Below are 72089 nucleotides of genomic sequence, written 5' to 3'. Positions count from 1 at the left end.
AAGTAGTAAAAGAGTTTTGCTATTTGGGGAGCAAAATAACTGATGATGCTCGAAGTAGAGAGGATATAAAATGTAGACTGGCAATGGCAAGGAAAGCGTTTCTGAAGAAGAGAAATTTGTTAACATCGAGTATAGATTGAAGTGTCAGGAAGTCATTTCTGGAAGTATTTGTATGGAGTGTAGCCATGTATGGAAGTGAAACATGGACGGTAAATAGTTTGGAAAAGAAGAGAATAGAAGCTTTCGAAATGTGGTGCTACAGAAGAATGCTGAAGATTAGATGGGTAGATCACATAACTAATGAGGTATTGAATAGAATTGGGAAGAAGAGGAGTTTGTGGCATAACTTGACAAGAATAAGGGACCGGTTGGTAGGATATGTTCTGAGGCATGAAGGGATCACAAATTTAGCATTGGAGGGCAGCGTGGAGGGTAAAAATCGTAGAGGGTGACCAAGAGATGAACACACTAAGCAGATTCAGAAGGATGTAGGTGGCAGTAAGTACCGGGAGATGAAGCAGCTTGCACAGGATAGAGTTGCATGGAGAGCTGCATGAAACCAGTCTCAGGACTGAAGACCACAACAAGAACATGGATTATTAAACAGTTCACGTCGCGATTTTTTTTCTTTTTTTGTAAGAAAGTAATTACTTAACGATTTACTGATCTGCGTTTCCTCACATCTGGTCTGGAGGTCGCACTATCACTTTTATTACTGCCATATAAGGACAAGTTTGCGTTCTGACCTTCTTCCCACTGTTCACCATGTTTCTCTCTTTTTTGTGGTGTTAGTCACTTTATCTTGTACAAAAAGGTGTGCATTATTCAAGAACACACATTTTCAATAACTTGCCAGCTGCAATAAAAAGTTTAACAACCAATTAAATTCAGTTTAAGAGAAGCCTAAAGAATTTATTGGTGTCCAACTCCTTCTACTCCACTGATGAATTTCTCAGTAGAACCAACTGATTTGTGTGCAATATAACTTCTGCACAATTTCAGTGCAGTAATGTGTTCATTGTAAATAAGTATTATAGTACTTCTATTACATGTTTATTATCTTATAAATAAACTTTTTATTTTAAATTCAGTGCATTAGTGTTTGTAAAATGATTCTTTCATATAGTGTTCATTAAAAAAAGACCATCATTCCAGTTGGGACCTTTGGAAGGTACATTAGGTTATATGTTTCAGTTGTAAATACTTGTCATATATTACTGTTTTTCTGACATGTTCTACATCTTGGAGGACCTCCTCACTACGGATCAATTGGAATGAAAGTAAATCTAATCTATTATTTTTTTGCCACTCGATGAAACTTTTTCCCCGGACACTGCTTTTCACAACGTAAATATTGCGCTCCATTACTTGTTTCCTCCTCTTTGGCGTGTTCACCCTGTTGTTGCCAACCTAACGAAGTATGAAGTATATATTCAAGACTAACTTCTGTTCACGATGTTCTCAACGTGAGTCTGTATGAGAGACTGAGACAGTGACACAGTGTCGAGCTTTTTTTATTATTTGTTCGTAGTTTGAATTGTATGGTGTTGTACTGGCTGTTAGATCAGCTGTCACGAAAGTTTTCCACTCACTCACTCACTCACTCACTCACTCACTCACTCACTCACTCACTCACTCACTCACTCACTCACTCACTCACTCACTCACTCACTCACTCACTCACTCACTCACTCACTCACTCACTCACTCACTCACTCACTCACTCACTCACTCACTCACTCACTCACTCACTCACTCACTCACTCACTCACTCACTCACTCACTCACTCACTCACTCACTCACTCACTCACTCACTCACTCACTCACTCACTCACTCACTCACTCACTCACTCACTCACTCACTCACTCACTCACTCACTCACTCACTCATACAGACACACGGTAAAAACCTCCTGAATAGAATTTAGTCTTGAACATACACTTCATACTTCTTTAGGTTGGCACCAAATAGGTAAACACGCCTAAGAGGAGGAAACACGTAACGGAATCGCAATATTTACGTTGTGAAAAGCAGTGTCCGGCGAAATAGTTACATCGAGTGGCAAACATACAATAGAACACCACAAAAAAGAGTGAGAAACATGGTTAACAGTGGGAAGGAGGTCAGAATGCAAAGTTATCTTTATATGGCAGTAATGAAAATGGTAGTGCGACCTCCAGACCACATGTGAGGAAACGCAGATCAGCAAATCGTAAGTAATTACTTTTTTACAAAAAGTCGCGACGTTAACTGTTCAATGATCTAAAACTAACAGAACTGTATCTTTATATATCCCACTGATTGTGCCGTAGAAGATCAGGCGAAGCGCCTAGGGTATAAATAAATTAAGTAGCAGCAAGAAAAGGCAGTTCTATTTGCAAAACAAGTATTCATATGCTTCCTGCGGAGGATGGCCACACAAACAAACTTGTTAAGCGTTATTAACATTGTACATCATATTCTTCATGTCTACAAATTTAGAGCCCTCTGCCGCTAGAGGACTCCGGAGCATATCGTGTAACATGGCAGTGTGTAACGCAACTATGTCGGTGAATGAGAAATAGCTTGCTATAATCGAGATTCGTCCGCACGTAGAGCACCGTCTCTTTCAGCGTTACAATGCCAGACCACAAACAAGCTGCGACATCTGCAACAATACGACGCATTGGGCTCACTCTCATCGTCCTCCATACAGTTCCGAATTGGTCCCAACTGACTTTCATCTGCTTTTCAAAACTTAAAGAACTCCTTCGAGGTCTTCAGTTCGACAGTGACGAAGCGGTGCAAGAGGAGGTGAAGTTACAGTTACGTCAACAAAGTCGGACGTTCGATAGTCATTGTATCAAAAAAACTGAGCACTCGTTGGGAGGAATGTGTTCGTCACTAGAGTGACTACGTTGTAAAATAAATATATAGGCATTAAGAATAAAGATATAGAATGTTAAAAAACGTTTGCTTTATTTAAAAAGCTTCAAAAGTTTTCACATAAAAATTGGAAGTCATTACTTTCCAGCACGCCCTCTCTTTTTCTCGTGTTTGGGAGTAGAACGTAAATTTAGTATTTTACGTGGCACTAAAAGGTGTCACTAATGGTAAATCACTACATCACTTCCGACCCCCGCACATATCTGCAAGCACACAGTTTAAAAGACGCCAAAGACACTACCCTGAAACTTACTGACGTACCAAACCGAGTTCGATTTCAAGCCAACTGTAGTAAAAGAAAAATTACGCCAAGTTAGTGCCAAATAAGCTTATGAAAATAACTGGATTAAAAATAAAATTGACTTAACAGTAAGTTAAAATTAAGTAATGTGTTCAAAATCAACATACTTACAAATTTAAATGTCAGCTGTCAATTCTATTTCAGTAGGTAGAGAGGTTGATATTACTCCAAAGAGAAACAGATATGATTTGTTATTTATTATCTTTGGGAGCGAGTCTAAGAGTTCATGACATAAATGTATTACAATAGGGGATAGAAATTTTGTAGCAGTGTGTGTGCGTATGTGTGTGTTTGTGTGTTTTATGGTTCTAATTCTAGGTACAGTAGGACAAGGATTACTGCAGTAATTTCGATGTCAAAGTTGGCAATGGTCGTTGTGATAGCATTGGTGCTGGAGATCGTGGAGGTGGTAATGATATGTTTGTAAACATTCATTAGTTTACTTATGAGTATTGCCTTAATTTATGCTGCAAGTTCAGTATTCAAAGCTTTTGCTGAGGAATAATCGAATATTTTATAATGTGCTGTGTACTCCTTTACGCGGAACAGGTGATTACCGCGAGGCATAAAAAGTAACAATATTCCTATGGTCTATCAGATAATGACGTGAAGATTACCGTGCAACACGTACACAACACTTTAAAATTATTCTTCACAGTTTTAGGAAATTACTAATGTGTCTAAAGACTTAATCGTGGAAAAAAATTGTACACTCCTTCGTCAAAGTTGTACGTGATATTGCACTGGAGTTACTTTTCAACGAATCGTTCTCTGTGCGACCTACGGAAACGTACTGTATTGAGTCGATTGGATTAAGTATTTGTAAATAAGGAGTATGAGATTTATTTCAATCAGATAGATAGTACAAGACCACAGGGGGCTCCACTTCGAGCTTTTTCTTTAATGATGTATTGAAACACTTTGATCTGTTTCGCGTATGACACTAGGCAGATAGCGCCAAATACGGGTCTCACTAGGGCTATACTTTGCCAGTTTCTCAGCGACCATGTGTCAATACGTTTAACCAGTATTTCTAGACAAATGACGTTTATGCTAGACCGCGACTCTAAAACCGGTTCTACGCTTTTCATTAGGATTACCTCAATCGTTAGGCTATCTCGGTACGTTCCCAGACCGACCCATATGAAGATTGTCACTTATATTTCCTCCGATTATTTCCTAACTGTGCAGGTACACTCCTGGAAATTGAAATAAGAACACCGTGAATTCATTGTCCCAGGAAGGGGAAACTTTATTGACACATTCCTGGGGTCAGATACGTCACATGATCACACTGACAGAACCACAGGCACATAGACACAGGCAACAGAGCATGCACAATGTCGGCACTAGTACAGTGTATATCCACCTTTCGCAGCAATGCAGGCTGCTATTCTCCCATGGAGACGATCGTAGAGATGCTGGATGTAGTCCTGTGGAACGGCTTGCCATGCCATTTCCACCTGGCGCCTCAGTTGGACCAGCGTTCGTGCTGGACGTGCAGACCGCGTGAGACGACGCTTCATCCAGTCCCAAACATGCTCAATGGGGGACAGATCCGGAGATCTTGCTGGCCAGGGTAGTTGACTTACAACTTCTAGAGCACGTTGGGTGGCACGGGATACATGCGGACGTGCATTGTCCTGTTGGAACAGCAAGTTCCCTTGCCGGTCTAGGAATGGTAGAACGATGGGTTCGATGACGGTTTGGATGTACCGTGCACTATTCAGTGTCCCCTCGACGATCACCAGTGGTGTACGGCCAGTGTAGGAGATCGCTCCCCACACCATGATGCCGGGTGTTGGCCCTGTGTGCCTCGGTCGTATGCAGTCCTGATTGTGGCGCTCACCTGCACGGCGCCAAACACGCATACGACCATCATTGGCACCAAGGCAGAAGCGACTCTCATCGCTGAAGACGACACGTCTCCATTCGTCCCTCCATTCACGCCTGTCGCGACACCACTGGAGGCGGGCTGCACGATGTTGGGGCGTGAGCGGAAGACGGCCTAACGGTGTGCGGGACCGTAGCCCAGCTTCATGGAGACGGTTGAGAATGGTCCTCGCCGATACCCCAGGAGCAACAGTGTCCCTAATTTGCTGGGAAGTGGCGGTGCGGTCCCCTACGGCACTGCGTAGGATCCTACGGTCTTGGCGTGCATCCGTGCGGCGCTGCGGTCTGGTCCCAGGTCGACGGGCACGTGCACCTTCCGCCGACCACTGGCGACAACATCGATGTACTGTGGAGACCTCACGCCCCACTTGTTGAGCAATTCGGCGGTACGTCCACCCGGCCTCCCGCATGCCCACTATACGTCCTCGCTCAAAGTCCGTCAACTGCACATACGGTTCACGTCCACGCTGTCGCGGCATCCTATCAGTGTTAAAGACTGCGATGGAGCTCCGTATGCCACGGCAAACTGGCTGACACTGGCGGCGGCGGTGCACAAATGCTGCGCAGCTAGCGCCATTCGACGGCCAACACCTGGTGTGTCCGCTGTGCCGTGCGTGTGATCATTGCTTGTACAGCCCTCTCGCAGTGTCCGGAGCAAGTATGGTGGGTCTGACACACCGGTGTCAATGTGTTCTTTTTTCCATTTCCAGGAGTGTAGTTTCTCCCCAGGGGCTAAGTGACAGCACCAGCACTCCGGAAACAGATCTAGAGAAGAACCGTTGGTTGTCCTGCCCTATGGGCAACTGAATCAATTTCACTGAAATGAGACTAATGACATCTGTGCCACTTCGGCACAGGTTTCCATTTGTCACGACATAGGCACCTGCAGTGGATGACACCCTCTCAGAATTATTTAGATCTTTGGGAAGAAGATTCATGACGAAATTATTCTATTTAGTACGTAAATACGTTGGGACTGAAAGACACTCACACTTCTAAATGAATGTAATAACTCCAGTTCCGAAGTGCTCTGGTGCTAAAACGTATGAATATTACAGAACCAACAGTTTAGTAAGCAATCGTTGCAAAGTAACGACACAAATGATTTGCAGAAGCGTTGAGAGCTCAGTTTGGGTACCGGAGAAATGTATGAGCACACGACACAGTACAGACCCTACTTCTTATGCTACTAGATAAATTGAAGAATGTCAAACCTCCATTTATAACGTTTGTAAATTTTGCGAAAGCCTTTGACGATGTTAGCTGCAATATTATACGAAATTTTCAAGGTAGAATGGATAAAATACGGGGAACAGAAGATTATTCACAACTGCAGTTAAAAGATTCTGAGTACATGAAAGGGACGCAGTAGTTGAGAAGGCAGTGAGACTGGATCGTAGCCTATAACTAATGCTATTCAATTTGTGTATTGAACTTGATGTGAAGGAAACCAGTAAGAAATTTGGAATTGTAATTACAGTTAACGGGAAAAGTATATAAAATATTAGAGGTCTGCTGATGAGACACGGCTAAGGACGTGAAAAAGCAATTGAACGGAATGAACAGTGTCTTAAAAAATGGTTAAAAGATGGAGATTGGCTAAAGAGTAATGCAGTGTGTCCAGTTAAATCAGGCGCTGCTGAGGGTATTATGTTAGGAACTGAGACACTAAAAGTGGTGGTCGAAATTTGCGATTTCGGCAGCAAAATAACAAACGATGCCCGAAGTAGAGGGTACATAAAATGTGGACTGGCAAGAGCAAGAAAGGCGCTTTGGAAAAGAGAAATCTATTTATATAGAATATAAATTTAAATGTTACGATTTTTTAATATTATTTGTCTGCAATTCAGCCTGTACGGAAATGAAACATGGTTGATAAACATTTGAACAAGAGAAGAACAGAAGCTTTGAGCATGTGGTGCTACAGGAGGTCGCTGAAGATTAAATAAGTAGATCACATTCTAACATTCTGCGTGGTTTCTGTTTGTTCTAAGTCGTGTCTCCCTACCACTTTCGCGCAACGACGCTCTGAGCGTGTTTTTTAGGGAATTGACTAGTTTGAACCTGGGACGTGTTGCTGGTAAGGAGACGCCAAACCACACATGACATGTAGAGTTCAGAAGAGTTCAGTGAGACTAGCGATGATATAACCAAATACTTAATGATTTCAGCGTCAGCTCCACTGCACTCCCTGTAAAAGAATTTTTATTCTACTCACAAAACATTGTTTATAAATTGCACTATTGATAAAAGGAAATATTTTAATACAGGATGATAAAACCCAACTGCGTTCAACAAAAATGTGAACGAATATTCCCTCAGTGGCTTTCTAAGTTCTACAATGGATCGAAGGATGACCTATGCCACATCACATCTATAATCTAGGTTTAAATTAAGTTTCACAAAATAGAAAACTATCAAAATGGTCTACAGTGACGCTCAATTATCTTTAATTACTTATCTAACTTGTCATAAATTACAGTGGCTGATGTGGCTTCTCAATAATTATATAACAGAGAAATCATCGCGTTTCAGATTTTAACTTACGTAGCAAATGTGAATACCATGAGATTTAATTGCCGATCGACACTAGTATTACGTAAAAAGGGGATGTAACAGATGAGACTTCTGCAGTTCTGAGTGAAGCCTTATGCGCTCAAAAATGCGGCATCGCGTGCGTTCATTACCTTGTCGGTGTTGGTCAGGGGGCGGCGGCCGGCGCAGCTCCATACAGCTCGCCGTCTCTGGAGCAACTCCTTTCTAACTTCTTACTACAATTTACCGAAGTTGGTTTAAAAAAAACTATCTGGCTGTGTTTTCATCTGACCAATCAGGGTCTCAATGTTAACCTGAAGCTCCGCCTACAAAAATTCTGTCTATCCAATGAGAAACGTTATACTTTTCGTGGTGGGGTAATGTTTCTAAAGTTTGCAAAGTAACAGAGATGCGAAAAAGTCTCACGCTAAAACTTGCAGCTGGTGTGGCCCTTTTAGTGTTATCGTAAGATCTATACTGTTCTTCTGGAGGGCTCTAGCTTTTAACATGGGCTGCGGGGTGGTCCTGGTGGTTAGCTGGCATCGTGGGTGTCCGTCCCTTATCGTAGGGCCTTCCAGCTTAACACAGTTCTGCTCTCGGCTTCTGTTCTCGTTTCTCCCCTCGGAACTGCGTCTGTCTCACGGTGGGAAGGTATGACATGCATTTAGGCATTCTTATGTTAGTCTGTGGTATTCCATTTGCTCATTCGTTACTCGTATTACTTTGGTTAATTTAATGTCACGATTTATTCGGAGCTATGTGACATACTACTGGATTTGCTTATCATGTCAGGGTTTTCATGGAAGGTGTTGGATTTTCCTGACACCTTGCAACATAACAAATCAAGTATTGAGTTGCATCGAGGAGTAGAGAAATTCAAGGCACAGCTTGAGCAAAAGAAGGTGCAGGTTAATAGAGACATCAAGGAATCGTACGTTTGGTAATAAAGTGTGAGGCATAAAAGATGCAGGAGGAGAACAGGGTTTGCTATAGTAAGCAGGATCAAATTGATGTAAATTTTAGTGTTTACGCAGAGATGACGAGGCTTTGGACTGGAGACGACGACAACAACATAACAAACAACAATCTTTTCACTGCAATTTCAGCATTTCTTAATGACTTTTACTTGCAACGTTTCCTGTGGCTGAAGCTTCATTGATTTCATCCTCATTTGCTTCATTTCTTTTCAGTGAATTGTATTCGTTTGGTAACAGCTGTAGCGACTATTGCTGCGCCACTGTCATTCTGCACGACTTAAAAAAAAAAAAAAAAAAAACGCAATAATACTCAAACTGAACCTGTTAACTACCACACACATTTTCTATGCATCATCCTGTTCTCTAGCTTACTGAAGGACAGAAAATAATCCACGTTGTTAATCTCATGATCGTATTATCCATTCTCGAAATGGCAGGTAGCATAGAGCTTGGAATGTTAAAGTACTGGGTGATCAAAAAGTCAGCATAAATTTGAAAACTTAATAAACCACGGAATAATTTCGATAGAGAGGTAAAAATTGACACACATGCTTGGAATGACGTGGGGTTTTATTAGAACAAAGTTCAAAAAATTTCCGACAGATGGCTCTGGACACCAAAACTGCTACCGTGACGGGTGAGAGGTACGCCGATATATTACAGAATCGCATCATCCCCAGCCTGGCTGATAAACACCTGCTGGAATGTACGATGTTTATGCAGGATGGCGCTCCACCCCATATTGCTAGACGCGTGAAAGATCTCTTCCGCGCGTCGTTTGGTGGTGATCGTGTGCTCAGCCGTCACTTTCGTCATGCTTGGCCTCCCATGTCCCCAGACCTCAGTCCGTGGGATTATTGGCTTCGGGGTTACCTGAAGTCGCAAGTGTATCGTGATCGACCGACATCTCTAGGGATGCTGAAAGACAACATCCGACGCCAATGCCTCACCATAACTACGGACATGCTTTACAGTGCTGTTCACAACATTATTCCTCGACTACAAGTATTGTTGAGGAATGATGGTGGACATATTATTTCCTGTAAAGATCATCTTTGCTTTGTCTTACTTTGTTACGCTAATTGCTGCTATTCTGATCAGATGAAGCGCCATCTGTCGGACATTTTGTGAACTTTTGTATTTTTTTGGTTCTAATAAAACCCGATGTCATTCCAAGCATGTGTGTCAATTTGTACCCCTCTATCTACATTATTCTGTGATTTGTTCCGTTTTCAAATTTATACTGACTTTTTGATCACCCGGTACTTGAATCAACATTCCCACAATGGAGAAAGGTCTTTGTCACAACAATTATTCGAATCAGTGGCTTTTAAACAATACAGACCGCAAGGAACAACCCAAAACCGACGTTGTAAGCGCCACTATAAAGCTTGTAATGAATGACAATATAAAAGGGACTTTGTTTCAAATACTTAAAGAACATTTTTTTTTTTTTAATTTTGCCCTTAAGTCTTTCAAATCCCCCACACAATAACGCGGTTTTATCAACAGTAGTGTTTTGTAAGCCACTTCTGTCATGGATGAATCACATGTCCTTAAAATCCGTTTCAGCCAGCCATCTGCTGTTTGAAACTTCCTAGCAGATTAAAACTGTGTGCCCGACCGAGACTCGAACTCGGGACCTTTTGCCTTTCGCGGGCAAGTGCTCTACCATCTGAGCTACCGAAGCACGACTCACGCCCGGCCCTCACAGCTTTACTTCTGCCAGTATCTCGTCCCCTACCTTCCAAACTTTACAGAAGCTCTCCTGCGAACCTTGCAGAACTAGCACTCCTGAAAGAAAGGATATAGCGGAGACATGGCTTAGCCACAGCCTGGGAGATGTTTCCAGAATGAAATTTTCACTCTGCAGCGGAGTGTGCACTGATATGAAACTGGCAGAAGTAAGGCTGTGAGTACCGGGCGTGAGTCGTGCTTCGGTAGCTCAGATGGTAGAGCACTTGCCCGCGAAAGGCAAAAGGTCCCGAGTTCGAGTCTCGGTCGGGCACACTGTTTTAATCTGCCGGGAAGTTTCATATCAGCGCACACTCCGCTGCAGAGTGAAAATTTCATTCTGGAAACATCTGCTGTTTCTTTATGTATCCATTCCATTTGAGGTCGCTCTGGATGCTCTCTCCTAGGTATTTTGCGGTAGTTACAGTTTCCAGTAGATGTGTAATAGAATAATACTGAACTTCGTGTCTCCTCTGTGTGTACAATATGTTACATTTATTTACAACCAGACCAATTTTCGACCCTCTGCAAGTCTACCAGCACTGGTTATCTTGTTTCTATTGACAACAGGATTATCTTCAGCCAGCCCCTGCGTATTACGACAAGCGACATCCACTGAGGTGATAAGCCACGGGATGCCTCCTAATACATTGTCGGACCTCCTTTTGTTCGGCGTAGCGTAGGAACTCGACGTGCCATGGACTCTAAAAGTCATTTGTAGTCCCCTGCAGAAATACTGAGCCATGTTGCCCCTACCACCGTCCATAATCGCGGAAGTGTTGCAGGTGCAGTATTATGTGCACGACCTGCATCTCGATTTATCTTCCATAAATGGAGGATGGGATTCATGTCAGGCGGTCTGGGTGGCCGAGTCATTCGCTAGAACTGTCCAGAAAGTTTTCAAACCAATCACGAACAATCCTGGCCCAGTGACATGCCGCATTGTCATCCATAAAATGTACCTTACACGCCGTCTGAGGTGGATCTTCAATGATTAGAACATGTCCAGATAACGCAAACAGATGTGATACTCTGCATTTTATTATGTACTGCGATTTGTATGACGTAACATTCATCTTTGAGCGTTACATACTGTACTTGGTCACGGGCAAGTTTTTTCCACTAACACGATAACTTGGCGTGAGGTTCCAACTCAAAATGGACATGTTTTATAATAAAAATTCTGAAGACCTAAAGATGACACAGTGTAGCGAAAACGATTGTTGTAAATAAAGAAATATTCATGCGATGTTGACTTGAGAAAGCTTTTAACAGTTTATAGTTTCCTTCAAGGCGCATTATCTTAAGGGGTAATTTAATAGGAATCGACCATATTCTATTCGATACCCTGCTTCTTTTTCTTAAGAGCTGTGAAATAAAAGTATGTGCATTATCCAGTCCACCATATGATGGTACAACACAACCACAATTTTTTTAAGCAGATCCAAAGGATGCTGAAAGCCTACAGATTTTTCGCATATTCCCTAATGCAGTAAACACCTAAAATACATAATTTTTCTGCAAGTACACCGTGTGACCACTTTCCATTGCCATATACAGTAAATGCAAAGGGCCTATATCCTGTGTTCCCCTTTAATATCCAGATTTTTTTTACATGTTCTGTGTGTAAATCTATATACAAATAAATGAAGACTATGCACGAGAATGTCTGTTTCGCTGCGTTCCTTACCCCATCCAGTCGTAATATATAATCCTCACCCAGCCAGAGTATCTACAAAGCGTTTGCAGTAGTACTACTTCTTCCTCCAAACGTCTTTCCATAAAAATTGCACACACACACACACACACACATACACACACACACACACACACACACACACACACACACACCGCTAACTGCCAAAGCCACCCCTTACAGAGGGTGAGTCGAAAAGGACTTTACAACTTTGGAACGACATAAAAATTTATTGCGATGACTTACTGAATCAGTAGAGGTGTTAATTTGTAGCAAACAGCCTCGACTTTGATTCATGTACTGCATCAGTACCCCATTCTGCCACCAGGAGCGCTAGCATAGTACGCAGTTGAAATGGTTACTTTTACTGGTGTGGAGTGTGTTCACTGTGATTAGTTTTTCGTTTCATAGATGCGTGCTGAGGAGATACTCGTGGATGTGGAACATGTCAATTTTTTTAACCTCAAATAACAATACTAATAGTATGAATATATACAATACATCATTTGTTTCTATTAAAAAATTCGTCAATGGAGTAGGAGTTGGCCACTAGTAAGTCTTTCAGGCTCCTTTTAAACTGATCTTTATTTGTAACTAAATTTATGTTTGCTGGCAAATTGTTGAAGATGAGTGTTGCTGAGTAGTGGACGCCTTTTTGAACTAAAGTAAGGGCTTTTAAGTGCTTGTGCAGATCATTTTTGTTGCTGGTATTGTATGTATGAACTGAACTGTTTGTTGGAAAAAGAGATATATTATTTAGGACAAATTTCATTAAGGAGTAAATATACTGAGAGGCAGTAGTTAGTATACCCAGTTCTTTGAAGAGGTTTCTACAGGACGTCCGTGAATTTACTCCACAAATGATACCTATTACACGCTCTTGGACTCTGAAAACTTTTGAGTTGAAAAGTTTCCCCAAAATATTACACCATATGACATTATGGAATGAAAGTAGGCAAAGTATGCAAGCTTTTTCATTTTTATGTCGCCTATGTCTGCTAACATTCGAATTGCAAACACAGATTTGTTAAGGCGTTTCTGCAGTTCTGTGGTGTGCTCGTCCCAGCTGAATTTATTATCAAGTTGTAATCCCAGGAATTTAAGACTGTGAACCTCTTCTATCTGCTCTTCTTCATACTTTATGCATATGCTGGGTGGAAACCTCTTACAGGTTCTGAATTGCATATAGTGAGTTTTTTCGAAGTTTAATGTCAGTGAGTTGGCTTTAAACCATTTATTAACATCCATGAAAATATCATTAGCAGATCTTTCTAGAACTACACTCGACATACTATTAATTCCAATACTTCTGTCATCTGCAAACAAAACGAACTCTGCTTCTGGCAGTGTAACTGATGAGAGATCATTAATGTACACAAAAAAAAGTAATGGCCCTAAGATGGATCCTTGTGGGACACCACATGTAATTTCTTGCCATACTGATGATGACTGATGACTTAATTCACTAGTCCCTTGCACTGACACCCTTTGTTTCCTGTTAGTGAGGTATGACTTGAACCATTTTGCAGCACTGCCCGTGACACCATAGAATTCTAATTTATTTAAAAGGATGTTGTGGTTCACACAATCGTATACCTTTGACAAATCACAGAAAATACCTGCTGCTTGTAACTTGTTATTTAATGAATTAAGTACATTTTCACTGTAGGTGTAAATAGCCTTCTCGATATCAGAACCCTTCAGAAATTCAAACTGTGTTCTTGACAATATGTTATTTGTGGTAAGGTGGTTGAGCAGCTGCCTGTACATAACTTTTTCTAAAATTTTTGAGAATGCTGGCAAAAGTGAAATCGGTCTGTAGTTAGATGGTATCTCTTTATCCCCTTTGTTGAATAGAGGTTTAATATCTGCATATTTTAGCCAGTCAGGAAATGTCCCAGTTATAATTGACTGGTTACACAAGTAACTTAGAATTGTACTAAACTCACATGAACATGCATTAATTAACTTTGTTGAGGTTTCATCGTAACCACTAGAATGCTTTGTTTTTAAAGATTTTATTATGGAAGTTATTACTTTTGGTGATTTGGTTTCATGAAACGAACCTTGCAACAATTGTTCGACGTAAATTACGCACCGAATACGCTAAAGAACCTCCAAGCAGGCATAAAATTAACTCTTGGTTCCACAACTTCGTTGATACGGGTTGTGCACTGCGATCATCTGGTAGTCCGGGTGCTGATGATTATGTCGAAAAGGTTACGGAGAGCTTTGCCCGCAGTCTACAAAAACCAACGTCACGTGCTTCTGGCGAGATTAGTATTCCAAAAAAGACAGTTCGGCCAGTACTGCATAGACGCTTAGGTTTCAAATCATACAGATTCACAGTGAGACAGCACATTAATGATGCAGACAATGTTGCTGGTGGGTAAGTCTGTGCGGAAATGTTGCATCGGAAAGAGGACTTAAGACACATTCCTGAATACAATGATCTTCAGCCATGAGTCAACATTTCATTTCAGTGGCATTGTCAACACCCACAACTGCAGAATATGAGGCAAAAAAAATCCACATAGGACCCTGGAACACGTTCGTGACAGCTCCACAATTAGTGTGTTCTGTGCCCTTAGCAAACGGAAATTGTGTGGCCCTTTCCTTCTTCGTGGAGAAAACTATCACTGATATTGTTTTTCTGGATCTGCTTGAAAACTTTTTAATTCCACAGATCGATGAAAATAACAGAGATGGGATGGTTAACTACCAGCAAGACGGTACTCGACCAATGTCCTCACTGAAGTTTGAGGATTACTCGACATTCGGTTCTCAAGTCGGTGGATTGGCTGTGAAGCGCTAATCCCATAGCCACCTCGCTCTCCGAACTTGATATTACACAACTTATTTCTCTCAAGTTTCGTTAAAGATTGTTTATGTCAATCCGCTAGCAAACAATTTAGCCGGCCAGAAAAATCGAATCTGCACTGCCGTTCCACAAGTTACGCACTACTTTCTGCAACGACTGTGGGAAGAATATGATTACCGGTGGGATGTTTGCCGCATCGCAAATAGTAGTCACACTGAAACAAAATGACAACACTTTTACGTGAAACTCGAGGTTGTTGGCTACAAAATGACACATCTACCGATTCTGTAAGTTATCTCAATAAATTTCTGTATCATTCCAAAGTGTTAACGTCCTTTCTGACGCACCCTGCGTCCATTAAAACGTGTGGACTACGGTGGAGTACATTAGTGTTGGTTACCTTACATGCAGCCTTACGCTTACTGCTTCTTACAAACTGTCGCCCCATGAACCCTTAACAAAGGCGACAGGCAGTCGCACTCGCTCCTCAGTTAATAACACAGAATACTAAGAGCCACGATGTATGCAACAGATGGAAATAATGTCAGAGGACTTACTTTATCCAGTTGTTAACACCTAGCACAGTTGTGCGAATATGCTTGTTTGAGCGCAAGCGTACCTTAGCCCTCAAATGCCCACTTTTCGGTATGGACGTCAAGAGTCCCACTGTTCCGTTCCCATGAAAAATGATATATTCAGTAGTGTATTAACAGTATTTATGTTCGGCCGATCCTGTGTGTTGCTTTCCCTTCTAGACACTGTGCATACTACATCAACCAATAGTAAAAAGACTGTCCAAACTCAGTATCAGTCGAGCAAACTGTTTGTGCTTGCTCGTACGCCAGATTCCCCTCTATTTTCACGCTTCGAGGAACACCTACATTCTTCATATTGGCTACAAGATTGTTGCCACGCCTCGAACGAGTGTTTCTGACATTCTGATCATTTGCTTCCTGACTGTGCGGTTTAAAGACGTAAGTGTCGCTTTTTACTGTAACATCATATAGTATTGCATGATACTTGCTTTCCGCACCCTCGGCAGGCATCCTCAATTTTATAAATGGGACCTGTACTATAGAAGACGCCGGCGGCCATTTGCAGAAACAAGCATCAATACTCAAACTAAGATTTTATTCGGTGGTTTTGATAAAGTTAGAATTAGAATATTATTATAATGAAGTTTTAATACCACCTTACAGAGTCTGTTAAATGAAATATGCCCATGAGTGGGACATAGGTGATTAGCTGAAATACGCGTACCAAATATTCTGTGAAATGATAAGGGAATATGGTGTGGCTGGGAGAAGTCACTGTAACATATTTATATAATAACACAATCACATTTATTCAATAAACATTACCATCTGAAATATTCCCTCTCACTTATTACGGAATGCTGGCGTGATACAAATAGTATAATATCTAAGTAAACTTAGTTAAACATCCGGCTAACATGTGACGAGAATCGACAATGACTGCCGCCTGCACATTTCTATCATCATTTAGCCACACACACACACACACACACACACACACACACACACACACACACACACACACACACACACACACACACTAATATTCACTCTATTCATTTTATCTAACAGATAAAAGAGGAAGGTTCCCATACTCCAAGTGGGACAACATTGGGAGAGAGCACATGGTTCCAACTGTAACTTTAATTCGGACAAGTCCCGTCTTCACGTTTAACTAACTACGCGAGTTTTACTGGATATTATGAAGGAACAATTAAATCACACGCGTGAATTTATGTAGAAGACCCAGCTCGATCACGAAATGTGATTACGTCGAGCTGAAGCTTCTCACCAAGAAATGCACGGGGTCTGCGGACCACGTGTTACCAATCTCTCCACAATCAGTAGTCAATAAACACATTTAAATAAAATACACTTTGCATATATACTTCACACTCACACTGAAATGCAAACTGAGCAGTTCTGAGTATTACTCGGCAGTGAGCGCCTGTTCACTCCCAAGTGCAGTGAACACAAATTCCCATGAAATTACTTGGCAAAAGAAATCATCTCCCTATCTCACCTAACCGAGATGATTCTAGGAAATACCATAGTGGCTTTCCTCAGCAGGGAAGCTGCTTCCAAGTTCAAAGTGAACATGGAATTCTAAACCTTCGCTAACTATCGGAGCGATAGAGCAGAGCGTGCTTACTCACCCAGGTCTTCCCAGCAACAACCCCGATACGGTCTCCCTCGTCCGGGTCCACACATCGTGGCCGCAAGGACTCAGAGATACCGCACACGGTTATTTGCCAACCTAACGAGCGCTAATGACGCGCGTGGAGCTTATGCCTCCCTGGTCCAGTGCAGTCGCGCTCTACTAGATTCGAGGTTGGCTACACTTCCACTATGCCTATAGCACCCCACAGCCGACATCTCACGCATACCTCATCATACATTCACATTCACACTTTGCAGACAATTACCATATCTAATATTAAAATGATCGTCTATATTTAAATAACCCTATTTTACTAATTATCATCAGACTCTTCCCTGAGTGTCGGAATGGCACTCCGGTGTCTTTAGTTGTGGGGTCGAGCCATGTAGCGGCTTACATGGAGCCGTTACAGTATTATATCTCAGTGTCCACATTGTGCATCTTGGATGCAGAGTTCATTGAATTATTTCTTTTTTTGAAAAAGTGAGTTGGCATATGAGTAACTCTAATTTTCTTCTTTTCTCTGTCTCCCTAACGATGTCTGTCAGTCTCACGTAATTTACTTCAGTATATCATATTAGTTTTCTGTATTTTTTCTTTTTCTTTATCAAGAATCACGTAACAGCAAGTTTTGTATTTGAATAAATCTTTAGTATTTGTGATACTGAATTCCCTTTTTGAACCCTATCCTTATTTAACAGATATAAGTAGGGATACACTACAGTGTTTCTTAAATGTGATGGTGTTTCCGTTGTGTACAGAGGCAAAATTATTATTGGAATGTTGCGTAACATGCGAAGCTCTTCGTTGTAATGACGAGTAGTTAGCGCTTAAAGATTCTTACTTCGGAGCTCAAACCGTTAGTAATGCAGGTAAATTTCACATTTTGATTTACCTTTTCTTCTCTAGTGCCCTAGTGTTACTTTGAGCCTACACTGTAACTGCGTCTGCTCCCTTAGCTTTCTAATGACGTTGTGAATAACAACCTACTTTTACCAGCGTTCATCGTAGCCGTCACACACTCATCCACTCTCGCAGCTTCCATTCCATTTAAGGATTGTTACCCGTACAATTGGTTATGGTAGCATCACATTTAAACTGATATGTAAAGTGGGTGTAAAGTGTTTTGGCACACTACTTTTGATTTGCTTCATTAAGATGAAGTATGCGTACCAAGTGTTTCCACTTGACATACTAATTTGAGTATATTGGTGGATCAACAAAATACTCTTCTGGATGTGCATGATCAAGATGATTCATTTATATATATAATATATATATCTGTTGAGAGGCCAGACAAACATGTGCATCCTGAAGAGGGGCAGCAGCCTTTTCAGTAGTTGCAAGGGCAACAGTCTGGATGATTGACTAATCTGGCCTTGTAACAATAACCAAAACGGCCTTGCTGTGCTGGTACTGCGAACGGCTGAAAGCAAGGGGAAACTACGGCCGTAATTTTTCCCGAGGGCATGCAGCTTTACTGTATGATTAAATGATGATGGCGTCCTCTTGGGTAAAATATTCCGGAGGTAAAATAGTCCCCCATTCGGATCTCCGGGCAGGGACTACTCAAGAGGATGTCGTTATCAGGAGAAAGAAAACTGGCGTTCTACGGATCGGAGCGTGGAATGTCAGATCCCTTAATCGGGCAGGTAGGTTAGAAAATTTAAAAAGGGAAATGGATAGGTTAAAGTTAGATATAGTGGGAATTAGTGAAGTTCGGTGGCAGGAGGAACAAGACTTCTGGTCAGGTGACTACAGGGTTATCAACACAAAGTCAAATAGGGGTAATGCAGGAGTAGGTTTAATAATGAATAGGAAAATAGGAATGCGGGTAAGCTACTACAAACAGCATAGTGAACGCATTATTGTGGCCAAGACAGATACGAAGCCCACACCTACTACAGTAGTACAAGTTTATATGCCAACTAGCTCTGCAGATGACGAAGAAATTGAAGAAACGTATGATGAAATAAAAGAAATTATTCAGATAGTGAAGGGAGACGAAAATTTAATAGTCATGGGTGACTGGAATTCGAGTGTAGGAAAAGGGAGAGAAGGAAACGTAGTAGGTGAATATGGATGGGGGCTAAGAAATGAAAGAGGAAGCCGCCTGGTAGAATTTTGCACAGAGCACAACTTAATCATAGCTAACACTTAGTTTAAGAATCATGATAGAAGGTTGTATACATGGAAGAATCCTGGAGATACTAAAAGGTATCAGATAGATTATATAATGGTAAGACAGAGATTTAGGAACCAGGTTTTAAATTGTAAGACATTTCCAGGGACAGATGTGGACTCTGACCATAATCTATTGGTTATGACCTGTAGATTAAAACTGAAGAAACTGCAAAAAGGTGGGAATTTAAGGAGATGGGACCTGGATAAACTGAAAGAACCAGAGGTTGTACAGAGTTTCAGGGAGAGCATAAGGGAACAATTGACAGGAATGGGAGAAAGAAATACAGTAGAAGAGGAATGGGTAGCTTTGAGGGATGAAGTAGTGAAGGCAGCAGAGGGTCAAATAGGTAAAAAGACGAGGGCTAGTATAAATCCTTGGGTAACAGAAGAAATATTGAATTTAATTGATGAAAGGAGAAAATATAAGAATGCAGTAAATGAAGCACGCAAAAAGGAATACAAACGTCTCAAAAATGAGATCGACAGGAAGTGCAAAATGGCTAAGCAGGGATGGCTAGAGGACAAATGTAAGGATGTAGAGGCTTTTCTCACTAGGGGTAAGATAGATACTGCCTACAGGAAAATTAAACAGACCTTTGGAGATAAGAGAACCACTTGTATGAACATCAAGAGCTCAGATGGCAACCCAGTTCTAAGCAAAGAAGGAAAAGCAGAAAGGTGGAAGGAGTATATAGAGGGTCTATACAAGGGTGATGTACTCGAGGACAATATTATGGAAATGGAAGAGGATGTAGATGAAGATGAAATGGGAGATACGATACTGCGTGAAGAGTTTGACAGAGCACTGAAAGACCTGAGTCGAAACAAGGCCCCCAGAGTAGACAACATTCCATTGGAACTACTGACGGCCTTGGGAGAGCCAGTCCTGACAAAACTCTACCATCTGGTGAGCAAGATGTATGAAACAGGTGAAATACCCTCAGACTTCAAGAAGAATATAATAATTCCAATCCCAAAGAAAGCAGGTGTTGACAGATGTGAAAATTACCGGACAATCAGTTTAATAAGCCACAGCTGCAAAATACTGACACGAATTCTTTACAGACGAATGGAAAAACTAGTAGAAGCCGGCCTCGGGGAAGATCAGTTTGGATTCCGTAGAAATATTGGAACACGTGAGGCAATACTGACCTTACGACTTACCTTAGAAGAAAGATTAAGGAAAGGCAAACCTACGTTTCTAGCATTTGTAGACTTACAGAAAGCTGTTGACAATGTTGACTGGAATACTCTCTTTTCAAATTCAGAAGGTGGCAGGGGTAAAATACAGGGAGCGAAAGGCTATTTACAATTTGTACAGAAACCAGATGGCAGTTACAAGAGTCGAGGGGCATGAAAGGGAAGCAGTGGTTGGGAAGGGAGTAAGACAGGGTTGTAGCCTCTCCCCGATGTTATTCAATCTGTATATTGAGCAAGCAGTAAAGGAAACAAAAGAAAAATTCGGAGTAGGTATTAAAATCCATGGAGAAGAAATAAAAACTTTCAGGTTCGCCGATGACAGTGTAATTCTGTCAGAGACAGCAAAGGACTTGGAAGAGCAGTTGAACGGAATGGACAGTGTCTTGAAAGGAGGATATAAGATGAACTTCAACAAAAGCAAAACGAGGATAATGGAATGTAGTCAAAGTAAATCGGGTGATGCTGAGGGGATTAGATTAGGAAATGAGACACTTAAAGTAGTAAAGGAGTTTTGCTATTTAGGGAGTAAAATAACTGATGATGGTCGAAGCAGAGAGGATATAAAATGTAGACTGGCAATGGCAAGGAAATCGTTTCTGAAGAAGAGAGATTTGTTAACATCGAGTATAGATTTAAGTGTCAGGAAGTCATTTCTGAAAGTATTTGTATGGAGTGTAGCCATGTATGGAAGTGAAACATGGACGGTAAATAGTTTGGACAAGAAGAGAATAGAAGCTTTCGAAATGTGGTGCTACAGAAGAATGCTGAAGATTAGATGGGTAGATCACAGAACTAATGAGGAGGTATTGAATGGAATTGGGGAGAAGAGGAGTTTGTGGCACAACTTGACTAGAAGAAGGGATCGGTTGGTAGGACATGTTCTGAGGCATCAAGGGATCACCAATTTAGCATTGGAGGGCATCGTGGAGGGTAAAAATCGTAGAGGGAGACCAAGAGATGAATACACTAAGCAGATTCAGAAGGATGTAGGTTGCAGTAGGTACTGGGAGATGAAGAAGCTTGCACAGGATAGAGTAGCATGGAGAGTTGCATCAAACCTGTCTCAGGACTGAAGACCACAACAACAACAATATATATATATATATATATATATATATATATATATAAAGCAGAACAACCGTTTACTAAACTTGTATGAATGGATGATTGTGTGACGGCTGGGATAGTGAGGATACTGTATGCCTGCTAGGGAAAAATTGAAAATCGACGAAAAAGCGCACATACTTAGCGTGGCGCGCTCACCTGACCCCATCAAAGACCGCCGCGTATATCCGGGCGAGATAGCCAATTTAGCTACCTCTTACGCTATTCCGAAGGGTATCGGAAATTTTCCGCGTCGCGACGGAGGCAGCATCCGAGAACACCGTGGAGAAAATGAGATTGCTGTCTTCTATATCGTCTTGAGACGCCTTAGCTGTTCTCGACAACAGACAGCTTCGTAGTGATTCTTGAATGTAAAACATTGTTTTTCCGTACAATATATACTGAAGGGCCACAGAAGCTATGTGTGTTCAAGCGCAGAGATATGCAGACAGGCAACGCCTATGTAAGACAAGTGTCTGGCGCAGTTGTTAGATCCATTGCTGCTGCTACAATGACAGCTTATCAAAATTTAAGTGAGTTTGAATGTGAAGTTATATTCGGTGCACGAGCGATGGGACGCAGCATATCCGAGGTAGCGAGGAAGTGGATATTTTCCAGTACGATCATTTCACAAGTGTACCGTGAATATCAGGAATCCGGCAAAACATCAGATCTCCGACATCGCTGCGCCAGAAAAAGATCCTGCAAGAACGGCACCAGCGACGACTGAAGAGAGTCGTTCAACGTGACAGAAGTGCAATCCTTCCGCAAATTGCTGCAGATTTCAATGCTACGACATCAACAAGTGTCGGTGTGCGCACCATTCAACGAAACATCGTCGATATTGGCTTTCGGAGCCGAAGGCCCACTCGTGTACACTTGATGACTGCAAGACACAAACCTTTACACCTCGCAAGGGTCCGTCAACACCGACGTTGGACTGTTGATGACTGGAAACATCAGGTCTTGTCTGAAGAGCCTCGTTTCAAATTGTATTGAGCGCATGGACGTTTCCAAGTATGGAAAAATCTTCATGAATCCATGGACCCTGCATGTCAGCAAGGGGCTGTTCAAGTTGGTGGAGGCTTTGTAATGTTGTGGGGCGTGTGCAGTTCGAGTGATATGGGACCCCTGATACGTCTATATACGACTCTGACAGGTGATACATATGTAAACCTCATGTCTGATCACCTGCATCCACTCATGTCCATTGTGCATTTTGACAGACTCGGGCAATTCCAGGAGGACAATGAGACATCTCACGCGTCCAGAATTGCTACAGAGTACCTCCAGAAACTCTTCTGTGTTTAAACTCATCGATGGCTATCAAGCTCGCCAGACATGAACATTATTGAGTATACTGGGATGCCTTGCAACGTGCTGTTCAGAAAATACGAGGTGTGGCTAGAAAAAAACCGGACTAGTACTGGTGAAACAATAAAACGAATGCAATAAGGCTGAAAGTCGCGTGGCCTGTCACGTGACTCTCGCTCCGCCTACTGCTCGAGTTTCATCTGCCTCCTGCACTCAGTCTGCCCGTGGCGTCTGTTTTAAGTAGTTGACGTTTTGTCTGTGCGTCGGAAAATGTTGAGTGTACAGAAAGAACAGCGTGTTAACATCAAATTTTGTTTCAAACTAGGAAAATCTGCAAGTGAAACGTTTGTAATGTTACAACAAGTGTACGGCGATGATTGTTTATCGCGAGCACAAGTGTTTGAGTGGTTTAAACGATTTAAAGATGGCCGCGAAGACACCAGTGATGACACTCGCAATGGCAAACCATTGTCAGCAAAAACTGATGCAAACATTGAAAAAATCGGTAAACTTGTTCGACAAGATCGCCGTTTAACAATCAGAGCAGTGTCTGAGTTAACAGGAGTTGACAAGGAAAGTGTCGAACAAGTTCACCGATTTTTTCAATGTTTGCATCAGTTTTTGCTGACAATGGTCTGCCAGTGCGAGTGTCATCACTGGTGTCTTCGCGGCCATCTTTAAATCGTTTAAACCACTCAAACACTTGTGTTCGCGATAAACAATCATCGCCGTACACTTGTTGTAACATTACAAACGTTTCACTTGCAGATTTTCCTAGTTTGAAACAAAATTTGATGTTAACACGCTGTTCTTTCTGTACACTCAACATTTTCCGACGCACAGACAAAACGTCAACTACTTAAAACAGACGCCACGGGCAGACTGAGTGCAGGAGGCAGATGAAACTCGAGCAGTAGGCGGAGCGAGAGTCACGTGACAGGCCACGCGACTTTCAGCCTTATTGATTTCGTTTTATTGTTTCACCAGTACTAGTCCGGTTTTTTTCTAGCCACACCTCGTATCTCCACCCCCTCGTACTCAAACGCATTTATGGACAGCCCTGCATGATTCATGTCAGTTCCCTCCGGCACTGCTTCAGACATTAGTCGAGTCCATGCCATGTCGTGTTGGGGCACTTCCGCGTGCTCGCGGGTGCCCTACACGACTTTAGGCAGGTGTGCCAGTTTCTTTGGCTCTTCAGTGTACATACCGCCACATCATTTTAGAGAGTTCAGTATCTATCACTCTGGGGAGCCTAGTTGCTGCAACGCTTTTTCTCACTTCTATCGAAGGGACTGCAGAATAGTATTGTAACGTGTCGTAGAAGAATAGCATTAAAAACCACACATTTTGTTAATAAGACAGTGTTCCTCGAAACAAAGAACTACGACCGTGATTCATACTTGATCACTCATGAGTTGGGTTTTCGGAAACATCACAGTAATGAAGTGGAACTATCAAGGTACAGTCATGAAACAACATGAAACTGGCTGTAGACGAACAATAGTCTGTTACACTGATCTCTCGATTTCAACAAACTCCTTGATACAATCGATTTTGACATAGAAATAGCAAAAATGATGAACTTAGTCTAAACCGCTTATAGGATGAGACAGCCACGAGTGGCCTACCGGGAGCGTCCGACCGTCGTGTCATCCTCATGGAGGATGCGGATAGGAGGGGAGTGGGGTCAGCACACCGCTCTCCCGGTCGTTATGATGGTATTCTTGACCGAAGCCGCTAGTATTCGGTCGAGTAGCTCCTCAATTGGCTCCTCATGGCAACAGCGCATGGTGGCCTGGATGGTCACCCATCCAAGTGCCGACCACGCCCGACAGCGCTTAAGTTCGGTGATCTCACGGGAACCGGTGTATCCACTGCGGCAAGGCCGTTGCTAAGATAAGACAGAGAATCTCTTTTTCAGTGTCAGTACTAAAGTAAAAGCAGAAATCTAGCATCAGTTGTCTGTCAAGAATCATTTTTAGAAACAATGCATACATGGTCCAGACATGTTAATGTGACCACCGCCTATATTCGATGTGAACGTGCAGTAACCACTCACAAACGGTAGCTGGCAGTGGAGGGTATACACAGTGTATCGGGGAGACCTGGAAAACAGTGCAGTGGTTATAGTAGTGCCGAAACGGAGCGTTTTATCTGACGTCCAAAAAGGTATGATCATTCACTTTTGGGTCAAGGGCGGAAGCGTTTCGGAAAGTGCTGAGTCTGTACATTTTTCGTGTGCCACCGAAGTTAAAGTATACTGCGCATGGCAAAATGTCGCTAAACAAAACCTGCGCCGAGGAACTGTGGTGCACCATGAGCCATAGATGATACAGGTGAACCCCGGTTGCAAGATGTCTGCGGCAGAACAGACGTTCAACTGTCGATCAGCTGCTTGCCCAGATGAACCGAGGGGCTAGCAACAGTATCTCTTCAACGACCGTACAGCGAACGCTGCTGTATACGGACCACCTGAGGAGGCGCCTGATCCGTACACCCACGGTGACTGCTGTTCATCGGCGATGAAGACTGGAATTTGCACGCAACTGGACGACAGCTGGGCGGCGACAGGTGGCGCTTTCAGATGAATCACGTTTTGTGCTTCATCGGACAGATGGCTATTGGCGTGAAGCTTCTGGAAGCAAAGACCCTGCAATCAGGAGGGAGCGATGGTGTCTGGGGAATGTTTTCGTGGCATTCTGTGGGTAATCTCTTCATTCCGGAAGTACGTATGTATACTTGGGGACTAGGTCCATCCCTACATGTTTTTTCTTGGCACGAAGGCATCTACTAGCAGGACTGTGTGTGTGTGTGTGTGTGTGTGTGTGTGTGTGTGTGTGTGTGTGTGTGTGTGTGTGTGTGTGCGCGCGCATGTTTGGAAAAGCTCTGGGTTTACCGTACTATCCTGATCATGAGACTCCCTGGAGTTAAACCCAGTCGAGAATCTTTGGGACCACCTCGATCGAGCTGTCCTTGTCACGGATCCTCAACTGAGGAACCTAGTGCAGTTGACCATCGCACTGGAGTCGTCTTGGCTCCACATCCCTGTTGGTACCTTCCAGAACCTCATAGACTCCCTTCCTGCACGTCTTGTGCTGCAAAAGGTAGTTACTCAGGATTTGGATAGGTGGTCGCATTAATGTGACTGGTGTCGCGTCCCGGCACAGCCTCACTATACCAGAATGAAGGAAGTGCGAACTGTGTAGCGCAATCTGGACGTTAACGACAATGGGTTAGTTATAAATTGCTGTCAATCATTATATTGGAGATGAGAGAGAGAGAAGATCTCCTTGGTTTGAAGCAAATAAGTTTCTTGAAAATAGGTTACAGAAGTGCTATAGGCAGAAAAGATTGGTTAGTTTCTATCAAGTTTAATCTTACATATACTTATGTGATGTGTTGGACCATAAAACCCTTAGTAAGATTCAGTCTATTTATTCGGACTTGCTACTTAAAGGTAATTGCTGGTACATATAAAAAAAAAACAAGTACAAAGCAATCACTTGTTCTTGGTTAGCTCTGAAATCTCTCTAAGTAGTTGAGACAAAGACTGACAGCCTCTGTTCAACACTATTCCAATGAACCTCTAAAAATCCTACTCGATCTGCAGTTCCTGAGTGTCCAACAGAGTCTATCACCCTCTTCTCGCAGTTTCTTTATCAGCTGTATCAGCTGCTATGGACCTACTCGGCCCCGCTGGCGTCTCGCTGCAGCATCTCCAAACTGCCGGCACTGGCTCTGAATCTGCATCTGAATGTCTGCTTCTGGCTATTCCGCTGTCTGGCCTTTTATTTCGTTTCTCATGTACTTGGTTGCACACGAGTTCATTTGTTTCACACGACCCTTTCATTTCTAAGTGACCGGATTGCACAAGAATGCCTACGGTTCCACATGACACTCTCGTTTCTAATTGGTCGGCTTCCGCAAGAATGCCTTCGGTTCCACACGACACTTTCGTTTCTAGCTGCACACAACTTAATTTGGTTCCACACGAGTCTTTTCTGCCCGTGGCTGACACACTCTCTTGCTGTATTATCGCCCTGGTGTTTGCGTCTTCCATTGCTCAAGTTTGATTTATGCTGTTTCCTCTGGCAGGAAGTCAAACACTAAGTTATTTGGTCAACAAGCCATACCTGGCAGCCTCCGCCACTTATCTTGTCCGTACATCTTGGTGGACTATTTCTTAAAGTTGGCTGGCTGTTTGCCTATGGAGCCTGGACTGCTATTGTTGTTGTTGTGGTCTTGAGTCCTGAGACTGGTTTCATGCAGCTCTCCATGCTACTCTATCCTGTGCAAGCTTCTTCATCTCCCAGTACCTACTGCAACCTACATCCTTCTGAATCTGCTTAGTGTATTCATCTCTTGGTCTCCCTCTACGATTTTTACCCTCCACGCTGCCCTCCAATACTAAACTGGTGATCCCTTGATGCCTCAGAACATGTCCTACCAACCGATCCCTTCTTCTAGTCAAGTTGTGCCACAAACTTCTCTTCTCCCCAATCCTATTCAATACTTCCTCATTAGTTATGTGATCTACCCATCTAGTCTTCAGCATTCTTCTGTAGCACCACATTTCGAAAGCTTCTATTCTCTTCTTATCCAAACAATTTATCCTCCATGTTTCACTTCCATACATGGCTACACTCCATACAAATACTTTCAGAAATGACTTCCGGACACTTAAATCTATACTCGATGTTAACAAATTTCTCTTCTTCAGAAACGCTTTCCTTGCCATTACCAGTCTACATTTTATATCCTCTCTACTTCGTCCATCATCAGTTATTTTACTCCCCAAATAGCAAAACTCTTTTACTACTTTAAGTGTCTCATTTCCTAATCTAATCCCCTCAGCATCACCCGATTTAATTTGACTACATTCCATTATCCTCGTTCTGCTTTTGTTGGTGTTTATCTTATATCCTCCTTTCAAGACACGGTCCATTCCATTCAACTGCTCTTCCAGGTCCTTCGCTGTCTCTGACAGAATTACAATGTCATCGGCGAACCTCAAAGTTTTTATTTCTTCTCCATGGATTTTAATACCTACTCCGAATTTTTCTTTTGTTTCCTTTACTGCTTGCTCAATATACAGATTGAATAACATTGGGGAGAGGCTACAACCCTGTCTCACTCCCTTCCCAACCACTGCTTCCCTTTCATGTCCCTCGACTCTTATAACTGCCATCTGGTTTCTGTACAAATTGTAAATAGCCTTTCGCTCCCTGTATTTTACCCGTGCCACCTTCAGAATTTGAAAGAGTATTCCAGTCAACATTGTCAAAAGCTTTCTCTAAGTCTGCTATTATGGTCACAAAAGCAAGACTAAAAACTAAAATGTGCTACGGTCACAACACTGGATTGTGTAGAAAATAAGACAGCAACTCTTTGGTGAAAAACGGATCTAATGACACTTATTGGCAAGTAGCTTCATGTTATCCCCAAATATTGAGGGGAGGAGATTTTGTTATTTACTATGGAACAGCAATTTCAAATTTAGCAGCTCTAATGTGGTTCGAGCATGCTGTACATTACGACCCAACCAGGCTTTTGCCTTACAGTCACGTCAACGGATAATACTAAAAGAAGCAAGAGGGACGAAGGGGACGGAGAGAATCAGCGTCGCTGTTCGGCCTTACAAAGAAAATCTCATTGCAGGTTGCGTCCTTGTGTGAAAGTCAGTCTGAGGAACTCGAAGGTGCGGAGTAGGAACGTTGAGCCAGGCGAACATAACCTCACACGAGTCGGGTTATTGTAGCGTTTAGCGGCCGTTAATCGGGCCGCCTGAAAGCAATTTGGCGTCGCCTCGTGAGCGCCGGGCGCGTTTCTGAGGCTGCGGTAGGTGGGAGGGCGGGAGGGAGGGAGAGGGCCTGCCTTTGTGTGAGCGCTGACGTGAATACTGCTGCCAGCCGCCCGCTCCACTGACGGCCATTGTCAGCGCCGACTCTCTTGACAGCATTCGCAAACTGTCTGTCGTGCGAGGTGACGCAATCGATAGTCGACATCTTGGCGCTCACGTTAACGTAGAAAACACTGCTGTTATTGCTCCGCATACTTCTACACCAGTGACTATAACTGTAATAAGCTACGGGAAAATATAACTATAATTGCCCGCATCTCGTGGTCGTGCGGTAGCGTTCTCGCTTCCCAGCCTGGGTTCCCGGGTTCGATTCCCGGCGGGGTCAGGGATTTTCTCTGCCTCGTGATGGCTGGGGGTCGTGCGGTAGCGTTCTCGCTTCCCAGCCTGGGTTCCCGGGTTCGATTCCCGGCGGGGTCAGGGATTTTCTCTGCCTCGTGATGGCTGGGTGTTGTGTGCTGTCCTTAGGTTAGTTAGGTTTAAGTAGTTCTAAGTTCTAGGGGACTTACGACCACAGAAGTTGAGTCCCATAGTGCTCAGAGCCATTTGAACCGTAACTATAATTATTTTAATTACGTTTTCATGGAGCTCATCGGACAAAACGTAAGTAGCTTGTCAGGCCACACCACACAAATACCCTGTAGAGCCGCCTCTATGCTTGATAATGGCTTCAATACGCCAAGAAAGAGAGTCCACAAGTTTCCTCATCCGTGTCATAACCAACTGAAGCCACTCTCTGATGGTTTGATCCCCTATAGCAGGGATGCCAACCCTATGTAATCCATGTGCCATTTTTAAGAAGGAAAAGCTTAATACAGCCATGGCATGCCATCAAATTAACTGCAGAACTAAATTTTCATACCTCATATTACCCTTTTTTCCCCCTGTTCTTCTGAGCATTTTTAGACATATGATAATGCATGAATGCACACACATTTTCAAATTTGGTAATGCATAAAAATTTGGGCTTTACTGATTACTGAAAAAAACCTAATAGTCTATATTAATATTCTTTATTTGTAACCAGAAATAGACCTTTCATACAGCAATCATAAAATAAACTTTTTTATATTATGTAAAGGTAAGAAAATTTAATGTGAGTGCTACTTTTGCAAATTCGATGTTAAGTAACTTACATTATTGCATACTTTGAAACTTTTAGCAAAATGCAATCTGAACTCCAGTTATCCAACAAACAGTTTCTCAGTGAGTCTTTAATGTCATTCAATTCAGGAAATAATGGTTCACAGGCACACACAGATGAAAATATCGTGAAAATAGCAGACTCCAGGTTCTTTAGACAGCATTGTGTGTCTGGAATTGAATTCCACGTTTTTATAATTTCAATGTCGACCTTTTTCACCCATATTGCCTGATACTCTTTCTAAATCATCTACTTCGAATTCTTGCCTTGGTACGATAAATTTTTCAATTCATATTCAACTAGACTAAAAATAAATCAGCTACATTTCAATTTCGTATTTTCGAATTGCTGACGGATCAAATTTAGGTGAGTTTATCCAGTGAAGTCACATCTGGATGTATAACAAATTTTATTGTTCCTGACAACTCTTCGAACTGAAAAAACCTTGATGAAAATTCTTCAACTGAAGAATGTATGGAAAAACTCCTCGGGGATCTTTTCTTGTCTTGCTTTCCGTAAAAACACATGTCTGGTAATTTTTTTAAAATTTGGGAAATACAGTTTTGGAAGAAATTTTGTTATTAAAAACTTACATTTTAGCCTCAAAAGCGAGAATATTATCTATCATAGCAATAATTATTCAGTTTACACGTTGAAGTTCTTATCTTCAAATCATTGAGCTACTGGCACATGTCCGTAAAGAAATATCAGTTTTTAAATCCAGATAACATCCATTGAGTGTGAATTTTGCGCAATTTTTCCTTAACTTTATAAATAATGCACGATTTCTCCAAAACAATGCACAGATCTTTCATTTGCGTTGCCGCGGCGCAACTAGCGAACGTTGTTATACATCAGTAAGCAATTGTACACCGCCTTGACTTCATCTAATAACGTTTCGAATTTTCTTTTGCTAAAGGCTTACGACAGTTTTAGGTTCACTATTTTCTGACTACGGATATTATATTATCAAGGAAAGCGAAACCACGCTTTGCACACAAGTTTCGCTGATGTATGGTGCAGTAGAATTAAAAAATAGAATATCCACTGTGGGCTTGGAATTGACTAACCAGTTTTTGTCCACCATGTTGGGAGCACCATCAGTGGTATTGAAACAATATTGCTTAAATCTATTTGTTTTTCAGTAAACGAATGTTTAACAGCCGTAAAAATATCTTTATCCTTAATAGTAGCTGGCAACGATATTATCGCAATCAATTCTTCTGTGATCTTATTTACAACACAATATCAAGCAAACTCAACTAAAACGACAGATCTAGTTACATCTATACTTTCGTCGAGATACAGCAAAATGTAAGAAAACTCAATGTCATTTTTGTTGTTCCTTTACATATTCCGCCAGTTTTAGGATTCTGTCTTCCATTGTGTGTCTGGATAAAGGATTCCCCGTCGCCAAAAGGTTTACCCTGCTGGGCAATGACATTTTCACCCCAGAATCTTGCGGCCCTGGTATGATAATCCTGCTAAAAAATCGAGAGGAGGTCGGAAAGTAACGCGGAAAAATATTGTTACAAAAAATTTATAGCTAACAAAGCAAAAAATCACAAATGAACTTATATTTTTTACGTAGTTTTCTACTGTTCTCAAGACATTTCTAGTATCGTGGTACCAGTTTCAATATGCCCTGTTCGTAGAAGTCCGTTTGGTTAGAGTATGCCATAAGCGGCCTGCTGATTTCACTTCATCTGTAGCAAAGCGTTGGCGCGCCAGCTATTTTTTTCGTGGAACCAAAGAGATGGAAGTCCTGCGGTGCAAGGTCCGGACTATATGGTGGATGCTGGACCACCTCCCACTCAAATTTGCAGATTTCCTCACGAAAAGGAGCAGCAACATGGGGTCAAGCATTGTCATCAAGTTTGACCCCGTCAGCATTAATGTTGCGGCGTTTGCCAGGAAGAGCACCCCCCCCAGCGGGTCCGGGGATTAGAATAGGCCCGAGGTATTCCTGCCTGTCGTAAGAGGCGACTAAAAGGAGACCATCCCCCTCACGGGGGTAGTTAGCGCCTGCGTCCGGAGACGGACGGTTTCCCGACCTATAATCGTGGTCTTTTTGGTTTTTCACTTCTCGTTTCTTCATTCCTTTTGTTGGTTCCTTTTTTTGCTCTTCTCCACTTCACTGTCTTCCTTACTCTTTCCCTTGACTTCTTCTTGCCTTCTCATTGCCTTTTTCTCCTTGCCTTCTCATTGCCTTTTTCTCCTTGCCTTCTCATTGCCTTCTTCTCCTTGCCTTCTCCTTGCCTCCTTCTCCTTGCTTTCTCATTGCCTTCTTCTCCTTGCCTTCTCTGGTCTCCGCCTCGGCGTTTGAGACAGTCTGTCCTCTTTCTCCCTCTCTCTTCTTTTTCCTCTTCTTCCTTCCTCCCTGTGCGTGTCTGAAGGCCGACCCACGCGTTCGCACGCGTAGCCGGTGACGGGGTAACGCGTAAGTCCCCGCCCTGGGTAGACATGTAAGGCACGCGCGTACCCCCTGGTAAAGGCCAGGCCCGGGGAGGGGTGATTGCCTGAGCTGATACCTTCTGACCATGCCGATTGGTCCCTCCGTCTGTTTCTCGGGAGGTGTGACCTGAGGTGTAAACATTCACCTAAGGCGGGAGTGCCCTCTGAGAGGGTCCCCACAAGGAAGGAGCGCGCCATCGGAGACGCTGGCAATCATGGGGGATTCCTCCGCAATGGATTCTACTCCATCGCTTTCGACTTCGACCCACAAACGGAAACGTGACCAGCCAACAGTGACAAAAATACTACCGCCTGCCCCACAGTTCCTCGTCGTTTCTCGATCTGAGGAAGGAAAGGATTTTTCCTCTGTCAACCCTTTCGTTATCCAGAAGGGCGTCGATGCCATAGCTGGATCTGTCAAATCTTGTACCAGATTGCGTAACGGTACCCTATTACTCGAAACTGAGAGCGCCTTTCAGGCACAAAAACTGCTTCGGGCCACACTCCTTTACACATTCCCTGTCCGGGTGGAGGCTCACCGAACTTTGAATTCGTCTCGTGGTGTGGTCTATACTAGATCCCTCGACGGCTTGACTGACGAGGAGATTCAATCTTTCCTCGCTGAGCAGGGCGTGACGGCTGTCCATAGGGTCATGAAAAAGGTCAACAATGACCTTGTACCGACCCGGACACTTTTCTTAACCTTCGATAGTGTTAAGCTGCCATCGCGCATCAAGGCGGGCTACGAGGTCTTTTCAGTTCGCCCCTATGTCCCGACACCTACGCGCTGCTACCAGTGTCAGCGTTTCAATCACACTCGACAGTCTTGTTCCAATGCGGCTAAATGTGTCACTTGTGGCAGGGATGCCCATGAGGGTGACTGTCCACCTCCGTCTCCTCGTTGTGTGAACTGTCAGGGTGACCATGCCGCATCCTCCCGCGACTGTCCTGTCTATAAGGAAGAACGCTGTATCCAGGAAATTCGAGTCAAAGAGAAAGTGTCCACCTCGGCTGCTCGCAAGCTATTGGCTAGTAGGAAGCCCACGCTGCTCCCAGCGGGGAAATACAGCACTGTCCTCGCCTCTCCTCGGACTACCCGGGAGGTAGCAACCCAGACATGCGATCTGACCTTCAGCACCACGGTCGTCCGTTCGGCCAGTGCTAAGATCGCGCGGTCGACGTCTCCTCTTCCTCCCATCACCCCACAGACACCAGCCACTTCCTCAGCTTCTGCTCAGTCGAAGACCCCGAAGTCAGATGCACGGGCCTTCAAGAAGGAACCATCCCGTGCAGACTTCCTCCGTTCCTCGACCTCCCAGCCTTCGACCGGTACTTCCACCAAACGTCCTTCTAAAAAGGCGCATAGGAAGCACAGTTCTCCTTCTCCGCCGCGGCGCCTTTCTTCTCCTGCGCCACCCAGCGGTTGCCGCCCCAGGCCGTCATCCGTTTCGCCTGGCCGCACCGCTGGTAGCCGAACATCTGGCCGTTCACCGGCGGAGGAAGCTCCCCCTCCCGGCCATCCTCCTGAGATGGCCGATGACCCTATAGACCCCATGGACGATGACTGTCCGCCTCCTGCTAGCGGCGGCAGTGCTCGCTCGAAGCCAGGCCCTAAGCGGCCTTCGAGGTGACCCCTTCTCTCATCTTCCTTTTCTTACGATGGCACTTATTAACTGGAATATTCGTAGCATTCGCTCCAACCGAGAGGACTTGAAGTTGCTGCTCCGCTCGCATCGTCCGCTCGTCGTAGCCCTCCAGGAAACGAAGCTACGCCCATGCGATCAAATTGCCTTGGCACACTACACCTCTGTGCGTTTTGACCTACCCCCTGTGGTAGGTATCCCAGCTCATGGAGGGGTTATGTTGCTGGTCCGGGATGATATTTACTACGATCCCATCACGTTGAACACCGGCCTGCAGGCAGTAGCCATCCGCATTACTCTCCCCACTTTCACGTTTTCCTTTTGTACCGTTTACGCTCCATCGTCATCTGCCGTTACCAGGGCAGACATGACGCAACTTATTACTCAGCTACCTGCACCATTTTTGTTAACTGGAGACTTCAATGCCCACCATCCTCTTTGGGGCTCTCCAGCATCCTGCCCGAGGGGCTCCTTGTTAGCAGACCTTTTCAACCAGCTCAATCTTGTCTGCCTCAATACTGGCGCCCCTACTTTTCTTTCGGACACATCTCATACCTATTCCCATTTAGACCTCTCTATATGTACTCCCCAACTTGCACGCCGGTTTGAGTGGTATGCACTTGCTGATGCATATTCGAGCGACCACTTCCCGTGTGTTATCCATCTCCTGCAGCATACTCCCTCTCCGTGCTCCTCTCGTTGGACCATCTCCAAGGCAGACTGGGGGCTCTTCTCTTCCAGGGCGACCTTTCAGGATCAAACCTTCACAAGCTGCGATCGTCAGGTCGCACACCTCACGGAAGTCATTCTCGCTGCTGCTGAATATTCCATCCCTCACCCTACTTCTTCTCCACGTCGCGTACCGGTCCCCTGGTGGACCGCAGCATGTAGGGACGCTTTACGTGCTCGTCGACGTGCTTTACGCACCTTTAAACGCCACCCTACAGTGGCGAATTGCATTAATTATAAACGATTACGTGCTCAGTGTCGTCGTATTATTACAGAAAGCAAGAAAGCCAGCTGGGCTGCTTTCACCAGCACCTTCAACAGTTCTACTCCTTCTTCTGTTGTCTGGGGTAGCCTGCGCCGGCTATCTGGCACTAAGGTCCACTCCCCAGTTTCTGGCTTGAAGGTCGCGAATGAAGTCCTTGTGGCCCCTGAGGCTGTCTCCAATGCCTTCGGCCGCTTTTTCGCCGAGGTTTCGAGCTCCGCTCATTACCACCCTGCCTTCCTCCCCCGCAAACAGGCAGAGGAGGCGAAGCCACCTAACTTCCGCTCCTCGAATCGTGAAGGTTATAATGCCCCATTCACCATGCGGGAACTGGAAAACGCACTTGGCCGATCACGGTCCTCCGCTCCAGGGCCTGATTCTATTCATATCCAGATGCTGAAGAACCTTTCTCCTGCGGGTAAAGGTTTTCTTCTTCGTACATACAATCGCATCTGGATTGAGGGACATGTTCCCGCATGCTGGCGCGAGTCTATTGTTGTCCCGATTCCTAAGCCGGGGAAGGACAAGCACTTGCCTTCCAGTTATCGACCTATCTCGCTTACCAGCTGTGTCTGTAAAGTGATGGAGCGAATGGTTAACTCTCGATTGGTTTGGCTGCTCGAGTCTCGACGCCTACTTACCAATGTACAATGTGGATTTCGAAGGCGCCGCTCTGCTGTCGACCATCTGGTTACCTTGTCGACCTTCATCATGAATAACTTCATGCGGAAGCGCCCGACCGCGGCTGTGTTCTTTGATTTGGAGAAGGCTTACGACACCTGTTGGAGGGCGGGCATTCTCCGCACCATGCATACATGGGGCTTTCGCGGTCGCCTCCCTCTTTTTATTCGTTCCTTTTTAATGGATCGACAGTTTCGGGTACGTGTGGGTTCTGTCCTGTCCGACACCTTTCGCCAGGAGAATGGGGTGCCACAGGGCTCCGTTTTGAGCGTCGCTCTCTTCGCCATCGCGATCAATCCAATAATGGATTGCCTCCCAGCTGATGTATCAGGCTCCCTTTTCGTGGACGATTTTACCATCTATTGCAGCGCGCAGTGTCCACGTGTCTTGGAGCGCTGTCTTCAGCGTTCTCTTGACCGTCTTTACTCCTGGAGTGTCGCCAATGGCTTCCGTTTTTCTGCCGAGAAGACGGTCTGTATTAACTTCTGGCGCTACAAAGAGTTTCTCCCACCGTCCTTACGACTCGGTCCCGTTGCTCTCCCACTCGTGGAGACAATCAAATTTTTAGGCCTTACCTTTGACAGGAAACTTAGCTGGTCTCCACATGTGTCATATTTGGCCGCCCGTTGTACCCGTTCTTTAAATGTCCTCCGTGTTCTCAGTGGTGTGTCGTGGGGAGCGGATCGAACCGTCCTCCTTCGCCTATATCGGTCGATCGTCCGCTCCAAGCTGGATTATGGGAGCTTCGTATACTCCTCTGCACGGCCATCCATCTTACGCCGCCTCAACTCCATACAACATCGGGGTTTACGACTTGCGATCGGAGCATTTTATACCAGTCCCGTAGAGAGTCTTCATGCTGACGCTGGCGAATTGCCACTCACCTACCGGCGCGATATACTGCTTTGTCGGTATGCCTGTCGGCTACTGTCAATGCCCGACCATCCTTCTTATCGTTCCTTTTTTGACGACTCTCTTGACCTTCAATACGGGTTGTATGTCTCTGCCTTGCTACCCCCTGGAGTTCGCTTTCGTCGCCTCCTTCAACACCTTGATTTTTCACTCCCTGCAACCTTCCGAGTGGGCGAGAGCCGCACGCCACCTTGGCTCCAGGCTCAGGTCCGCGTTCACCTCGACCTCAGCTCGCTCCCAAAAGAGGTCACCTCCGGTTCGGTCTACCACTCCCGTTTTTTGGAACTTCGCTCGAAGTCCAACAACATGACTTTCATTTATACAGATGGCTCTAAGACCAATGACGGGGTCGGGTGTTCCTTTATTGTCGGGGCACAAAGTTTCCAATACCGGCTCCATGGCCATTGTTCGGTCTTCACAGCTGAGCTCTTTGCCCTCTACCAGGCTGTTCTGTACATCTGCCGCCACCGACATTCTGCTTATGTCATCTGCTCAGATTCCCTGAGCGCCATCCAGAGCCTTAGTGCTCCGTACCCGGTTCACCCTTTCGTACACCGGATCCAACGCTCTCTTCAGCAGCTGGTGGACGTCGGTACGCCGGTTAGCTTTATGTGGGTTCCTGGCCATGTCGGTATCCGTGGGAACGAAGCTGCAGATGCCGCGGCCAAGGCTGCGGTCCTCCAGCCTCGGACAGCTTCTTGTTGTGTCCCTTCGTCCGATTTTAGCAGGGTCATTTGTCGGCGCGTTGTGTCGCTGTGGCATGCCGATTGGGCTGCACTTACCGACAACAAGCTTCGGGCCTTAAAACCTCTTCCCGTGGCTTGGACGTCCTCCTCACGCCCTTCTCGGCGGGAGGAGGTCGTTTTAGCAAGGTTAAGAATTGGACACTGCGGGTTCAGCCATCGCCATCTGCTGACGGCTGCGCCGGCGCCGTTCTGCCCATGTGGGCACTTGCTGACGGTTAGTCACATTTTAATGTCCTGTCCCGATCTTAAAACACTGCGCCTCGATCTTAACATGCCTACTACTTTAGATGCCATTTTAGCGGATGACCCACGAGCAGCTGCTCGTGTTCTTTGTTTTATCAATTTGACAAACCTCGCTAAGGACATTTGATGTTTTTTAATCCTATGCCTGTCAGTCTATCTTTTATTGTGTTTTCCCTTTTAGTTGTTGTTGTCAACTTGTGCCTCGCGGTGCATTCTTAGAGTAGTCAGGGCGCTAATGACCATTGAAGTTGTGCGCCCGAAAACCACAAAAAAAAAAAAAAAAAAAAAAAAAAGGAAGAGCACAACGCAGCTTAACCAAAGTTTGAATGTGTGCTGCGGTATTTGCAGTGATATCGTGTTCAGCAAAGTCCACCGATAACAATATGCATAGCCCAGAAAACTATCACAAGTACTTTCCTAGCATACTGAGTCACTTCGAATTGTCTTCACACTGGAAAACCATGTTTCCACTCCATAGAGGCCTGGTTGGTTTCGGGCGTGTAGTGGCACGCCCACGAGTCATCACCAATGACGATTCCTTCCAGAAATCGCAAGTTGTTCTGCGCCATAACGAGTTAAGTGATCCAAGCTTGTCATCATACGCTGGCCCTTGTGGTTGTCTGTCAGGTTCTTAGGCACCTAGCGAGCACCAACTTGGCGAAATTTCGAGGTGTCTGTTGCGATAAGGTTCGCAATTGCACACGCCAGTCGTTCAAAATTGCTGCTTCAATGCCTCTGACATTCTGCGGAGCTGCGGCTGTTACCGGCCACCAGGAGCTTGGCGAATCACTTAGGTTCACAAGGCGCCTTTGGCAGAATGTGCACCACTTGGGGATATTGCTAGAGTCCATACAATCGTTCCCATACACGCCACGCTTGTCCCTGTGAATGTCACACGTTTTATGCCCTTTGGCCCACAAATACCGAACATCACTTCGCTGTTTCTCACAAGCTGACGGCAGTAACATTCGCGCCATTTTCGGTCCGCACTTCGAGCTTCTCTCGCTAGACAGACAGCTCCTCTCTGCCATTCTGTCAAGTGTCCATTTCGACTCATCTTATATCGCTGATTCCATACAACCTACTGCCATACACGCTACATTCCACTGCCATGTCTTGGGTCATTGGTGGCGGGTCACGTAAGCGTCCGACGCCAGTTCTACGCCTTCAGCAGCGGTTAAAAGCGACCAGTGTACTGTTTTAAAGGGGTGATTAAGGCCTTCCGAATAACTTAAGGACTGAAGTGAGGGTGGTTTCTGTCTCCCACACTCTTCAAGATGTACAGGGTGTTTCAAAAATGACCGGTATATTTGAAACGGCAATAAAAACTAAACGAGCAGCGATAGAAATACACCGTTTGTTGCAATATGCTTGGGACAACAGTACATTTTCAGGCAGACAAACTTCCGAAATTACAGTAGTTACAATTTTCAACAACAGATGGCGCTGCGGTCTGGGAAACTCTATAGTACGATATTTTCCACATATCCACCATGCGTAGCAATAATATGGCGTAGTCTCTGAATGAAATTACCCGAAACCTTTGACAACGTGTCTGGCGGAATGGCTTCACATGCAGATGAGATGTACTGCTTCAGCTGTTCAATTGTTTCGGAATTCTGGCGGTACACCTGGTCTTTCAAGTGTCCCCACAGAAAGAAGTCACAGGGGTTCATGTCTGGCGAATAGGCAGGCCAATCCACGTCGCCTCCTGTATGTTTCGGATAGCCCAAAGCAATCACACGATCATCGAAATATTCATTCAGGAAATTAAAGACGTCGGCCGTGCGATGTGGCCGGGCACCATCTTGCATAAACCACGAGGTGTTCGCAGTGTCGTCTAAGGCAGTTTGTACCGCCACAAATTCACGAAGAATGTCCAGATAGCGTGATGCAGTAATCGTTTCGGATCTGAAAAATGGGCCAATGATTCCTTTGGAAGAAATGGCGGCCCAGACCAGTACTTTTTGAGGATGCAGGGACGATGGGACTGCAACATTGGGCTTTTCGGTTCCCCATATGCGCCAGTTCTATTTATTGACGAAGCCGTCCAGGTAAAAATAAGCTTCGTCAGTAAACCAAATGCTGCCCACATGCATATCGCCGTCATCAATCCTGTGCACTATATCGTTAGCGAATGTCTCTCGTGCAGCAATGGTAGCGGCGCTGCGGGGTTGCCGCGTTTGAATTTTGTATGGATAGAGGTGTAAACTCTGGCGCATGAGACGATACGTGGACGTTGGCGTCATTTGGACCGCAGCTGCAACACGGCGAACGGAAACCCGAGGCCGCTGTTGGATCACCTGCTGCACTAGCTGCGCGTTGCCCTCTGTGGTTGCCGTACGCGGTCGCCCTACCTTTCCAGCACATTCATCCGTCACGTTCCCAGTCCGTTGAAATTTTTCAAACAGATCCTTTATTGTATCGCTTTTCGGTCCTTTGGTTACATTAAACCTCCGTTGAAAACTTCGTCTTGTTGCAACAACACTGTGTTCTAGGCGGTGGAATTCCAACACCAGAAAAATCCTCTGTTCTAAGGAATAAACCATGTTGTCTACAGCACACTTGCACGTTGTGAACAACACACGCTTAGAGCAGAAAGACGACGTACAGAATGGCGCACCCACAGACTGCGTTGTCTTCTAAATCTTTCACATCACTTGCAGCGCCATCTGTTGTTGAAAATTGTAACTACTGTAATTTCGAAAGTTTGTCCGCCTGAAAATGTACTGTTGTCCCAAGCATATTGCAACAAACGGTGTATTTCTATCGCTGCTCGTTTAGTTTTTATTGCCGTTTCAAATATACCGGTCATTTTTGAAACACCCTGTATGTGTAGAAGGCAATGAATCTGTGATGCAGACAGTGTGTGGGTTTGGGGATTCAAGTTCGGAACCAGTGTACGTACATCGTTTTCTATGCTGATCATCAGGTCGTTGCAACAAACGATCAAGAGGATGTATCTTACACACTTCTCAAGTTTGTGGAAGAGTGTAAAAAGTGGAGTTTGAAAATTAATTTTGAGAAGAAGAAATATCTATGTTGCGGAGAAGAGGGAAGTATCCTGGGCATCTACTGGTGTCTTTTTAAACTATGTAGAGAGTTTAAGTACTTAGGTAGTGGCCTATCACGTGAAGCAAGATGTGACAGATATTAAACAGCGTATAGGGCAGCGAAGGACGGCTAACCAAAAATTAAACCCTGTACTCTGTTCCTCAAATATGGCTTTAAATGTTAGAATTCATTTACACAGATCCATCGTGCAACCAATAAAAATTTGTGGGAGTGAATGCTGGGAACACACAGAAAGAAATAAAAAGAAACTTAGAGGTTTAGAGATGGACCATCTGAGAACAATCTGTAGAATTTTCCGACTTGACCATGTAAGAAATGAAGTAAGGGAAAGGACAAAAAATGGTTCAAATGGCTCTAAGCACTATGGGACTTAACTAGTGAGGTCATCAGTCCCCTATACTTAGAACTACTTAAACCTAACTAAGGTCATCACACACATCCATGCCCGAGGCAGGATTCGAACCTGCGACCGTAGCTGTCACGCGGTTCCAGACTGTAGCACCTAGAACGTATGCCTGCGAACGTGGAAGCTGTCATCAAGGCTAAGGGTGGGCCAACGCCATAATGGATTCCAGCATTACCGATGGAGGGCGCCACGAACTTGTAAGTCATTTTCAGCCAGGTGTCCGGATAATTTAGATCTCATAGTGTATCTAAGTATAGTGACAGTTTTAACAAGAAAGAAGAAACCATGAAACTCAGTGATATATGGACAGTGGGTCTACATAATCGATAGATAAGTTGTTATCCCTGAGAGGCGACAGTTGATAGTAAAGTTTTATCTCTGACAAAGATTATCTCTGTTGATCACATGTGAACTCGACCGCACCCACTTTACACAGTATTTACGAGTATGTCGATCTCCGGCGTCCGACTCGTCAGTTGCAAGCTGAAGATGTCCAACGCAGCTCTGAACGAAACGTCGGAAACTGAAAAGTTAAAAAAAAATGGTGTAAAAGGCTCTGAGCACTGTGGGACTTCACATCTGAGGTCATCAGTCCCCTAGAGCTTAGAACTTCTTAAACCTAACTAACCTAAGGACATCACACACATCCATGCAGGATTCGAACATGCGACCGTAGCGGTCGCGCGATTCCAGACTGAAGCGCCTAGAACCGCTCGGCCACACCGGCCGGCGAAAAGTTTTTTTCCACCAAAGCTTTGCAGCCCAGATGTTTCATCAGCAACCATACACTCCTTAGGTTAATAAGGTCCCAGAATCTTTCAGAAGTGCGAATAGAAAACAAATTAGATCTAAAATGAGATTTTCGCTCTGCAGCGGAGTGTGCGCTGATATGAAACTTCCTGGCAGATTAAAACTGTGTGCCCGACCGAGACTCGAACGTGGGACCTTTGCCTTTCGCGGGCAAGTGCTCTACCATCTGAGCTACCGAAGCACGACTCACGCCCGGTACTCACAGCTTTACTTCTGCCAGTATCTCGTCTCCTACATTCCAAACTGGCAGAAGTAAAGCTGTGAGTACCGGGCGTGAGTCGTGCTTCGGTAGCTCAGATGGTAGAGCACTTGCCCGCGAAAGGCAAAGGCCACGAGTTCGAGTCTCGGTCGGGCACACAGTTTTAATCTGCCAGGAAGTTTCAAATTAGATCTAGCAGGACGCAAATCTGTGCACCAGCTAGATTCCTTTTCATAACCCAACACTCTAAACCATGGATGGCTAAGACTTCGGCTCTAGGCCCATGTTCGAGCCAGAGTTCCAAAGCGCTCGGTCTCCCTTCACACTTCCCCCACAGCCACGTCAAACTGTCAGAACGCGAGAAGGGGGAAGAGGGGAAAACAGCGAACGCGCCGCATTTAAATAGCACTGCAGTCGTACTGCATATGACTTAGTTTTTTGTTTCACATTTCTCAACAACAAATATAACAAGCAAAACAAGTTTTCAGTATCAGTTAATTGTATTTGGTGCACTGAAGACATAATATAATTTTTTACCTGGTACAAACTGTTGACATACGGACAGACGCAGACAAAGTTTCGCACTCAAACTGCCACATAACCATGACTTTTTTAGTTTCATAATCCGAAAAAGGTCTTTCACAAAAATGTCGACCGAAATGTTTTAGCACTTTTGCAAACTCATTTTGGAGACTTTAAAAATCTACCTGACAAAATAAATCTAGACATTCTGGACAGTTTTAACGTAAAAAGATTTCTAATTAAAACTGGAATTTCCTTGAAGTGTTTGTTACATCTGGACATCCACAGGGGGGCTTTCAACTGAAATGCCAAATTGTCTCGAAAACAGACCTCGCGCTTTCTTCAACGCCAGTGATCTTAGGATTGTTCTTGTCAGAATGTGTCCTTTTTAATTTCCTTGCCGGCTGGAGTGGTCGAGCGGTTAAAGGCGCTACAGTCCGGAACCGCACGACCGCTACGGTCGCAGGTTCGAATCCTGCCTCGGGCATGGATGTGTGTGATGTCCTTAGGTTAGTTAGGTTTAAGTAGTTCTAAGTTCTAGGGGACTGATGACCCCAGCAGTTACGAGGTGTGGCTAGAAAAAACCGGACTAGTACTGGTGAAACAATAAAACGAATGCAATAAGGCTGAAAGACGCGTGGCCTGTCACGTGACTCTCGCTCCGCCTACTGCTCGAGTTTCATCTGCCTCCTGCACTCAGACTGCCCGTGGCGTCTGTTTTAAGTAGTTGACGTTTTGTCTGTGCGTCGGAAAATGTTGAGTGTACAGAAAGAACAGCGTGTTAACATCAAATTTTGTTTCAAACTAGGAAAATCTGCAAGTGAAAAGTTTGTAATGTTACAACAAGTGTACGGCGATGATTGTTTATCGCGAACACAAGTGTTTGAGTGGTTTAAACGATTTAAAGATGGCCGCGAAGACACCAGTGATGACACTCGCACTGGCAGACCATTGTCAGCAAAAACTGATGCAAACATTGAAAAAAGCGGTAAACTTGTTCGACAAGATCGCCGTTTAACAATCAGAGCAGTGTCTGAGTTAACAGGAGTTGACAAGGAAAGTGTCGAACAAGTTTACCGATTTTTTCAATGTTTGCATCAGTTTTTGCTGACAATGGTCTGCCAGTGCGAGTGTCATCACTGGTGTCTTCGCGGCCATCTTTAAATCGTTTAAACCACTCAAACACTTGTGTTCGCGATAAACAATCATCGCCGTACACTTGTTGTAACATTACAAACGTTTCACTTGCAGATTTTCCTAGTTTGAAACAAAATTTGATGTTAACACGCTGCTCTTTCTGTACACTCAACATTTTCCGACGCACAGACAAAACTTCAACTACTTAAATCAGACGCCACGGGCAGACTGAGTGCAGGAGGCAGATGAAACTCGAGCAGTAGGCGGAGCGAGAGTCACGTGACAGGCCACGCGACTTTCAGCCTTATTGCATTCGTTTTATTGTTTCACCAGTACTAGTCCGGTTTTTTTCTAGCCACACCTCGTAAGTCCCATAGTGCTCAGAGCCATTTTTTAATTTCCTTTTTAAACGCATCCCCATCAACTTGGAATGAAGTTACCTCGCAATGTGTTACTGTGGACATTGTGCAGTAAGGTCCACTTAAAATTCATAGTCTGCAATCCATTCTGTATGTTCTAATTTTCGATCTTGCACTCCTTTTCTCCTTCATAAGTTCAACAATAGCGAGGTTTAGATGGAAAAATCGTATCCAGGCATGCCCCTTGACTTCACCAACGCACTTCACTATAATATATGAAGTCTTCATACTCTTATTTGCTTTGAAAACTGAAAACGAATAAAGGGTGGAATTTCAGAAATATCACTATTCATACCACCAGTTTGTTCAAGTGCTCCATGCCTGCAAATCTAGTGCAAAGTGTTTCTTGGTGTTCAAAACAGTGAATCGCATCTGTCGAGTGTTATGTTTCACTCTTTCATGCCGGCCGGTGTGGCCGAGCGGTTCTAGGCCCTTCAGTCCGGGACCGCGCGACCACTGCGGTCGCAGGTTACAATCCTGCCTCGGGCATGGATGTGTGTGATGTCCTTGGGTTTAAGTAGTTCTAAGTTCTACGGGACTGATGACCTCAGATGTTAAGTCACATAGTGCTCAGAGCCATTTGAACCATTTTTGCTCTTTCATTGTCATCTAAAAGTTTAAATTCTTGCTGCATGGTACTATAGTGTCGTTTCATAACAAATAAGCTGTATCTGCCACTTATGCGAATTGAAATTTCTCATTCCTCTCTTCTGTCATTCCCATTCATTTTAAGGTGTGTGACGATAGATCTCTAGACTGACTCTCTTTGCCGGCCGAAGTGGCCGTGCGGTTAAAGGCGCTGCAGTCTGGAACCGCGAGACCGCTACGGTCGCAGGTTCGAATCCTGCCTCGGGCATGGATGTGTGTGATGTCCTTAGGTTAGTTAGGTTTAACTAGTTCTAAGTTCTAGGGGACTAATGACCTCAGCAGTTGAGTCCCATAGTGCTCAGAGCCATTTGAACCATTTGACTCTCTTTCTGCAATCAGCCACTGGACCTATGAACGTCCTTCATACCACGAACAGTGAAGGGTAAACAAACAGTACTGGCACCGCGATTCTGCCGAACTCGGAGAGGTGTGCCGACTGCAAAATGCCGCAACGCAATGCTAAATGATGTGCGGCGCTGTTCCGGGTACGTCCGAGAAGCACCGAGCAATTCCGAGCGACCTGCCGGGCCTTCCACCCAGCACGCGGCCCGCACACGCTGCACGCGTGACGTTTGGCACGCCGTGGCCGGCTCTACTGCAACCACTGTACCACTGTGTCACCATGTAACATAAACTCGGTTTCAGATTTAAGCCTGCGTGAAGATTTCAGCTGCCATTGCGTGTTTGCCTTATATTTAACTATAATAAATCGTACCAGCAGCGATGTGTTTTCGAGAGATCCTCAGAATTTGAGGCAGCCTATGTTCATAGGACATGAACTGAAGCGCCAAAGAAACTGGTATTCAAACACAGGATATGAAACAGGCAGAATACGACGCTGTGGTTGCCAACGCCAAGTGTCTGGCGCAGTTGTTAGATCGGTTACTGCTGCTAAAATGACTTATCAAGATTTAAGTGAGTTTGAACGCGTTGTTACAGGCGGCGCACGAGCGATGGGACACACCACTTCTGGGGGTAGCAATGAAGTGGGGCTTTTTCAGTACGATCATTTCACGAGTGTACCGTGAATATCAGAAATCCGGTAAAACATTAAATCTCCGACATCGGTGCGGCTGGAAAAATATCCAGGAAGAACGGGACCAACGACGACTGAAAAGAATCGTTCAACGTGACAAAACTGCAACCCTTCCTCAAATTGCTGCATATTTCAGTGCTGGAACATCAGCAAGTGTGAGCATGAGAAACGTTCAACGAAACACCATCAGCCGGGGCAGGGTGACCGAGCGGTTCAGGCGCTACAGTCTGGAACCGCGCGACAGCTACGGTCGCAGGTTCAAACCCTGCCTCGGGCATGGATGTGTGTGATGTCCTAAGGTTAGTTAGGTTTAAGTAGTTCTAAGTTCTAGGGGACTGATGACCTCAGAAGTTAAGTCCCATAGTGCTCAGAGCCATTTTGAAACCCCATCGATACGGGCTTTCCGAGCCGGAGGCCCACTCGTGTACCCTTGATGACTGCACGACACAAAGCTTTACGCCTCGCTTGGCCCAATCAACACCGACATTGGACTGTTAATGCCTGGTCGGACACGTCTCATTTCAAATTGTATCGGGCGGATGGACGTGTGCGGGTATGGAAACCACCTCATGAACCCTACATGTCAGCAGGGGACTGTTCAGGCTGGTGGAGGCTCTGTAATGGTGTGGCGATTGTGCAGTTGGAGTAATATGGGACCCCTGATACGTCTAGACACGTCTCTGACAGGTGACACGTACGTAAAAATGGTTCAAATGGCTCTGAGCACTATGCGACTTAACTTCTGAGGTCATCAGTCCCCTAGAACTTAGAACTAGTTAAACCTAACTAACCTAAGGACATCACACACATCCATGCCCGAGGCAGGGTTTGAACCTGCGACCGTAGCGGTCGTGCGGTTCCAGACTGTAGCGCCTAGAACCGCTCGGCCACTCCGGCCGGCGACACGTACGTAAGCATCACCTGGATCCATTCATGTCGATTGTGCATTCCGACGGACTTGGTCAATTCCAGCAGGACAATGCGATACCCCAGACGTCCAGAATTGCTACAGAGTGGCTCATGGAACACTCTTCTGAGTTTAAACACTTCCGCTTGCCACCAGACTCCCCGGACATGAAAACTGAGCACATCTAGGATGCCTTGCAACATGCTGTTCAGAAGAGATCTCTACTTCCCAGTACTCTTATAGATTTATGGGCACCCCTGCAAGATTCATGGCGTAAATTCCCTGCAGCACTACTTCAGACACTAGTCGAATCCATGCCATGTCGTGTTGCGACACTTCCGTGTGCTCGCGGCTGCCCTACACGATATTAGGTAGGTGTACCACTTTCTTCGGCTCTTCAGTGTACATAGTAGATTAAAAGCTATGAAATATGGCTACTTCAACTTCTCAGAACTCGATGCGTCCACGAAAGTCGATAGATGTCGCAGACGGTCGAAGCTGAGCATGGTGACGCCACAGTGACGTGTAACCGTGGTGTATTGTATTGTATGTTAACCGGGGACATAGAAACGACGGACAGGCTCCGTCCCCGTCGCAGCAGCAGTGGGCCACAACCCCACGACGACTACCGCACGTTCTAGGCGCTTCAGTACGGAACCGCGCTGCTGCTACGGTCGCAGCTTCGAGTCCCGCCTCGGGCATGGATGTGTGTGATGTCCTTAGGTTAGTTATGTTTAAGTAGTTCTAAGTTCTAGGGGACTGATGACCTCAGATGTTAAGTCCCATAGTGCTCAGAGCCATTTGAACGATTTTTGACTATCGCAGTCCACTTCACCCCTCCGCTGCCCCACACCGAACCCACGGTTACTGTGCGGTTCGGCCCCCTGTGGGACACCCCCCACCCCAGGGAACGTCTCACACCAGACGAGTATAACCCCTATGTTTGCGTGGTAGAGTAATAGAGTAATGGTGGTGTACGTGCACGTGGAGAACTTGTTTGCGCATCAATCGCCGACGTAGTGTAACTGAGGTGGAATAAGGTGAACCTGCCCGCATTCGCCGAGACAGATGGAAAGCTGTCTAAAAACCATCCACAGACTGGCCGGTTCACCGGACCTCGACACAAATCCGCCAGGTGGATTCGTGCCGGGGACCAGGTGCTCCTTCCCACCCGGAAAGCCGTGCGTTAGACCGCACGGCCAACCGGGCGGGCAACCGAGGTGAATCTTGCGTCTCCCGAGTGCATTTAGGGATTCACAGTCAGAATGGTCGGGAACATCTGCAATAGGAACCGTCGGAAGAGATTATTTCGTGCCATGTTTGGATTAGATTAGTTTCTCGTTCTATAGATCTGTGCTGAGGAGATCCTCGTGGATGTGGAACATGTCAATTTTTTTAAAGTTGAAATAACAATACTAATAGTGTGAATATATACATCATTTGTTTCTATTAAAAAATTCGTCAGTGGAGTAGGCCACTAATAAGTCTTTCAGGCTCCTTTTAAACTGATCTTTATTTGTAACTAAATATTTTGTTTTCTGGCAAATTATTGAAGATGAGTGTTCCTGAGTAGTGGAACCCTTTTTGAACTAAAGTAAGTGCTTTTAAGTCTTTGTGCAGATCATTTTTGTCCCTGGTATTGTATGTATGAACTGAGCTCTTTGTTGGAAAAAGAGATATATTGTTTAGGACAAATTTCATTAAGGAGTAAATATACTGAGAGGCAGTAGTTAGTATACCCAGTTCTTTGAAGAGGTTTCTACAGGACGTCCGGGAATTTACTCCACAAATAATACGTATTACACGCTTTTGGACTCTGAAAACTTTTGTTTACCCCAAAATATTATACCATATGACATTATGGAATGAAAGTAGGCAAACTATGCAAGTTTTTTTCATTTTTATGTCGCCTATGTCTGCTAACACTCGAATTGCAAATACAAATTTGTTAAGGCGTTTCTGCAGTTCTGTGGTGTGCTGCTCCCAACTGGATTTATTATAAAGTTGTAATCCCAGGAATTTAGGCCTGTCAACCTCTTCTATCTGCTCTTCCTCATACATTATGCATATGCTGGGTGGAAAACTCTTACAGGTTCTGAATTGCATATAGTGAGTCTTTTCGAAGTTCAATGTCAGTGAGTTGGCTTTGAACCGTTTATTAACATCCATAAAAATATCATTAGCAGATCTTTCTATAATTACACTCGACATACTATTTATTGATATACTTGTGTCATCTGCAAACAAAACGAACTCTGCTTCTGGCAGTGTAACTGATGAAAGATCATTAATGTACACAAGAAAAAGCAAGGGCCCTAAGATGGATCGTTGTGGGACACCACATGTAATTTCCTCCCATTCTGATGATGACTGATGACTTAATTCACTAGTCCCTTGCACTGACACCCTTTGTTTCCTGTTAGCGAGGTATGACTTGAACCATTTTGCAGCACTGCCCGTGACACCATAGAATTGTAATTCATTTAAGGGGGGTAGGACGTCAAAAATATTCCGGAGGTAAAATAGTCCCCCATTCGGATCTCCGGGCGGGGACTACTCAAGAGGATGTCGTTATCAGGAGAAAGAAAACTGGCGTTCTACGGATCGGAGCGTGGAATGTCAGGTCCCTTAATCGGGCAGGTAGGTTAGAAAATTTGAAAAGGGAAATGGATAGGTTAAAGTTAGATATAGTGGGAATTAGTGAAGTTCGGTGGCAGGAGGAACAAGACTTCTGGTCAGGTGACTACAGGGTTATAAACACAAAGTCAAATAGGGGTAATGCAGGAGTAGGTTTAATAATGAATAGGAAAATAGGAACGCGGGTAAGCTACTACAAACAGCTTAGTGAACGCATTATTGTGGCCAAGATAGATACGAAGCCCACACCTACTACAGTAGTACAAGTTTATATGCCAACCAGCTCTGCAGATGACGAAGAAATTGAAGAAATGTATGATGAAATAAAAGAAATTATTCAGATTGTGAAGGGAGACGAAAATTTAATAGTTATGGGTGACTGGAATTCGAGTGTAGGAAAAGGGAGAGAAGGAAACGTAGTAGGTGAATATGGATTGGGGCTAAGAAATGAAAGAGGAAGCCGCCTGGTAGAATTTTGCACAGAGCACAATTTAATCATAGCTAACACTTGGTTTAAGAATCATGATAGAAGGTTGTATACATGGAAGAACCCTGGAGATACTAAAAGGTATCAGATTGATTATATAATGGTAAGACAGAGATTTAGGAACCAGGTTTTAAATTGTAAGACATTTCCAGGGGCAGATGTGGACTCTGACCACAATCTATTGGTTATGACCTGTAGATTAAAACTGAAGAAACTGCAAAAAGGTGGGAATTTAAGGAGATGGGACCTGGATAAACTGAAAGAACCAGAGGTTGTACAGAGTTTCAGGGAGAGCATAAGGGGACAATTGACAGGAATGGGGGAAAGAAATACAGTAGAAGAAGAATGGGTAGCTTTGAGGGATGAGGTAGTGAAGGCAGCAGAGGATCAAATAGGTAAAAAGACGAGGGCTAGTAGAAATCCTTGGGTAACAGAAGAAATATTGAATTTAATTGATGAAAGGAGAAAATATAAAAATGCAGTAAATGAAGCAGGCAAAAAGGAATACAAACGTCTCAAAAATGAGATCGACAGGAAGTGCAAAATGGCTAAGCAGGGATGGCTAGAGGACAAATGTAAGGATGTAGAGGCTTATCTTACTAGGGGTAAGATAGATACTGCCTACAGGAAAATTAGAGAGACCTTTGGAGATAAGAGAACCACTTGTATGAACATCAAGAGCTCAGATGGAAACCCAGTTCTAAGCAAAGAAGAGAAAGCAGAAAGGTGGAAGGAGTATATAGAGGGTCTATACAAGGGCGATGTACTTGAGGACAATATTATGGAAATGGAAGAGGATGTAGATGAAGATGAAATGGGAGATACGATACTGCGTGAAGAGTTTGACAGAGCACTGAAAGACCTGAGTCGAAACAAGGCCCCCGGAGTAGACAACATTCCATCGGAACTACTGACGGCCTTGGGAGAGCCAGTCCTGACAAAACTCTACCATCTGGTGAGCAAGATGTATGAAACAGGCGAAATACCCTCAGACTTCAAGAAGAATATAATAATTCCAATACCAAAGAAAGCAGGTGTTGACAGATGTGAGAATTACCGAACAATCAGTTTAATAAGCCACAGCTGCAAAATACTAACACGAATTCTTTACAGACGAATGGAAAAACTAGTAGAAGCCGCCCTCGAGGAAGATCAGTTTGGATTCCGTAGAAATGTTGGGACACGTGAGGCAATACTAACCTTACGACTTATCTTAGAAGAAAGATTAAGAAAAGGCAAACCTACGTTTCTAGCATTTGTAGACTTAGAGAAAGCTTTTGACAATGTTGACTGGAATACTCTCTTTCAAATTCTAAAGGTGGCGGGGGTAAAATACAGGGAGCGAAAGGCTATTTACAATTTGTACAGAAACCAGATGGCAGTTATAAGAGTCGAGGGACATGAAAGGGAAGCAGTGGTTGGGAAGGGAGTAAGACAGGGTTGTAGCCTCTCCCCGATGTTATTCAATATGTATATTGAGCAAGCAGTAAAGGAAACAAAAGAAAAATTCGGAGTAGGTATTAAAATCCATGGAGAAGAAATAAAAACTTTGAGGTTCGCCGATGACATTGTAATTCTGTCAGAGACAGCAAAGGACTTGGAAGAGCAGTTGAATGGAATGGACAGTGTCTTGAAAGGAGGATATAAGATGAACATCAACAAAATCAAGACGAGGATAATGGAATGTAGTCGAATTAAGTCGGGTGATGTTGAGGGTATTAGATTAGGAAATGAGACACTTAAAGTAGTAAAGGAGTTTTGCTATTTGGGGAGCAAAATAACTGATGATGGTCGAAGTAGAGAGGATATAAAATGTAGACTGGCAATGGCAAGGAAAGCGTTTCTGAAGAAGAGAAATTTGTTAACATCGAGTATAGATTTAAGTGTCAGGAAGTCTTTTCTGAAAGTATTTGTATGGAGTGTAGCCATGTATGGAAGTGAAACATGGACGATAAATAGTTTGGACAAGAAGAGAATAGAAGCTTTCGAAATGTGGTGCTACAGAAGAATGCTGAAGATTAGATGGGTAGATCACATAACTAATGAGGAGGTACTGAACAGGATTGGGGAGAAGAGGAGTTTGTGGCACAACTTGACCAGAAGAAGGGATCGGTTGGTAGGACATGTTCTGAGGCATCAAGGGATCACCAATTTAGTATTGGAGGGCAGCGTGGAGGGTAAAAATCGTAGAGGGAGACCAAGAGATGCATACACTAAGCAGATTCAGAAGGATGTAGGTTGCAGTAGGTACTGGGAGATGAAGAAGCTTGCACGGGATAGAGTAGCATGGAGAGCTGCATCAAACCAGTCTCAGGACTGAAGACCACAACAACAACAACAACAACAACAACAACAGGACGTCATACGGGCCGACTTGGAGCAGGAGAGGCACCACAGGACATTTTAATTTCCACTGTCTATACTTTTACAAGCAAATTCATAAAACTTTGTCAGGATGACCAGGAAGGATTCAGGATTCACACTCCTAGAAGCGGAATTTCAAAAACATAACAAAATATTTTTTTTAATGTGAAATTTCGTATTTTTTCCACTTACTATTGGCTGCATTTGTTGCTATAGGTACACTTTTGTTCATAAGTAAGAGAGACTGTTCGATGAATTTTGCACAGCATACAAACCATACTTACAGGAGTCTGATTCTGTAGAATCTATTTAATTTATGAAAAAATGAATGAGCTGTTACGTTTTAAAGTTTATGTTTAGGGAAAAAATACAAATTTTGTAGTTAATTATCTCAATTTTTACCACAGTTTTTAATAGACTTGGAAAATTCTAGAGTTTCATACGCCTGTAAGTGTGGTTTGTATGCTGTGCAAAATTCATCAAAGAATCTCTCTTACTTGTGAAGAAAAATGTACCTATAGCAACAAATGCAGCCAACAGTAAGCGAAAAAATTATGAAATTTCATATCTGAAAAAATTTATTTTCTTATGTTTTTGCACTTCCACTGCTATGAGTGTGAATCCTGAATCCTCCCTCGTCATGCTGAGAAAGTTTTATGAATTTCTTTGTAAAAGTATAGACAGTCCAAAATAAAATGTCTTGCGGTGCCTCTCCTGCTCCAAGTCGGCCCGTTTGACGTCCTACCCCCCCCCTTGAGAGGATGTTGACACTACTCAGCTCCAGCTCACTGCTCGCGCTGTCGGGTCTGACGCACAGTATTTTGTTGCCGCGCGCGTGGGCTATAGCGGGCCAGTAGAGGGGCGTCCGGCAGCGGTGCCGTAATGGCGTCGTTGTCGCGGTAGGCCCGCGGCGTCGGCCCGAGACGCGGAAGAGCGGCCGCCGTTATACGCGAGCGCCCGGGCGGGTCGTTGACGCCTCGGCCTGTCCTGCTCGGCGCGGCCGCCTTCCCTCGCCTCGCCGTCGGCAGAGAGCCGCGGTCGGCCCCGCCAAGGACGTCCGTGGCGGCGGCGGCGGCGGCGATGACGCGGCCAGGTGGGCCGGCATTCCTGCGGGGGCCGCCAGCTGATCGCCGCCTGAAAAAGGCCGCCGCGGAATCCCAGCTCGCTTCCCAGGCCCACACCACACCACAGCACAGCAGACAGCCCGACCTGCCACAACACTCTGACGCACTCACTTCCATATACGGACATCTGCCCGTAGGCTACGGCAGCGGTTCTGAGTTACCAGTTCCGTGTGAAAAATAAGCGACTTTTCTGTTGCGTTCTAGGATACCGCCTGCCCTTCGGACCAGACCGGCGTCAGGCTTGCTGATTAACTAACGTTCGTGACTTTATGACTAAACTACGAACGGATAAATATCCAAGCAGGTGGTTCAAATGGCTTTGAGCACTATGGGACTTAACTTCATCAGTCCCCCAGAACTTTGAACTACTTAAACCTAACTAAGGACACCACACATCCATGCCCGAGGCAGGATTCGAACCTCCGACCTTAGCGGTTGCGCGTTGCAGACTGTAGCCTAGAAGCGCTCGACCACTCCGGCCGGCAAACATCGAAGCAGCATTTATTTTAGATATTAATTTACGAATAATTATTTATTATCTTGCGTGGAACCATGACAGCCAAACCTTCCAGAGTAAGAACATATGCAATTTTGCCATGTTTCGCTAATACCATTTTCTGAAAAAGTTCCAGATAGCACTTTCCACACTCCAACATAAACGAAATTTCTTTTCTCATCTGCAGATCAGTTAACGAATCTTCCGAACCGAGCAAGGTGGCGCAGTGGTTAGCAGACTGGACTCGCATTCGGGAGAACGACGATTCAATCCCGCGTCCGGGCATCCTGATTTAGGTTTTCCGTGATTTCCCTAAATCGCTCCAGGCAGATGCCGGGATGGTTCCTTTGAAAGGGCACGGCCGACTTCCTTCCCCCTCCTTCCCTAATCTGATGAGACCGATGACTTGGCTGGCTGGTCTCCTTCCCGAAACAACCCCCCAAGTCTTCCGATGGAGTATGTACAAGGTTTGGACAAAAATATGTAATGACGCCGAGAAGTGCGTGCTTGAACATACGGTGACGTGACAGAAGTCATGGGATGGGGCGTAATATCGTCTCGCACCTCCTATTGCCCGGACTGGTGCAGCAACTCCACGTAACATGGGCTCAACAAGTGGAGATACTGAGCCAGGCTGCCTAAATAGGCGTACATAACTGCGATAGTGTTACTGATGCAGGATTTTGTGCACGAACTGACTTCTCGATTATGCCCCACAAACGCTCGTTGGTATTCACGTCTGCCGATCTGTGTGGAGGTTCTAGGCGCTTCAGTCTGGAACCGCGCGACCGATACAGTCTCAGGTTCGAATCCTGCCTCTCACATGGATGTGTGTGATGTCCTTAGCTTACTTGGGTTTAACTAGTTGTAAGTTCTAGGGGACTGATGACCTCAGAAGTTAAGTCCTAAAGAGCTCAGAGCCATTTGAACCATTTTTTTTTATCTCTGTGGACAAACCATTCGCTCAAACTACCAAGGATGTTCCTCAAAGCAATCACGAACGATTCTGGCCCGGTTACATGGCGCAAAGTCATCCATAAAAATTCCGTCGTTGCTCGGTAATATGATGATCATGAATGGCTGCAAATAGTCTCCAAGTAACCGAACGTAACCATTTCCAGTCAATGATCGGTTCGGTTGGACCAGGGGACCCAGCCCGTTCCATGTAAACACGACCCACACCTTTCCCATCTCGCACAGTGCTTTGTTGACAACTTGCGTCACTGGCTTCGTGGGCTCTGCGCCTCACTCGAACCCTACCGTCGAATGTTACCAACTGAAATCGGGATTCATCTGACCAGGCCAGGGTTTCCAGTCGTCTAGGGTCCACCAGACATGGTCACGAAGCCGGGAGAGCCCATACAGGCGATCTCGTGCTCATGGCGAAGGCATTCTAGTCGGTCATCTGTTGCCATAGCCCAGGGCTTAACAAATGGCCGGTTTTGAGCGCGAGTACTCGCGTCTGCTCAGGCACGTGCTCGCGAGCAAGTGCAAGGTCGCGGAGTAGGGAGGGAGGGAGGGGAGGGAGGGGAAATGCGCACGCACGTTTGAATGTGATATCGCGTTCTTAGCAGATTTAACTAGCCATCTGAATGCTTTGAACATTTTACTACAAGGTAAAGATCTGCTAATTACTCATTTCATAGATCGAATACGAGCTTTTAAAATGAAATTGACACTTTGGCTGAGTCAGCTGGAAACAGGAAACCTAGCTCATTTTCCTAAATTATCATTCATGCAAGATGTTCACAAAGACTGTGAACGTTATTCACATAGTTTAGTTGATCAGCGCTTTCAAGATCTGACAGCACTAGACAATGATTTTGATCTGTTCTCTCCATATTCAGCGAATATTTAATAGATTCGTCCTGAGCTGCAGCAAGAAATTTCTGACCTGCAGTGTGACAGAGAATACAGAGACAAATTTCACAACAATAAAAACATTTTGGAATTCTACAGACACTTCCCTCAGGATAGATTTCCTCGTTTGCACAAACTGGCGGCTACAATAATATCAATGTTCGGTTCCACGTATGTTTGTGAACAACTGTTCTCTGCAATGAAGTGTAACAAGACGCGCCTGAGAAACGCACTGTCTGATCGAAATTTAAACTGCACGCTGCGCCTAAAATGCACAAGAACAATTACTCCGAACATGGACGCAGTTGTAAAGGACAAAAAGTACAAGATAACCGAGAATCCCACACTTCAGTGACACCTTTTATTGTGTAACAGTTCACAAATTAGTGCGAATGTAGAGGCATACACTAAGCTAATAAAATTATGTGGCACGTGTACATTCTCCTTTATTTGTTTCATTTGTCGCAGTAATAATTCGTGAGCGATATCCCTGCAGGTGGCCGCGGATTTACATTGACTGGCGGCAGCTGTTGTGTGCCCCACGTGACTCTCCCCCCTCGCCGCTCTGGTCCGGTAGTGGGGGGTAGCGTGCTCGCGCTGCTCCGTGCTCGCGCCTCGCTGCTCACAGCTTGCTCCGCGAGCACGTACGTCGTGAAGCCCTGCCATAGCCCATTAACGCTTAGTTTCGCTGCAGTGTCCTAACGCGTAGGTTCGTCCGAAGTCCTACATTGACTTCTGCGGTTATTTCACACAGTGTTGCTTGTCTATTAAAACTGACAACTCTACGCAAACTCCGCTGCCCTCGGTCGTTAAGTGAAAGCCGACTGCCTTTGCATTGTCCATGGAGAGAGGTAATGCTTGAAAACTGGTATTCTCGTCACACTCTTCGCACGGTACCTCTCGGAATATTGAATACCCTAACGATTTCCGAAATGGAATGTTCTGTGCCTGTAGCTCCAATTATGATTCCGTGTTCAAACTCTGTTAATTCCGGCAGACCTATGTGGCGGAGCGGTTCTAGGCGCAGGTTCGAATCCTGCCTCGGGCATGGATGTGTGTGATGTCCTTAGGTTAGTTACGTTTAAGTAGTTCTAGGTTCAAGGGGCTGATGACCTCAGATGTTAAGTCCCATAGTGCTCAGAGCCATTTGAACTATGTGTTAATTGCCGTTGTGTGAGCATGACGCCGCCGGAAACCTTTCCACATAAACCACCTGACTACAAATGACAGCCTCGCCCACGCAGTGCCCCATTGTGCCCGCGATGCTACGGTCCTCTGTATATGTGCATATCGTTGTCCCATTACTTGTCACCTCACTTCAAATGCAGATGCTAGACAAGTCTCCTGGTTGTGTTGTTGTATTTCACTACGAACTGTACCTGTGCAATGTCCTTAGTACGTTGGAAGTTTCAATCTTGGTCATAAGCGTTCCGTGCAGGGGTTGTGAGTACAGTATGTCGCAGGCAAGTGTATTTGAACGTGGGTAAACTGTTGGTGCTCTTTCGGTGAGTGTTCCAGTCAGCAAGGGAGCGGAAGTATTTCGTGCTTCAATGGGCACCATATCGAAGAATTGTACTGCATACAGAGAGAGAGAGGGGAAAAATATCAAGCTCTAAGTCGTAACGCGGACTAAAGTGATAGCGACAGACGGTCATTGAAGAGCACTTCAACGAAAATAAGAAGACGAAAGCGACAAGTCACTGCAGAACTTAATGTCGCACTCCCGAACTGTCTCCACCAAAAGAGCGCGAAGGGATCTTCCAAGAGGACACAGCTGTTATGCAAATGCCCGTAACAGGAAAACATGGTGTCCAAGTCGTACAACATGGACTGTGGACGAATGCAAGAAACTCGTTTGCACACTGTTTCCAACTTCTGGCCGAGTTTTCGCCCCAAGAGCGAAACAAGGGGTGGGATCGGGGATGACTTGGGCAGCCACATTGTGGTCTTCCATGGTCGACTTATTTACTCTGCAAGGTCGCATTACTGCGAAGGGTTTGTTTATTTATTTATTTACGTGTCAAGTTCCGTAGGACCAAATTGAGGAGCAAATCTCCAAGGTCATGGAACGTGTCAGTACATGAACTTACAACATAAAAGTAATAACAGATAAAAATAAATGTTCATGACCCTGAAAGAAAATCAGTCCATACGTTTAAGTAAACGCTATCAGCAGTACAATAAGAATCAGCTTAATTTTTCAAGGAACTCCTCGACAGAATGGGAGGAGTGACCCATCAGGGAACTCTTCAGTTTCAATTTGAAAGCGCATGGATTACTGCTAAGATTTTTGAATTCGAGTGGCAGCTTATTGAAAATGGATGCAGCAGTATACTGCACACCTTTTTGCACAAGAGTTAAGGAAGTCCGATCGAAATGGAGGTTTGATTTCTGCCAAGTATTAACCGAGTGAAAGCTGCTTACTCTTGGGAACAAACTAATATTGGTAACAAGAAACGACAATCAGGAATATACATATGGAGAGGCCAATGTCAAAATACCCAGACTCGTGAACAGAGGTCGACAAGAGGTTCGTGAGCTCACACCATTTATTGCCCGAACCGCCCGTTTCTGAGCCAAAAATATCCTTCTAGAATGGGAAGAGTTACCCCAAAACATAATACCATACGACGTAAGTGAATGAAAATAAACAAAGTAGACTAATTGAAGTGTCGAAGTATCACTCACTTTCGATACCGTTCGAATAGTGAAAATGGCAGTATTAAGTCTTTGAACAAGATCCTGAACGTGGGCTTTCCGCGACAGCTTACTATCTATCTGAACACCTAGGAATTTGAACTGATCAGTTTCACTAATCATATGCACGTTCTGTAAGATTAAAACGTCAGGTTTTGTTGAATTGTGTGTTAGAAACTGGAAAAACTGAGTCTTACTGTGATTTAACGTTAGTTTATTTTCTACAAGCCATGGACTGCGGTCATGCACTGCACTACTTGAAACCGACTCAATGTTGCACACAACATCCTTTACCACCAAGCTAGTGTCATCAGCAAACAGAAATATTGTAGAGTTACCCATAATACTAGAGGGCATATCATTTATATAAATAAGGAACAGGAGTGGCCCCAACACTGATCCCTGGGGCACCCCCCACTTGACAGTACCCCACTCAGATGCCACATCACAGCCGTTATCAACATTGTGAACAATGACCTTTCTCTGCCTGTTGCTAAACTAAGAGGTGAACCAATTGTGAGCTACTCCCCTTATTCTGTAATAGGCCAACTTCTGGAGCAATATTGTGAGATCAACACAGTCAAATGCCTTTGTTAAATCAAAAAATACGCCAAGCGTTCCAAACTTTTTGTTTAGCCCATCCAGTACCTCACAGGGAAAAGAGAATATAGCATTTTCAGTTGTCAAACGACTTCTAAAGCCGAACTGTGCATTTGATAGCAAATCGTGTGATTTAAAATGATCAATTAACCTTACATACACAGCCTTTTCGATAACTTTTGCAAACACCGATGGCATAGAAATAGGTCTAAAATTATCTACATTATCCCTTTCTCCCTTTTTATAAAGCAGCTATACTACTGAGTACTTTAATCGCTCAGGAAACTGACCATTCCTAAAGGAAAAATTACAAATATGGCTAAATACAGGGCTAACATGTGCAGCACAGTACTTTAATATTCTACTAGCCACTCCATCATAACCATGAGAGTCCTTAGTCTCCAGTGATTTAATTATTGACTCAATCTCCCTCTTGCCTGTATCACAGGAGTATTTCAGACGTCAATCTCGGAAAGGCATTTGCTAAGAAATTTATATGATTTCCTGTAGAAACTAAATTTTTATTTAATTCACCAGTAATGCTCAGAAAATGATTGTTAAATACTGTACATATATCTGACTTACAGTAACAGAAATATTATTACTGCGAAATGACTTTATACCATCAACCTTGTGCTGCTGACCAGACACTTCCTTCACAACTGACCATATGGCTTTAATTTTATCTTGTGAATTAGCTATTCTATTTGCATACCACGTACTTTTTGCCTTGCTGATAACATTTTTAAGCACCTTACAACACTGTTTGTAGTGGGCTACTGTAGCTTGACTGTGACTACTTCTAACATTTTGATGTAATTCCCGCTTTGTTCTACATGATATCCTTATCCCACTAGTCAGCCTACCGGGCTGCCCATTACTGCTAGTACCCCGTTTAGAACGTTCTAATGGAAAGCAACTCTCAAAGAGCATGAGAAATGTGTTACGGAAAGCATTGTATTTATCATCTATATTATCGGCACTACAAACATCTTGCCACTCTTGTTCCTTGACAAGTTTTGAAAAACTCTCTATTGCTGTTGGATTAACTTTCCTACGTAGTTGGTAATTAAATACGACATTGGTTTGAGTACAAAAAACTTTTAGTGTTAAAATTTGTGCATCATGGTCTGAAAGGCCATTCACCCTTTTACTAACAGAATGCCCATCTAGTAATGAAGAATGAATAAAAATATTGTCTATGACTGTGCTACTGTTCCCCTGCACCCTAGTTGGAAAAAACACAGTTTGCATCAGATCATATGGATTTAGAAGATCTACCAACATCCTTTTTCTTGCGCAATCATGTACAAAACTAATATTGAAGTCACCATATATAACTACTTTCTGGTACCTCCTACAAAGTGGATTAAGAACCCTCTCTAGCTTAAGCAAAAATGCTCTGAAGTCGGAGTTAGGGGACCTATAAACAACAGCAATTACAAGTTTAGTTTCACTAAATTCAACTAATGCTGCACAACTTTCAAATATCTGTTCAGTGTAGTGTCGTGATACGCCTATGGACTCAAATGAAATATTGTTTTTTACGTACAGAACCACTCCCCCACCCCGCAAGGAACTCCTTGAGGAACAGCCATCTAATTGTAGCCTGGTAAAGGAAGCCTCTGAATTATCAAATTATTTAAGTGGTGCTCTGATATACCAATAATTTCAGAGTTAACATCTATTAGCAGTTCACTAACTTTATATCTAATACCTCTTATATTTTGATGAAATATGCTAATTCCTTCTCTACTTGGAAGCATTACATCCTCTGGAGGTGAGCCCTTAGAGGCACTTCCTTTAAGCAGGTATACCTATCAGCTGACTTCAGTCTAAAAAAGGTGCAGCTCTAACACCAACTACTACAGGAATTTTTCCGTGAGTGATACCACTACCACCACCACCCACTACACTGTCACCTATAAGCTCAGCCAGCCTCCCCTTCCCATACCTATTGAGGTGAAGGCCATGCCTGGTGGAAACCCCATCTACTGATAGACCCAACTGGCACCACTGAGATCTGATCCATGCCCTCCGCCATCAGTGCCCTCCCCAGCCCACATTAACGCGCCTAACAGCCGCATTAAGGTGAGGCCGATCACGACGCTGAAACAGTTGCACGAAATGCACATTAGTGCCACCAGTTTGAGTAGCTATCTTAACCAAGTCACCACTGACATCATATTCCCCGTCCCTATCGAGACTGTTCCCTGCTCCACCCACTATCACTACCTGATCCTCTTTCGTAAAATTCTTACATAACTCCCCTATGCTTTCAGTCACCTGAGCCAACCCTGCACTAGGCTTCACAAAGCCTGGTACTCACTTCCCAACACTACCTGCAACTGATGGTTCCTCTGAAAGGGCAGGGCCCACTTCCTTCCCCATCCTTCCCTAATCCGATTAGACCGATGACAAAGCTGTCTGGTCTTCCCCAAACCAACCAACCAACCAACTACCTGCAACTGCTGGCCCACACCTCTACCAGTGTGCCCAATTTGGCTGGTCAGTTCCATCCCATGGTACAGTGTTTGTTCCCCAATAATGATGCTGTTTTTCAAGACTAGAGGACCCCTGCTCACAGGGCTCGCATTGTGCATGGCTGCTTTTGTGAGCATGACGATGAACTGTCCCATCTCCTCTGGGCATCGCAGTCACCAGATCTCAGTATCATTCAGCCTTTGCGGCCTACTTTGAAGAGAAGTGTGCGTGATCGCTGTCCACCTCCATTATCGTTACATAAACTTGGCACTATTTTACAGGAAGTGCAGCAGAAGAGTCTCGTGAAAACCAGACAGGATCTGTTTTTTTCCATTCCGATGCGACTGGAAACTGCTTTGAATGTCAACAGTTCGCCGTCCACACTAGATACGTGCAATAAAGTGCAAAATAGGCCGGGCACCGTTGTGACTCTAGCCGAGGCAGCTTTCCCAGGAAAACGCGAGGGCAGCTGAATCTGTCGTTCCCCCACTCGGAGTCCTGTAAAGGCCTCTTACCGCCGCCCCAAAGGAGATTCGTTTCGTCGCGCCACTGTGCGACTCTCCAGTCCCGTATCTTCAGTGCTCTGTCCTAAAGCTCACCCAGGAAGCAACTGAAAATAGCCAGCACCAGGTTAAATTAAAGAATGGAAATGCCGTGTGGCTAGGGCCTCCCGTCGGGTAGGCCGTTCGCCTGGTGCAAGTCTTTCGAGTTGACGCCACTTCGGCGACTTGCGTGTCGAAATTAAAGAATGTTAAAACGGGAACGAAATCAGCACATCTAAAACCAATTACTTAATCCATGTAAACTTTTATGCTGTCAGACCCTGTCTAGCTCAGCTCGTATGCGGTCGAATTATTTTATCAGATTTAATGAAGAGACGAGCCGAATGCCTTGCCGCTTTTCAAGTTCATCTCGACCATTTTAAACAGTGAAAAAACGAGTTCCGTGTTTCTCATAGAGCATCTTCATTTGGAACAGAGGTGATTTTTCATTGATGAGCGAAGATTACTCCGTAGTAGGAAGTCTACAGTGCCGTGGCAGCCAAGCACATCGATGGGCTCTAGCAAAGGGAACACACTTATGAGTTGACACAAATTCACATTTCTTATGTATCTTCGCCACACATCATGAATTCATTGAGTAGCTCGGAACACAAGGCACAGGCGAACTGAGCAAACACTTTTATATTTTCCAGAATGAGATTTTCACTCTGCAGCGGAGTGTGAGCTGATATGAAACTTCCTGGCAGATTAAAACTGTAAAGTTTGGAAGGTAGGAGACGAGATACTGGCAGAAGTAGAGCTGTGAGACCGGGCGTGAGTCGTGCACGGTAGCTCAGATGGTAGAGCACTTGCCCGCGAAAGGCAAAGGTCCCGAGTTCTAGTCTCAGTCGGGCACACAGTTTTAATCTGCCAGGAAGTTTCACTTTTATATTTTGCACATTTTTTATAACGCCGATAGGATTGCTGCTGTATTGTTACATTATAATAGTAGTAGTAATAGTAAACCCTGTGGAGGCCCGGGAAAAGAATAGGCCTCCGGTATGTTCTGCCAGTCGTAAAAGGCGACGAAAAGAAAAAACCACTAACAGGGCTAACCCCCAGGATACGCTTCCTGCAACCACTCTAGAAGGAAAACAAAGACAGAGGATGAGATGGTCAGATGAAGTTAACCGACACCTCATGTTCTGTTATTACCAAGCAACAAACCTAGGAACCAACACAACTGGATACAGATCACAAGTATACACAACATTTATTATCAGATACCCAGAATTAAAATTTTTAACAGAACAACGACTAGCTGATCAGATCCGTGTAATAATAAAAAATAACAAGATACCCCAGTCAGAATTAGAAAACATCAAACAACAAGTACAACAAATACTAGAACAAAATAATGTGCAATCAGAAGAAGAAGAAGAAGAAGAAAATACAGTAATGGACTCAAACATCCCAGAGCAAACAAACAAAGAACAACACGCATCAATTAAACAATCAGAGGAAAACGACATCTTAAGACAGCCACCAGAACAAGCACAAATAGAACATGAAGTGACACACATGTTAGATATAGAAGAGAAATTTCAGCTGACATATATAGAATACAAAGACACAAATAGACATTAGACCATTCTTGCATACACCACCAAATAACCCACAAGTCGAAACAACAATAACAACTATCAACACAATCATACACAACAAAATAAATGAAAATACAACAATGGAAGAGTTACAACTACTGGTTTATGTAGGAGCACTCACTACACTAAATATACACACTAGGCAGAGATCAGAACCAACCAACACACAGAAGAAACCCACAAAACCAGCATGGCAACACAGGCTACAGATCAGAATAGAAAAACTGAGAAAAGACATTGGACAGCTAACACAATTTATAAGACATGAAATATCAGACAAAAAACGAAAAAGGTTAGGTAAAATCTCACAACAAGAAGAAATAGAGCAATTAGATGAAAAGAAGCAGAAATTACAAGCATTGGCCAAACGAATTAGAAGATACAAATAAAGTGAAAATAGAAGGAAACAAAACCAAACATTCAACACAAACCAAAAGAAATTTTACCAGACAATAGATAACACACACATTAAAATAGACAATCCACCAAACATAACAGACATGGAACACTTCTGGAGCAACATATGGTCAAACCCGGTACAACATAACAGGCATGCACGGTGGATACAAGCAGAAACAGACTCATACAAGATGATACCACAAATGCCTGAAGTGATAATTTTACAACATGAAGTCACCCGAGCAATTAATTCTACGCACAATTGGAAAGCCCCTGGAAATGATAAAATAGCAAATTTCTGGCTAAAGAAGTTCACCTCAACACATTCACATCTAACTAAATTATTTAACAGTTACATTGCAGACCCATACAAATTCCCTGATACACTTACACATGGAATAACCTATCTGAAACCTAAAGATCAAGCAGACACAGCAAACCAACTAAATATCGCCCCATAACATGCCTACCAACAATCTACAAAATATTAACCTCAGTCACTGCACAGAAATTAATGACACATACAACACAGAACAAAATTATAAATGAAGAACAAAAAGGCTGTTGCAAAGGAGCACTAGGATGTAAAGAGCAACTGATAATAGATGCAGAGGTGACATATCAAGCTAAAACTAAACAAAGGTCGCTATACTATGCATACATTGATTACCAAAAAGCTTTTGATAGTGTACCCCACTCATGGTTACTACAGATATTGGAAATATACAAAGTAGATCCTAAATTGATACAGTTCCTAAACATAGTTATGAAAAACTGGAAAACCACACTTAATATCCAAACTAACTCTAATAATATCACATCACAGCCAATACAGATTAAGCGTGGAATATACCAAGGAGACTCATTAAGTCCTTTCTGGTTCTGTCTTGCTCTGAACCCACTATCCAACATGCTAAATAATACAAATTATGGATATAATATTACTGGAACATACTCACACAAAATCACACATTTGCTATACATGGATGATCTAAAACTACTGGCAGCAACAAATCAACAACTCAACCAATTACTAAAGATAACAGAAGTATTCAGCAAAGATATAAATATGGCTTTTGGAACAGACAAATGTAAGAAAAATAGCATTGTCAAGGGAAAACACACTAAACAAGAAGATTACATATTGGATAATCACAGCGACTGCATAGAAGCGATGGAAAAAACAGATGCCTATAAATATCTAGGATACAGACAAAAAATAGGAATAGATAATACAAATATTAAAGAAGAACTAAAAGAAAAATATAGACAAAGACTAACAAAAATACTGAAAACAGAAGAGCAAGAAACAAGACAAAAGCTATAAATACTTATGCTATACCAATATTGACCTACTCATTTGGAGTAGTGAAATGGAGTAACACAGTCCTAGAAGCACTCAATACACTTACACGATCACAATGCCACAAATATAGAATACATCACATACATTCAGCAACAGAAAGATTCACATTAAGCAGAAAGGAAGGAGGAAGGGGATTTATCGATATAAAAAACCTACATTATGGACAGGTAGACAATTTAAGAAAATTCTTTATAGAACGAGCAGAAACTAGCAAAATACACAAAGCAATCACTCATATAAATACATCGGCTACACCACTACAATTTCATAACCACCTCTACAACCCTTTAGACCACATAACATCAACAGATACGAAGAAAGTAAATTGGAAAAAGAAAACACTTCATGGCAAGCACCCGTATCATCTAACACAGCCACACGTCGATCAAGACGCATCCAACGGCATGGCTAAGAAAAGGCAATATATACAGTGAGACAGAAGGATTCATGATTGCAATACAGGATCAAACAATAAACACCAGATATTACAGCAAGCATATTATTAAAGATCCCAATACCACAACAGATAAATGCAGACTTTGCAAACAACAAATAGAAACAGTAGATCACATCACAAGCGGATGTACAATACTAGCAAATACAGAATACCCCAGGAGACATGACAATGTCGCAAAAATAATACATCAACAGCTTGCCTTACAACATAAACTTTTAAAACAACAAGTTCCTACATACAAGTATGCACCACAAAATGTACTGGAGAATGATGAATACAAATTATACTGGAACAGAACCATTATAACAGATAAAACAACGCCACATAACAAACCTGACATCATACTCACCAATAAAAAGAAGAAATTAACACAACTAATCGAAATATCCATACCCAATACAACAAATATACAAAAGAAAACAGGAGAAAAAATTGAAAAATACATCCAACTGGCTGAGGAAGTCAAAGACATGTGGCATCAGGATAAAGTTGACATCATACCAATTATACTATCAACTACAGGAGTCATACCACACAATATCCACCAGTACATCAATGCAATAGAGCTACATCCAAACGTATATATACAACTACAGAAATCCGTAATTATTGATACATGTTCAATTACCCGAAAGTTCCTAAATGCAATATAACACATACCGTACAGTTAATAGGAAGTGACGCTTGATCAAGGTCCGCGTCACTTTCCATTCTCAACCAGACTTAACGTCTGAGAAAGTAAAGAAATAATAATAAAGGTAATGGTAATGGTAATTGAGCTGTGATGGCTTTGAGCTATCTTCGGATCTTCTGACTAACCAGCGTCACGGCAACAGGCATGAATGCCGCACCAATTCACTCGGTTTGTCGCTGTTCGCGAGTGAGGAAAAGGCGGAACCTGTGCTGCGATTGCTGAATTAATGTTGGTACGAGGCGGCAGCAGGAGCGGACTGAGGGACCAGTCCGTTGACGTGGTGGCCGTTCACTCCTCTAGCCGTATTCGGAGCAGTATGCACGACAGCATCCACTGTGGATGATTTCTGGATTTTGGAGTGAGAGTGCGCTAGCAATTTGCCTTCTGGAATATTCTTGCCGTGTGCAGTTTTGATGCTGGCGGCCGGAATAGTGGTTTGAATGATGGCATATAGAATACTAAAGACGTTTTGGTGCGTATTTTGTTTATTCCCTTACTGAATGTCGCCTGTGGAACTAGAAAGATGAGATTTTCTCGCAAATACTGTAACCTATTTGAAGCCACGAATGTAATTAGTTGATTTGCTTAGTGATTTCTCTTTATGTGTGTATATGAAGTGTTGTAGAGGCAGCTGGTCTGTTAGAATTTCCGAGTTAGTCTTGGGTTACATGAATGTTTATTTAGATGGGCCACTGACTTGAGAGGCACCCACTTGCCTTTCTCATACTGTGGCATCAAGCAGTCAGGCCTGCAAGATGAGTGGTTTGCCAAGCGAGTGTATTCTTCCTTAATTTATCGAGCAACATGAATTCTCGTATCTTACTATTTAGTTACAAATTATCCTCCTGCATGAATAATACGCAACGGAAACACGCATCTGACTATCAGTGATTTATAGAACTCTGACTGCACACTACGCACTGGCAATACCACATTTACTTTTTGTCTCTGATTTAACGGCTTTTATATAAATTCGGGACATTATGACAACATACGAATTAATGAAAAAGGCCACCAATCTCTTTCTATTCACTGTCTGATTTATTCCTAAACACACAAATTCTACAACCTACAACAAAATCACATGAGAAATTCCGCCCAGTGGGCATGGCTTTACGTTAGTGAATCTCTATACTATGGTCTCGTAATCTATTTACCGCAACAGTGCACTCCCTGGATCGGATGGTGGATCTTTTATTATACCTCACACTTCGCCTCTCACAATCATCCTCACGAAACGTTCCTCCAGATCGAGCGATACAGAAGGAACAGGCATACCCACAAATCTTTCGAAACCACCTTGCTACCCCCATGCAAAACACACATACCCAAATTACATGACATATACAACACAACAATATGAAATACAACACAAAGAACTGTTACATCATCACTTTCCGCTTTCCCACTTCAATCAATATCTATCCCAGTTTCACACGACACTGCCCCACTTTGTAATTCTACTTTCCTACTGTGAACTCTGGAGATAAACGCACGTCTTCCTGTGCAATGCAAGCCCAGTGGCGTTGCTGGAAAAACGGCCGACTCACCTTGATTCTCTCTCAGAGTTTAAATTTAGCGTCACACGGAATGATATTTCTTAAATACTTCAACTTATGATACACACGCTATTTCTTAAATAATTCAGCTTATTGTACACACGCTATTAATTCTTAAATATTTCAGCTTATTGTACACACGCTAGTATCTCAACTTATAACTACACGTGGGCTCATTGTGACCGTTGGTTTACTACAATCCCCTTAAAATTACCTGCCTCACTTTGTAATTTTCCCCACAAAAGTTCCTGGGAAAGAGAAATGATTAGTTCTAACTACTCTTAAATATCCCACATCCATACCATGCCTCCACACTTTCATTACGGAGCACAACAAAAAAACAGGTCTTTACAGCAGAAGGTTCAGCGCCAGAGTGCCGAAACATGGCCGTATTCCGGTTCTCTCGCACCACTGTCGAAGTGGGAGAAGCACCTTGCTACCTTATTGGTCAGCCACCTTTCAGACGCTCCAAAGCTCTGGTAACTTCCATCTCTTTGATCTCACCAAAGGTAGCCAAAGGATCGACTCAAAGATGATCATATATTCCGATTCACTATCTGTGGTTAGCAGACGACCATACATTCATTCATTTCACAGATCTCACCAAACTGGATGTAGGGATTTATTTTGAGGGCGTGCACATGTGATCAATTAAATAAATAAATTGTCATTCTTTCCCACACTGGTATCCGGCTTCGCTGTATTAATTGAAATTGAGTTACTTTTACACAAAAAATGTGTTGTTCTGACAAGAATTTCGTACCTATTTTCAATGTTGGGCGGTACTGTACCCTTTCACCACCGGCTACCCATGCAGAAAAAAATGGCACGGTACTATCCTTGCAATGCGAGGGTAGTTCCGAACATTTTTTTTAAGAAAACTGTATTAAAACAAACGTAGCAATTCATCAAAATAACCAGGAGGAGACCTTAGCCCCTGGTGACCTCAAATAGACGACCAAATTATTGACAGTTATTGCATTATTGTACTCTCCACAATCCGGAGTAACGTACACATACAAATATGTAACAATCCACATGACAAATAAAACATCACATCATAGAAATGAAAAAATAATATTGAGATAAAAATTTGCTTTAGTTACTGGGATCTTCGTTATTTTTATGAGTAATCCAAATTTCAAAAATTCTAAAACAAATAAAAAAATACTAATTGTACTCATGAAATTTTAAATAGCTCACCGTCCAAACACAGAGCAAGTAATCTGACATTCATAAATTGCGCTGTAAAAACCCTTACACACCAAAGTCTAAATACAAAACAAAATCAGCGAAAGAAAAAAATTTCGTACACTAGTTACACGTAGAATGTCAGGCTCCATACCATTACTCTAAAATATACCTCAAACCTACAGAGAAATAAAAACTGAGAAGAAAAACAATGAAATACACCACAAGTTACATACTGGTTACGTAATATAGTTCGTCTAAGACATCATGTCATACCTCATTAACTATCATCACCTAAACAATTGCCACAGCTACTCGACAGTGAGTTTAACCTTATCCTATATCCATCAGTACAAATACCTGCTGCTGAGCTAGTCAGTCCATCAACTTTGATCAATACTCGAAATAAATAGTTAGCAATAAGTGCTTGAATCTACCAGTAGCTCTCTTATCTTACTCTACTGTTCATTTCTCTGTTGTCACACATATAGACGACAAGAACTTGCATTTCGACTAGCCTTTGTTACCCTTTAATGTGAAATATCACCACTGTGATAATAAAAATAAGTGGCTTCAGTCAAAACACCAACAAGATTATTACTATGCACGACATCAAAATACATCAGTTAATTCCGATATTTGTTGTGCAATGCAAACTCTTGTCCCCTGTGACAATCTTACTGATCAATGCTACATGAACCGCTACGTTAGTATTACGCCACTGGCTTATAATTAAAGCATCATTGTACCAAATATTCTAATAAACATGCTACGTGAACTTGATAACCCAGAACAAACAAAAAAAAAACACTAACTATTCTAAACACAAATATTAATAAAATACAATTACGCTTGCTGTCCCTTCAGGAATGAAACATATAAAAAAAACATTTACACAATTACAAATACATTATTCCCTATCTTGCGAGTCACACGGAAACATTTCATTCTGTGATTTTCTTGGGGTCAAAAGGTTGCTGATAGTTTTCCTAGAACCACTGTCTCGGTGTCAAGCTCTCCCATGGTTACCCGGACGAAAGTCTTTGAGTCACTCAATTCGGCATTTTGAACACGCACTGAACAGTAAACTGTATCTCTCATTAAACACAAATGTCATAGTCACTCTCAGAGTACCATCCACACGAATCTGTTCGTCCAAAAAATGGCCCTACAACTACTATTACCCACGGTTCTGTCCTTTCAGTTCATGGTGTAATTAAAAGTCGTAAGTTTCAACAAACAGCACTTATTCCCGCGCCAATTCAAGAAATGTCTCCTACTACAGACACAAACGTCAATGTCCCACTCTAGTTTCTTGCCTTCATACAATAATTGTTCACCATACGACAACTGTCCTCTAAGTATACCAAGTGTCCCACATGCAATTCACAAAGCACACTTAACAAGTCACTGTCAAAAGTTTATGGATCCCACCATTCAGTGGTCAAGACAAAACAAAACAATCGTCCCATCTGCTACAGACAAAATCTTTTCCCCCACTCACAACGTGGAAACACCAGTCCTTCACTTTCCACATTATGGAAGGTCGCAGTCATCTTGTTTCACGGCTCCACAGTCCAGTACTAGTTATTAGCTGCTGGTAAAAAAAAAATGCTCGCCGGGCTCTGCCGCGCCTCATCCATTCTGCAGTAGCGCCGCTGCGCGCGCCGTTGAGCAGAAGAAACCACCCGCTGTTGCCTCCGCGGGATACCTTCCCCAGTCGTAAGGGTGGCGGAACTCATGAATGGCCAGTGATACGTGCGTGTCGCCCCAGGCCGTTGACCTGCTGTAGCGGGCGCGTGGAGTGTACCTCGTCCGACAGTGGAGTGGGGAGTGCCGCGGCTGTGTCGCCCGTCGCCATGGCGACGTCAGCTCGGCCCGTTAGCGGTATGGGCGTTACGACACCCAATTAGCCAGATCTTCCGTGCATCTCGCAACATTACAGACAAAAGGAAATTCTTACATTAAAATTATACACCCTAGTTTTCTACACATACAACATCAACATTTATCTCTTTTCTATAGACAGCCCACACTCGTGCTATTCATTATACCTGTCGTCCCTCATACAAAACATGAAAGTGTAAAAAAAACAAAACAAAAGGAATAATAAACAATCTATACTGCTCATAATTACAATATCAAATAGTAGGCTACTCTATCATCCTATCACAGTGAAAGTGTTGGAAACTGTTTATTCTAAAACTACAATATACAATGAACTTTTGTGCTTGTGACAGACTGAAATTAATACCCCTTGAAAGTGCTCTAACAAAAAAATAAGAATAATCCACAAGGCTCACAATTACCTACCACATGTTATTAAATAGTAAACTAATTTAACATCCTAACACAACAAACATTTTAGAAACTGATGACTCTAAATCTACAACATAAAATGCACCTTTGTGCTTGTGACAGACTGAAATTAGTATCTTTCTATATATTTTACCTTTTTTTTTATTATATATAACAACATTTCTAGGACATGTATGAACCATCCACATGATGTCAGATCCTGACCTGCCATCGAGGTTCATCCCAATCAAACAATACATAATAATGTTTTAGTTACAGATCGATAGCATCCCCTTTACAGGAGTGTGCGCATTGATCACACTACTCTACGACTCTCACTCACCAGACATCACATTTTCCCTCTCATTCAATCCATTAATACACTAACAGAATAGGTCTAGAAGTCAGCTAACCTTAACACCACCACACTCACAACAAAATACCATACCTTTGCTCCCTTATACTCAACCACATAACACATGAAGCTGTTTCGGAGATAGCATTCCAGTCTCCGA

The 72089-nt window shown here is 43.7% G+C and overlaps 1 pseudogene; it reads right to left on the bottom strand.

Annotated features, from left to right (window-relative positions):
• Nucleotides 1–24660: 24660 nt before the first annotated feature.
• Nucleotides 24661–24778, bottom strand: LOC126191855 (5S ribosomal RNA; annotated as a pseudogene).
• Between the last annotated feature and the right edge of the window lie 47311 nt (nt 24779–72089).

This window comes from Schistocerca nitens, chromosome 6, assembly GCF_023898315.1.
Source record: "Schistocerca nitens isolate TAMUIC-IGC-003100 chromosome 6, iqSchNite1.1, whole genome shotgun sequence".
NCBI classification, from domain to species: Eukaryota; Metazoa; Arthropoda; class Insecta; order Orthoptera; family Acrididae; genus Schistocerca; species Schistocerca nitens.
This window is presented reverse-complemented; position numbering and strand designations above follow the sequence as displayed.